General features: G+C 31.8%; 1 protein-coding gene across 2 annotated transcripts; it reads left to right on the top strand.

The window, feature by feature from the left end:
• Positions 1 to 4,590: 4,590 nt before the first annotated feature.
• Positions 4,591 to 43,214, top strand: LOC134707073 (organic cation transporter protein-like). 2 transcript variants are annotated; one of them, XM_063566561.1, is made up of 10 exons: positions 4,591 to 5,057; positions 26,569 to 26,749; positions 28,161 to 28,264; positions 33,513 to 33,667; positions 35,179 to 35,347; positions 37,064 to 37,285; positions 38,291 to 38,517; positions 39,085 to 39,266; positions 40,333 to 40,487; positions 42,864 to 43,214. In XM_063566561.1, exons 1-10 carry the CDS (start codon positions 4,915 to 4,917, stop codon positions 42,928 to 42,930), a joined length of 1,605 nt encoding a protein of 534 aa, XP_063422631.1. In that variant the 5' UTR covers positions 4,591 to 4,914; the 3' UTR covers positions 42,931 to 43,214. The 2 variants fall into 2 exon arrangements, with proteins under 2 accessions (XP_063422631.1, XP_063422629.1); XM_063566559.1 differs by lacking the exon at positions 4,591 to 5,057 and adding an exon at positions 11,009 to 11,439 and having other exon boundaries at positions 42,864 to 43,213.
• Positions 43,215 to 67,792: the final 24,578 nt, after the last annotated feature.

A 67,792-nucleotide genomic window follows, 5' to 3' on the forward strand; every position in this document is an offset into this window, starting at 1 on the left:
AGCATGTACCAAGTCAGGAATATGACTCTTTTTTTCTCGTTCCTTTTGATTGTTTATGTAGTCAAGTTTTGATTTTTTTTTAACGTTTTATGGACCTTCCACCTTTCATACAACTTAGAGTCTGGTTCTTTTATTTGTTTTTTTCTGATCTAGTCTTAAACATAACATACAATCTTTTCAAATTAGTTCTCTAAATGCAAACAAAAAATACAATTATAAATTTTGATGATTTAAATTATCAAATTTTCATCAAATATATAAATAAATAAATAAACGAATTTAGAAAACTGTTAATCATGCTATCATTTAACATACCGTCTTGCAGCATACAAAGGAATATAAAGTGTTAATGTTTCTTGTTCGATATAATGTTGTATGATTTGACATAAGTATCTCTATGAATTAGACAGTTTTCACAGTCACCCATCGATTCCGGCATTTTAACTTTCATTTTGAAAGATTGTTATGTGATCAACTAGAAAAAGTAAGGCACAATGGTTCATGGGAGCTGATTTAAGCAAATGACCCTACTAGGTCAATATGAATACATAATCTAACACCTCGTTCATTTACGATGCAAGTGAGGTGAATATCCGAGTGCTTCCAATTTATCATGGTTGGCTGCTCAATGTTCGATACTCATCTCCTATAAAGGAGGCGAAGAAATATACAGAATACCGAAATTAGCATAAATATTTGCATACTTCAGTCTCGAGGCCGCAGTCTCTTGCAACTTGACGTCCATTTGAAAATAAAAGTAAAATGTCTAAATCGATGGGTGACTGTGAAAACTGTCTCAATATAAGAAAGTAGAGCTAGGCATGTAGATGAAACTTACATCAACGAAGAGATTAATAAAAACTGAACAAAGTAAAGCCCGATTTATATTGATCCAAGGTTTTTAGTCGGTCCCAGAAGCAACGAAGCAGCGTATCCATTTTGGACGGGCAAATATCCACGTTGGCTTGTCTGGCAAAACAGTCGTCAGACGTCAGAGTCATCTCGGACTACAATATGGGTAGAACAATTAGAGTTCAAGTCTGTGGCATACCATAAGACAGCTGTTATAAGAAATGAAGAACTTAAATCATCATACAAAGACGAAGACCCTGTTGTAGCTTTGAAAAATTGAAAATCCGGTGTTAACGTTTGAAATAAATGATTTAAATTATACAAGATACATGAGATATTCGAACATGTTTTTTGTGGATGGGTAAACATTTCAAAAATTTATATAACTTTATAAGTTAATATATTCACTGATATATTTATACATATCGGGTCACGGTCATTGCATTTGAGTTCGTCTTGCCAAGGATGGATGAATTGATACTATCATTATGACCTTTTAGCTACTGTCAACATATGGACATACATTTATCAAATTATACTAACCAGGTCACTCATACAAACTTATTACACCTAAGAAATAAATTATGTTTGCGGGCATACTTTAGTGAGATTTCAGATTTGTTTTCTCACATTATTTTATATCAAACGCTTATAAAAGTAAGTAACATTATAGAGCAAAAAGCGATGAAGTACTGCTCCATTTAAGGTTAGAAGCATAGTTACAAAATACTATTAAGAATAAAATAATGAACCCATCTATCTAACGTCTTTTTCTTCTATAATTTTGAAGATAATTATAATTTAATTGATTAAAATATTTTAGATATTGTGGTCAAAGTTCAGTTCAATCAGTCTTGGATTTACAACAAATATTTGACTCACTGATGAGTTTAAGACGGACCAATGATAATACTATTATCAATTGTTTACATATCGTACAATTGTAGCTGTCTAGCTATATATTTCTTTCTCTAATTCTTCGTCAATTTCTGCACCCATTGTATAAAAAAAAAATAATCAACGTGTGGTTCGTTTGATATCAGTACTTTATTGGTTAAAATTTGATTGTGACGTCGAATTTTCTTGCTGTCCTCTCGGAATTTCCTATTGTGACGGCATGAACAAAGGCGACCATGCCTGACGACGTCACATAAAAAGAACACATCTTTTTGCAGATCATTCGAAAAGAAGGAATAAGTTTGCCTGCATAATGTTAGAAAATCATTAGAGAAACAGATTCCACCACCAAATCTCGTGTAATACGATATTTATATACTCTCGACAGTTTTAAACTATCAATTTTAAAGTCCTCGCCGACGCGGCTCGGACTTTAAATTTGAAAATTTAACTGTCTCGAGTGGATAAATATCTTATTACACTCGATGCAGTGGTAGAATCTATATGTAACTCTTCTTTAACATTCACTTGAAAAATAGCATGCGGCTTGTACATGTAGGTGTATTGGTCGCGATACAAAGCTTTGATATGATCTGCATGCACAACATTCGATACACACCCAATACTAATTTGACAAATCCACAATAGCATGTCGAACTACTGGCATTCTCCTGTGACAGAGAAAGCTCAAATCGATCAATGACGATGCAGAAGGATGCCCCTTAAAATGGAAGAAAAATATAAATCAGTAAGCACCAATATGTTTAGCACAGATTATCCTAATTGTAGCAATCTTCTTAAATAATGTTCGTTAGCCTAATCATGACAATTGAGATGATTTTAATTTTGATTTTATCAATTTCCACCACCATAGTAGTAGTAATACCAACTTCACCTGCATATAAGATATACATTTCCCAATTTATTTGGTATTTAAGAGATGGCAGCTGCTACTCAGACTTTGTAAAACATCACCAGTGTCTAAGCAGAAAGTTGATAAACCAGGGATATGTCAAGGAACGTTTCGTCCTTTCTCTAAAAAGAGTTCAGCGGGAGGTACCAATTTTGTATCAACTTCACAAATAAAACACGAGGGTGTTGCAGTTTGGATTGTGTATACTGACGTTGTTTATCATCTTAATAATGTGTTACTTTTGTCTTTTATAATATATCTTTTACTGTTTGGTCTGTTTTGTGTGGTATCCATTTAACGTGGCTCTGTAGTTAAACATCCCGTCATTGTTCAGTAAATATTTATCCATTCTAACTCGTATTTCATTTTCGCTCATATGCTTTGTATATCTGCCTTATTGTGTTTCTTTTTTTTTTTTTTTTTTTTACAGATAACGTGGCTCTGTACTTAAACATCACGTCGTTGTGATATTGTTCTATACTAACTTTGTATTCTTTTCTTTCAATTTTGCTAATGAGCTTTGTCTTTTTTAATTTATACTTATGAAGTGGCTCTGTACTTTGATTCCCGTCATTGTGTTATCCTGCTCTTGTACATTTTTGTATTCTTGTGTTTCATGTTAGCGAGTGTGCTTTGTCTTATGCATATTTGTGATTCTTTTATACAATGCCGTGGCTGTGTACTTATAAATCCCGTTTTTGTGCTAATGTAGAATTAAGTATTCTTGTCTTTCAATTTTTTAAGAACTCAATGTTCAATGCTGTATCCCTATGTGTGACCTTTTAGCCTATTATGTCTGTTTGTTTTGTTCACATATCGTTGTCAATTTAATAGAATTGTATACGACTGTCATACATCTGTTCTCTGTGCCTTTTCGTTGTTGGGATATACAAGTACCCGGCCACGTCCATTATTTGTAATAATATACATTTCTAATTGTTTCCATTTGATGAGTTAAGCCTGTCTGAACTAATTTTGTTAGTTCGTTCTCATGTTGTATTGTTACAGCACTGTTCCAACAACCCCGCCAGATTCTGTATTTCTGTCCCTGTCCAAAGTCAAGCGCCTGTAATTCAATGGTTGTCGTTTGTTGATGTGTTTTATAATTGTTTTTCGTTAAACTTTTGTACATGAATTAGGCCGTTAGTTTTCTCGTTTAAATTGTTTTAATTGCGGACTATGCGGTATGGACTTTGCTCATTGTTAAAGGCCGTACGGGACCTATAGTTGTTAATGTCTGTGTCATGTGGCCTCTTGTGGAGAGTTGTCTCATTGGCAATCATACTACATCTACTTTTTCTATATATACAAGTGAGATGTTTAGCTAGCTAAAACACAAGGTTTTATCCACAATTTTCTCCATAAGAAAATGTTTGTACCAAGTCAGGATTATATTGCAGTTGTTATCCATTCGTTTGATGTGTTTAAGATTTTTACATTTATGTTTTTTTTACTTTTTGTCCTTTTTTTCGATTCTTTATACCACAATTAGTACTAGTACCAGTAAATTTACATTTACATTTGTTGCCTTGAAAACAAGTCTAGGCAGTTGGTGGTGACATTTGTATATTTTTAACCAAACATTTCGCTGCGGAACACTCATTTGAAGACGAAATGAAAACCATACAGAGTGCGAATGAATTTTATCATCATTTTTGGTACCACTTAAATATTTTTTTGAAATGGACGCATCTCTGTTGACATTTTGAAAGTGAAATATTTGTTTTCAATATGAGTTTTAAGGTTAATTGCTTTATTAAAAAATTCGCCATTCAATATTCATTTTAATCTTTATCTTTAAGCATTTTAATCCTGATGTACAATTAATCCTTAAGACTCCTTTTTAATTTTTTTGACACGGATGTACATGTAATTGAAAAACACCACCAAATATTTAGTATTTAACCTAAATCACCAGAAATTTGAAATGAACATATTATAATACCTTAATGTGTTCTACTCTTGATTTAACTTACGATGTTTAGAATATTCACACTTTATAATTATTTGATGTTTAAGGATTTAACATTTGGCCTTTGCTTAACATTTCAATTTGTGATCGATGTCGATAGTTCATGATCAGTCGATGTTGTCCAGTGACACAACCATACTTGATCTGTATCAAGGAATTAATTGAAGCATAGCACATTCACTTTTAAATACTTTATTGACCGTAGCAATCGTCATTTATTGGTACTTTTCATATAAACAAGGATATAATAGACGGAGTATATAAAGGGTATTTAAAAAAAATGGAATACGATACTATTTTAAAAAAGGTTGGAGAATGTGGAAACTACCAAAAAATGTTTCTGGTACTCGTATCTATGGCATCAGTATTCAATGCCTTGACAACCTTTTCAATAGTTTTTGTCTTTGGAGAACACGCTCATAGGTACGTTATTTTTTATAGTATTGTTCATGAAAACCTGCACTAAGTGCAAAATATAAATAGTTTACTTAAAAAAAAAACCCGGTTACCTAGATATACATATATATATATAATAAGTATGTCCATGCATTTTATTTTTTTAACACGCACTCAAGTGAACCCTTCTATAGTTTTGCTTTTGTTGAAAATCAACACGAACATTAGGTCCGTCATTACTTTTGATTTATTTAAAATCTGAAAATAATATACTTTTTATAATTTGGAGAATACTCAGTTTCATTTCTTTAAAATCTGTATGTTGCAAAAGACTTTCTGCATGAAAAGTGGCAGTCATTTTGTATTGTAAATATTTTAAAAATGACAATATAAGTTAAAGTGGTGGCCTTCTGAAAAGTTAAATTTATTTTACCCCGTTGTTTAAAAGAAAGTTGGAAGTTACCATTGGGATACTCAAACTCATAAGTTGATGACATACTGACAACTCCATGAAAAAAAAGCATACACAGCATAATATAGATAACAAGACCTAGGATAGTATTATGTGCCCTTGAAAAGTAAGCGGATCTTGTTCCACGTGTTGCACCCGTTGTGTTGCTCATGAAAGTGTAATCAATATGATGTTATATTCGTGATTCACGTGTAAGTGCGTTGTTGTCACTTCCTTTTATCACCAGCATTTGATGTGTTAACTTGTACATGTAATTCTTATCAAACAGTTGGTGAACAAATTCTCATCTACATACCTCCCTTAATGTTATCATTAGAAGTAGATATGTAGAAATGTTTATTTGTGGGGCAGATTTTTCTCCCCACCTTTGCTATCCTTTGTCATTCATACAATAGATATGATATCAGTTGATGTAATTTCGTAATAGTTAAGTTTAATTATTTCATATTGAATATAACGTTTTATATCAAATTTTGTATTTGCAATATGTATTTATTTTTTATCTGTATAACAAAATAAACATTTTTTTCTTCTTTATAAAATGAAAAAACTTACTGTAGTCTTTGTAATACAAGTTTATGATATTCATTTACCAAATTATCAGGACAGTGGTATAAACATGTTGGAAACTAGTAATCAAGGAAAGAAAATATAGCTACATGTATAAAACTTGGCATATCTATGTCAATCGCGTTACAAAATTTAAAAGAATTTTTGCAAGTTTTTGATGCCAATGTAGAAGTCTTAAGATGGTCCTTTTTGATATGATTTATAGTTCTTAATTTGTGCTTCAAATCCTCATTTTTCGTCCCCGAGGGTATCATCAGCTCAGTAGTCAACACTTCTTTGTTGACATGAATATCAATAATGTGGTCATTTTTATAAATTTCCTGTTTAAAAAACTTTGAATTTTTTCAAAAAACTAAGGATTTTCTTGTATCAGGCATAGATTACCTTAGCCGTATTTGGCTCAATTTTTTGGAATTTTGAATCCTCAATGCTCTTCAACTTTTACTTGTTTGGCTTTATACATATTTTGATATGAGCGTCACTAATGAGTCTTATGTAGACGAAACGCGCGTCTGGCGTACTAAAATTTATAATCCTGGTACCATTGATAACTATTTAGACCACTGGGTCGATGCCACTGCTGGTGGACGTTTCGTCCCCGAGGGTATCACCAGCCCAGTAGTCAACACTTCATTGTTGACATGAATATCAATAATGTGGTCATTTTTATAAATTTCCTGTTTACAAAACGTTGAATTTTTCGAAAAACTAAGGATTTTCTTGTATCAGACATAGATTACCTTAGCCGTATTTGGCTCAATTTTTTGGAATTTTGGATCCTCAATGCTTTTTAACTTTTACTTGTTTGGCTTTATAAATATTTTGATATGAGCGTCACTGATGAGTCTTATGTACACAAAACGCGCGTCTGGCGTCCTAAAATTTATATTCCTGGTACCTTTGATAACTATTTAGCAATATCGAAATTGTCTTTTTAAAGATTTATGTAAATTTAATCATGAGGTTATATTTCAGCCAACTTAAAAGTATGATTTTTTAGTTCGTATCCACTCGTTCATTTTTGACACTACTGAAATAGTTACAAAATTCATATGAAAAATGCATGAACGATGCTCGACATTTGCCACGAGCATCTGAAGTATTGATCATAACATCTATCTATGGTATTCCATTTCCTATCATGTTTCCCTGAGAAAGTTGCTCCTTACAAAAAATCTTTTAAACCAGGGATTGTGAAGTCTATGAAGTGGTGAAGTTGTTTATACCTTCGAACATTTTACGTCTGCATCATGAGTTGGTTGAACGTTGTTGAGTATTTGTTATACAAATGACGACGGATACGTTTGAGTTGTCGCAACACCATGCTCTTTATCAAAAATAGGATATTACCGTATAAGACTTGTCATCGAGTTTATATTTATACTGCAAATAGTTGTGTTTATTTCCTAAATATAGTAACACAGCTATATTTTGTGCAATGTCAATTTCATCATGGAACAATTTTTTTTACAGTCAGGGGTTCATTAAGGGATGGAAATAAGTTTGAAATTTGTGTTACAATTTAAATAGCTATGAATTTATTTATTTAAGGTTATAAAATTTGAAACATAAATTACTCACTTGAACGTATGAATTAAGAAATAATCTTTCAAGTCACGTTCTGGGCTCATTTTAACATTGGTTGGCATTATTTTTGTCGATTCATATTTAAACTGAGTGACACCTTATCTCTCCTTATACTGATGCAATCTGAAGACACATTAAACAAACATGCCACTCATCGTTGTTATCAATAGCAGAAATATCCTTTTTATCAGCAGCCTCAGTATCACTTTCCACATCAGCAGCTGCAGTACCCATTTGCACATCAGCAGCACCATCAGTATCCCCCCGTTTAGAATGTAGTCCCCTTTTTGGTGCAACCTCAACCTTTGTAGACCCATATCTCTTGATGTTTGGGTATGAATTTTACTTTTGATAACAAATAAACTCCAGGAAATGGAAATGCATCTATAATACCTAGCGGTTTACTACTCTTTATTAAATTTAACTAGAAGACACCCGCGAAATCGCGGTCATATACAGCTTGTGAACTGTTGTAGGATGATTTTTTGTAAAAGATATTATGTATGGAGAATAACATAAAAGGTATCAAAAGCCCTCTCTCTTTTTCCAAAGTCCGATATTTGTTTCATTTCTGTTAAATTCAATTATATTCGTGTTTCTGGCCTACGACCAGAATTATTTTCCTCCTTTGCTACACTGCTTCTTTTGGTAAAAGTCAAATCAAATTAAAAATTTGCACCGTTTCAAACATAAAATAAATGTAACTGCTTATATATAGATAAGCAGAAATTTTGAAATAGAAAAAAATATTAAAAGATGCTTATTCAAACAACCCTCTACATAAGCAAATCAAAACAAACAGTACCTAAAGAACAACATATTAAAAGATGCAATCTTAATGATGTCAAACAAGAATATGTTGAAACATTTTTTGATCTGTGGACCTGTGTGAGGTCATTATTTTCCTTGATAAAAATGCAATCTATAATTTACTTCAAAATTTTAATCGTCTGATAGTTTTTTGTTGCCGATTTGGAAAATATTTTAAAGTTCAATCGATGATAGATGTAAAAGAAACCTTCATTGCCCGTATTTTAATTTTAGAAACAAATAACGCGTGAAGTTTTGTTAATTTATCGCTACAATAAAGAAACATTATCATATATGTAAGAAGGATTTAAATATAGACTTTCATAAAGAAAAAGCTAGATTTAACATATCCGTGTGTAAGATTTTGAAAATCTCATTGAGTCACACTGAATAGGTTAGTTGATTTTTGGTTGCTTGCTTAACGTCCAGTGGCAAATATATCATGCATATTCAGGACGATAAACGCTGAATAGGAAATCATACTGTGACCTACATGTATTATTATAGTGAAAGTATGTAAAGTGTTGTAGGAAGAATTTTGTAAAAGATTTACTGACTTGTGAATTTCAGGAAAAGTATCAGAAGTAATAGGTACTTGGGGACAGGAAAATGTTTTTTTAACCCTCCTTCTTTATTTCCAAAATTCCTATTTTTTTTGTTTTCTATTAATTTCATTATGAACATACATGTAGTATATTATGAACATTCAAGTCAGGGGCCTGTAATTCATTGGTTGTCGTTTGTTTATGTGTTTCATATTTGTTTTTTTCGTTCATTTTCTGTTAATAAATAAGGCTGTTAGTATTCTCATTTGAATTGTTTTACATTGTCATTTCGGGGCTTTTTATATCAGACTATGCAGTATCGGCTTTGTACATTGTTGAAAGCCGTAAGGTGACCTTTAAATGTTAATTTTGGTGTCATTTTGATCTCTTGCGGAGAGCTGTCTCATTGGCATTCATACCTCATCTTCTTTTTTTTTTATAAAAAACTTAAAGACTGGAGAATTTCAGAAAAGATATCAAAAGTCATAGGTAATTTGGGACACTCAGGATAAATAAAGGCAACAGTAGTATACCGCTATTCAAAACTCATAAATCCATGGACAAAAAACAAAATCGGGGTAACAAACTAAAACCGAGGGAAACGCATTAAATATAAGAGGAGAACAACGACATAACACAGAAACGGACCAAGCATCAGACAAAACACCACGAGAATAACAAATATAACATGAAAACCAAATAATTGTTTTTCTAGCCCGGCTCCTCCTTTTTCCACAAAAGACATCCTTTTTTTGTTAGTTCTCTATTAATTTTAATGACACATGGATAATTTTAGCGCTTATCTGTATATTATAAACATTCATAAAAGGAGGTGATCGCACCGGGAGGGGCCTGATCCCGATATCCCGGTCTTAAGAACATGAAATCCCGAGGTTCCGAATTTAATATAAATTAAATATCTCGACATCCTGAAATTCGAAAAAAGAAATCCCGGATCCCAAAATGGTCAATCCTGAAATTTTGATCTTACAAACACCCGTTCCCGAAGTCCCATAAAGGTCCTGCTTCATTTATTACTATTAATAAAGTGTATTTTCTCTTCAATTCAATTCTCAGTTTAATAATCGATCCACGGCAGTCATTGATATATTATTCAGACACTCTCTATTTAATAAACTCTGTGACCGCCGTGGATAGTAAACTTGAAAATGGTATCGGACAGAAAATACACTTTATTCCTAGTGTATGTATTTGTTTCAAAGTATACAATAAACGCAAGCCGGAGGTCTAATCTGAATTAAAATTTCGTCTTATGACGGATATTAGACAGAAAATACACTTTATTCGTAGTATATGTATGATAAAGTATACAGAAAACGCAAACCGGAAGTCTAATCTGATTTAAAATTTCGTCCAATGACGGAAACATATCCGGACGCCTTTTTTCTCGTTTTTCTCCCAAAATAACTCAATCTGGATAATCATATAAATGGATGACAAATGCGATTATGCACTGTACATATAGGACACAGAGGCATGAAGATTAATTTATTGTGGAAAGAAGAGAAGCGACACCCAGAATGAGGTCTTCTCGTTTAGGGAAAACGGTAGTATTTATTCTGCCATAGGCGACAATACTAACATTTTCTAAATTTACCAGTTTTTATGATAAAAACTTGAATAAAACAGTTATGTGTGGTGTTTGTACTTTATTACTGTATTCTAAAAATTGAAACCAAATAGTATCATGACCAATTTCCAACGGAGCTGGTTTATGTTATCCATGCCCACCGTCATTTTGCACCAAATTTATGAAATTTTGGAAGCCTTTTCAAATAATTCTCTAGAAAATATTTCAATAGGTTTTAAAATTTATATTGTAAATATACAAACTGCAGTTATTCATAGATAAATAAAAAATATATTGTACCCTTACATCCAATCACAGCGCTCATAAGTTGACTTCCTTCACCTGTCTTGGGTACACAAAAGGCCAACCTAATGCTGGGAAAATGTAATACTACCGTTTTCCCTTTAATAGTATAGAAGTTTTTAAAATATTAACACATACATTATTTAATGTTTTAGGATTTTACATTCGACCTTGTAGTGAATATTTTAATTTGTGATCGATGTCAATAGTTCAGGCAGTGTTGTTCAGTGATACAACAAAATTTATGAACTGTACCCAGGAACTAACTGAAGCATAGCATAGTTACATTTAAATACTATATCGACAGAAGAAACCTTATTTGTTGATACATTTCACATAAGCAAGGATATAATAAGTATATATCATAAAGATAGTATTTTTCCATAAAATGGAATACGATAATATTATAAGACAAGTTGGAGAATTTGGAAAATATCAAAAAGTGTTTATGGTCATCGTAGCTATATCATCAATATTTAATGCCATGACAACATTCGCATTAAATTTTGTCTTTGGAGAACACGCTCATAGGTACGTTATTTTTAGTAATATTCGTTTCACCCGTTCGTGTCCTGAATTAAACGTTCTAATTGTTTTACTTTTTGAAGATACAGCCTGGTTTTATGCATAGCTATTCCTCTCACATGTCTGACAGTCGCATCAATTCCATTCAACAAAACACTATAATAGATTACTAGATCATGGATGTTGCAAAGTGCATCGGAAAGGTTAGCAGATCATGTTCTGCATATGGCATTCGTCGTGTTGCTCAATTAAGAACAAGCTCGGTGAAATTCTGAGTCTAACTAGGTAATGTCCCATTTTTGGAATAGAGATTGTCGTTATCATAATTGGAACAAAATAATTCGCTATTTGTTATCTGACTTGGAAATTTTAGAATATGGAGTTTAACAATATGTATTTAATTTGTCATGATTATATTCATAAAATAAAAAAGCATGTATTTTAATTTTAACTATAATATCTGTAGAATGATTTAAACGATATTTGTCGATTTGCAAACAGGTCTGGAACATTTTTAGTTCAAATTCTCTCATTCATTTCAATAGACTATTATTTGTTATTTTTATCTTGTTATATTTATACATGAAAATACATACATATTAGTATAACAAAACAAAAAACAAGTTTTCTTTTCTTATGAAATGATAAATTTTCCGTTAAATTTACCATCCTTTATAATACAAGTTAATGATATTCATTTGCCTACCAGAAATTACCATGACCAAATATTACCATTTTAAATATTCGAGGAATGAAAAATAAAACTACAGCATGTATAATAAACCCTGACAGATTTTATGTATTCTGCTACTGTTTTTGTATTCAAATATAAGGATATATAATTGCAAATGAGACAAACAAATATCAAAAACCAAAAAGCTAGAATATTCACAACTGTTAAAGTCATAAGAAACGAGTGACCTGTGAAAAATAATGTTCTTCCAATTCTTGAACCAATGCATACAAACATCATAAACGTAGTCTTCTGTGCACGAATTTATCATTTTTTTCGTGTAAATTTCGTATAATCCTCTTTTTTTTTTTCAATCGGACAGTGTTGTTGTAAAAATAAGGCAGATAATTAAAGTTCGTGTTTTGAAGCCTGTTTGTTAACAATCGACAATTATCAACAAAAAAGCACTGAAAAAAGCACGTATTAAACATGTAAATTCAGGTAATAGTTTATTTTAAGGACATCCATGCGTATTGTGATCACCGGAATTTTACGAGATGGGTCACACTGAGGTCACTTTGCATACGGAAAATATGTCGGGGGAATTGCTTCCTGGAATAAAATAAAGTAAACTTCTTCTATATATGAACAAATTAAAGAGTTTTCTTCGGAAAAAAGTATATGTACATAAGTTTTATAATAAAAACTATCCATTGAGTTATAAATAAACATATGCATTATTTTTTTATTATTATTTGAGGTTTCTTATGACTTAAGATTCAAATACTGCCTTCAAAAATGTCGAAACATACCTCATAGCTTTAGACAATACTAGTATGATTTCTGACACAAAAGTTAAAAAGAAAAATGTAACGAGCAACATCAATCGACGATAATAAAATCATACATTCTGGCATATGCATGCACATACATGTACATGATACTGTTGGGAATAAACCGGCTTATACACATTCAATCCACCTTCTACTCAGGGACGTTTAAATTACATGAATTTCGTCATTTCACGCGGATATTAGTGAAATTCACAAGAGTGTTATATAAAATGAGGTTATACTTGAAATAACTGTCAAGTTTTCAGGTTAATAAAAATCATGAAAAATACCATTTGTTTTGAAACTTGAAGTTCCTATAAATGTATGTAAAAATCAAAATGTACTTGTATACTCTCGGTATAACCCGGATTTGCTTTTTCTAAATCGATCTACGAGTTTGAACATTGGTTTACAACTGTTGCCTTCATTAAGGTGAATTTAACTTGAATGCTTTAAGCAAATTTCATACGTGAGGACAATTTGCAGATGTAACCTGTGACAACGATAAGATGACTGAAAGTACATTGCAGTATTAACCAAGTAATGATCCAGTTTCAAACTATCATGGGTCGTAATCACACAGTTTTTTAACAACAAAAAATATATTGGAAAGTCCTGAACATAGCCAGTTGCTATTATTTGGTAAATGGCGCTTCTTTAAAAAAAAAGCTTAAGTTAACGCTACTTCACCCTAATAACTTAAAATACGATTCATGCAATTAAAATCTATGAACCTATAACAACTGTAAATTTCATTTATCTATTTTAGTTTTGTTTGTGCCGCCTGCCTTGATACATATAAAGAAAATATACTACTCTCTATTCAAAACTAAGTAACGAACCAACCGTACCAAAAGTTTGTAGTTTTTACAAGCTAGTCTGAACATGAAATAACATTAACTGTATTGACAGCTAGTAATTTTCTAAACGGATGGTTTACCAGACGTTGACCTTCATTAATGCGTCGATTATCCTTGTCCGATTTTTTTTTAATACGCATAGTTACCCCAGACAATCAATGAAGAATGTATGTCAAGGTTGTACCTATTTATATTTGATTGTTGCCAAGTTTACATACTAGTTATTACATTTGTAAAAATAAAATCATAAAACACGGACTTATATTAACAAAATATATATAAGTCCCTCTTTTGTATTTAATCGATATCCTATGTTATGATGTTCTGATAAATCTCGAAGATAGCAATATTTGTAATCAAGGTAGCCATTCAGTTTTATAATTATAATGAGTTCATGGAAAATATTGTAGTGCGTAACGTAAAGAGTGGTTTCAATAGAACTATTTTTATCAAATAAAAACATCTTGCTGCAAACAGTTCCATTATTATATTATAATAATTTTCAGTCATAACAAATTTATCTTACAGACTATCGCAACGTGGTATTTAGACGAGTGGCCTATCAAAGTGATATACTATTGGCTTCGATTCTTATTAGCAAGAACCTACTTATATTGTTTTAAACAAAACAAATGCCAACGATAAGAACTTGTTAGCCTTAAATATGTTTTAATGATTTATTTCAACTGTCCAGCATCAATTTGGTGGGCTATTGAAACCTGTCAGATTACCCCTCAACACTGTGTTGAGGTTACAAAGGTAATTAAAACCACTACTAATTGTATTGAAATAAACCCTGCATAATTGCGCCATATGAAATTAGTTAACCAAGGTACCTGGATTATAATTTAATACGCCAGACGCGCGTTTCGTCTACATAATACTCATTAGTTACGCTCAGATAAAAATAGTTATAAAGCAAAACAAGTACAAAGTTGAAGAGCATTTGGGACTCAAAATTCCAAAAAATGTTGTGCCAAATACGGCTTTAGTAATCTATTCCTGGAATAAGAAAATCCTTAGTTTTTCAAAAAAATCAATGTTGTGTAACATGAAAATTTTAAAAAAATCACCATAATTATGTCTTTCCATTTTTCTGTGGAAAGACCTATTGTTTTCGTCTGATTATCATTTTTTTTTCTTTTTTCGTCGCTTAGATATTTGGTATATGATATCGAACAGTTTATGTGCTTTTGAAATTTACCCTGCGTAAATGAATACTTTTCTCTGTATGAGTTATCTCCCCAAACACTGTTTTCCTTGTGTCCAGTACTCTTTCGAAACCGTAAAAGATTACGACAAATTTATTTTATAAAATTGATCGTTATATCCTTCCCATGATTTGTCCTTTTTTGAAGGAAGCAGTATGAACACTCCATATGAGAGTTATTTCCCCTTGTGCATTTGATATAAGTGATATGCATTTCTATCTTGTAAACCATAAAAGAGGGACGAAAGATACCAAAGGGACAGTCAAACTCATAAATCTAAAATAAACTGACAACGCCATGGCTAAAAATGAAAAAGACAAACAGAAACATAAGTGATAGAGACCTAGGATCTTTCGATTTGAAGTCCTTCGTCCAAAAAAATGAAAATTAGGTCAAAGATGAAGGTCATATTCTAATTTTTGAATTTGGCTTATTTTCACATATTTACTAAAACCGTACAAGCTATCAACAAATTATTTTTACCAAATTGTTAGTTGCAACATGTCATAACACGTACATTTTTATTGCAAGGGTACGTTGAACGTCAAAGGGAATTTTTCCCCTTTTGTATTTAAAAATACGCGTATGGTGATATAACTCATCAACAAATAATTATAATAAAGACATATGGTCTTTTTATTTAAGGTCCTTTGTTTATGACCTTGAAATTGATCTCAAGGTCATAGCTTAATTTTGAGTTGTAATATTTGACCTTTGCTTTTACCTCATATGTATACATGATAAAGCCATGAGACCTTTGGCAAAAGGTATCAAACCGTTTAACCTTGAAAAAAACCAACCGGAAGTAGCTTTGTTTTGTAATTTATTTATATAAAAGTATATAGAACCAGATATTTTTGGAATCAGTGTCAAGTAAATATTCAAATATTATTGGAAGTAACATTTTTCAAACCGGAAGTAACAAATTATCGCCCTTATTTAAAAAAATATTGTATAAAATCCATATATATTTTTGGAATTAGCGTACAATAAGCTATCATTTGACGATTGAAATGACATTTTCAACTTAATTTTACAACTTTCATATAAAAATACATTGTTTTTGATGGAAAGTCCTTTTGGTTTTTAATTATAATTGATTTTCATGTCAACACAGAAGTATTGACTACTGGGCTGGAAAAAATACACGGTTCCCATGCTGAAGTTATTAGCCAATCATATTATTTTAAATACATAGGAGTAATTGTATAAGTTATTAAAATTTTCGATAGAAACCAAACAAATCAGCTTAATGTTTTTTAGTATAACAACTATGAATAGACGTAACTTCGTGTTACATAGCATATTTCAATCGTTACCGTTGCTAGTAGACGTGTTTGGGAATGAGCCAACGGATGGCGGTTTTGATAATATCTATGTTTTTACTTATTTAAAATATGTTTGACTGAATGTAATTTAAGTAAAGTCTAGTACAAAAAGTTTATACATGTAAAGGACGAATAGAAATAAACAATTACTATTATAAATAAGATGATAAATGACATGTTACATATGGGCCATCTAATTATGACCACTCTAAAAAGTGGTGCATTTGCTCTATAAAAATGCAGTGTAATGGTATTCTCTATTCTCTTTTGAAAGTTCGTTTATTTTGTTAGTCAATGGCCGTCTACAACTTATTATACGATAAAGGATTTGCTCAATGTTGAAAGCCGTGCAGTGACGTAGAGTTGCTTTCTATCTTTGACCCTTGGTTTTTTATGAATATTTGTCGTCTTGTAATGTTATTCTTTTCCCCTTATTTCTTTTCATTGTATTTGCACTAATGTTGTTTATAATCTGTACAATTTATATTTTTATGATACTGTTTGTTTAAATTAATATACAACACAATGTAAACAATATCATAAACTTAATTTAAACAATATCTTACTTCAATAATGTGGTCATTTTTATAAATCTCCTAAATTTGGAATTTTTCGAAAAACTAAGGATTTTCTTATCCCAGGCATAGATTATCTTAGCCTTATTTTACACAACTTTTGGGATTTTTTTTTTATCTTTAATGCTCTTCAACTTTGTACTTGTTTGGCTTTATAAATATTTTGATATGAGTGTCACTGATGAGTCTTATTAAAACGAAACGCGCGTCTGGCGTACTAAATTATAATCCAGGTACCTTTGATAACTAATTTCATAAGGCGGGTTTATTTCAATAAAATAAATAGTGGTTTTAAGTACCTTTGTAATCTCAACACAGTGTTGAGGGGTTATCTAACAGGTTTCAATAGCCCACCAAATTGATGCTGGACAGTTGAAATAAATCATTAAAACATATTTAAGGCTAACAAGTTCTTATCGTTGGCATTTGTTTTTGTACAATATAAGTAGGTTCATAATAATAAGTACTGAAGCCAATAGTATATCACTTTGATAGGCCACTCGTCTAAATACCACGTTGAGATAGTCTGTAAGATAACTTCGTTATGTCTGAAAATTATTATAATATAATAAAGGAACTGTTTGCAGCAAGTTTTGTGCATTTGATAAAAATAGTTCTTTTAAAACCCCTCTTTGCGTTACGCACTACAATATTTTCCATGAACTCAATATAATTATAAAACTAAATGACTACCTTGATTACAAATATTGCTATCTTCGAGATTTATCAGAACATCATAACATAGGATATTCTGGTACCTTTGATAACTATTCGTTTTATGTTGGTTTTTTTTTGCCATTTATTTTTGGAGATGGTATTGCATCTTTTGGAATCTGTTTTCGTATATGATTTATTTATACTACTACATCTGGGCCAATATGTATAACGGTTTTTTCATATAGATTTGTCTTAGTAAACACTTAAGTTAGGGTGAGGGGAAAGGCAATCCAGAAGATGCTGAACAAATATGGTAAAATTCGTACTGAAGAAAAAACATTTTTCAAAACTATTCGTTAGAGCATGCTTAAAATGCTACACTAGTGCTACGTCATTGAAACCTTTATCGCGTATTATTAGGTTTAAAAATAAATTGTTGTCTCGAGTAAATAAACGGATCCCTTCATCGAGCACGATGAATTAAATATTATTTTTTCGTCTCATGCACCAATAAAAACGTCAACGTACCTTTGCTCTAATACGCCAATCTGTCATCTGTTTATATTTATAAATTAACTGTTTACAAAATTTAGATTTTTTGAAATACTAAGGCTTTTCTACCTCAGGCATAGATTACCTTAGCTGTATTTGGAAACACTTTTAGGAATTTTGTATCTCAATGCTCTTCAAGTTCGTACTTTATTTGGCTTTTTTCAACTTTTTTTGGATTCAAGCTTCACTGATGAGTCTTTTGTAGACGAAACGCGCGTCTGGCATATATGAAAAATTAAATCCTGGTATCTATGATGAGTTTATTTTCAAATTTTAGCTTGTAATGTATTATGGAATTGTTTAATATATCAAAACAAATTTAACACCCGCTCGTAATAAAAGTGTGTATTGGTCAATCAGTAAAGTAAAATAAAGACTTCATAAGTTAAGGCATACAGATTAAGGATTTTCCTTTAAAAGGTGAATTCGGGCTATAATCTAAGTTTAGGAAACACTTAAGTCAAGATGTTTCATGCATACAGGCCTTGAAGCAAAACATGACTTGTTAAGTTTGAGTTTCTCGGTCAACGTTCGTGTGTATTTTTTAAGTCGAGTTATATCAATATAGATGGTAGATAGGCAGTGTTTATACATTATATAGTTAGTTTAACTCGTTAATATCAAGTGAATAAATACATTCTATGGATGACAAAAACGAAATAAAATTGCATTTAAAATATTTATGAAATTAGTCACACTCCGGAACACCAACATTCAATTTGACCAATGAATATTTAATGGGCATACTTGCTTTCAAAGACATTTATTATTGTTTTTTCCAATTACACAAATGATAAAACATATGCGATGGGTAGATAAAAAAATTTGAACATTATCCTAGCATTTACTTAACACTCAGTGAAGAACACCACATGAAACATGAAACATGAAAACTTAATTAAACGCCTATTTCTACATATACAATATTTTGGATTCGAGCGTCACTGATGAGTATTTTGTAGACGAAACGCGCGTCTGGCGTATATATAAAATTTAGTCCTGGTATCTATGATGAGTTTATTTCCTAGCGAAGAATAACGATCGAGAAGAAAAGTATGGAAGCGTATTTTTTCCCGTGTTGGCGGTTTACGACTAACATTTATGATATGAAGGTTGCGTTATAACTTATAACGTGTTTTCCTTTTGCAAATAACGTTAACAGTTGTGCTATCTTATTTCTCATATCCAAAGTTTCAATGAAAGCAACTGTTATAAAGGGAGTAAGCTTAAATTGAGAATGGAAATATGGAATGTGTCAAAGAGACGGAGGCCATCAATGGGTTTTCCATAAAACGAAGAGGCTGCCTGGTGTTATTCCTCTTCTCATTAATTGCAAAGTAAAGTGCTGGGGGTGTTTAGCACATATCATGACATAATATATACTGAGCTGGAGATTATCAAAAATAATATTGAGTTTTTCGAAGTCATACTGAAGATTAAAATTCTACCCTGTTAATGCATAGCCGAATTTAATGTCCTTCAAAAGTAAATACACGTATGAACATTGTGTAAGAGTGGTAAGATAAAAACAAGTTATCCAATTGAGATAAATGTATAAGATGAATATTTTGTTTCCAATTGAGTAGTCTACATTCAAATTGCTTCCCAATCACCTAACATAGATACATGTACCTTAATAGAAAGATTTTTTTTTATCAACAAACGATTTTTTTTTCCAAATAATTCATCTTTAATCCAAAAGGTCATTTTTTTATTTGACTTTACCGTTTAATAATTGGATGAAATTTCTTTTGCCCCTCACTGCTTTGCCACTTTCCACTTTCATTCAAGGATATTGATTTGCCTTTAAGTTTCCGCTTCCACTGAAGATTGCAGGATAAGTATTTGGCTTATTAGAATTGTTAGTACTACTCCATTGCTCCGTTCATTCAAATGCTTTTCAGTTTTTATGGTCACAGATTCTTAAACTTTCGGATTCGAGTTTCAAATATCCGATACTGTATATTTTGTACCCATTCATATATAAACACCTTGAAAAAGTTAAATCAATCTAATTTACCTGTGTTTTCTTACAAACCTAATAATTATAACATATCTTTTTTTTTAATTCATGGCTCCAACACTATAGAAATGGTGAAATTATATTATAATTGACAAGACCCCAGTTTAATATTCATTTGTTCTTATGTTTTCTTTCCTCTGGTAGCAGATGTCATTCCCTCTGTTTTAATTTGTTATATCCGGATTCGCTTTTTCTCAATCCATTTATTACTTTTGAACAGCGGTATAATACTATTACTTTAATAATTTTATTCAAATGAAAAAAAATTATTAAGTAAAAGCGGATATCGTAGGTACTAAACATGAACAATATTTAACTTCGGATGCTTATATGGGCAAGCATTTAAGTTCAAAAGCACAAACAATTCCTTGTTTGGAAAAGGAAAATATGTGTAAGTCATTACAATAAACACAACAATGTACAATACCGAATTACTGCTGCTTATGTCTTCTCATCCCATTAATTCATATATGCTTGTGGTCTGTTGAAAATAGCATTGTATAAATTATGCACTTTCGGCGACAACACACTTTATCTTACTTAAATATACCGTATATAATTCACATATGGTTAGTTGTCGTGGTTTTTTGAATACACGGTTAGTAGCAGGGGCGGATCCAGCCATTTTAAAAGGGGGGTTTCCAACCAGAGTAAAAGGGGGGCCCAACTATATGCTCCAATTCAAATGGATTGATCGTCCAAAAAAAGGGGGGTTCCAACCCCCGGACCCCCCTTTTTTGGAACCGTAGTTGTGTTATGTCACTTTGTAAAAGCAACTCGGCATTGGGGGAAAATCTGAAAGGTTTTACATGTACCTGGACAACAAACAAAGATGTTGGTGATGAATGATTGAAATAAATGAAGAAATCACATTTAAAGCTAACAAGATGTTATTGTTGGCGTTGGTTTTTGTAAAGACCAATGGAAGCAGGTTGTTTTCTATTTAAGATTGATAACTGTGATAAACCAGTAACCCTAATCTAATATCACTTTTTAAATAAGATAGTCAGTAAATTCGTTCCGCAGTGTGCTAGTTATCACTATAGCATACTGCGTCTTATGTCGGCACTATATATAGCACACGATGTGACTAATGGTATGTCTCTTTCTCTTATTTTGGGACAATAAATAACAGGTTATGTAAGTCTTTAAAAATCAATTTAGGGTGCTGTTATACATTTTTCCGGATGCAAAGTAAGACTCTTTTGTCAGCATACAAGTCAAAACTGAATGATCAATTTGCCGCTACACGGTTCAATTGTTATTTGTAAATATTTAACTAACTTAATGCAAGACTAGCCATCCCGTGTAATTAGATAAAAAGTTTGAACCACTCAACAATAATTTAACTGGTACATTTAGTGCATCAAATCAATAACAGGTACTATCATTATAAGAGATTTGAAAGCAAGATTTAAATATCAAGTTCGCAGTAAAATAATTCAATTTGCATACCGTATGAAAACTCACATACTGTGTTACCCTCAGTAAAAAATGTTTTTAAGTCGCACGAAATGATATAACGTCTTTTTTTATTTGTTCACTTATTTATTAGAAGTCATGATGCAGTCTGTCAAATACGTGAAGATCATCCGAATTTATTTTAGTTTACATACTGCTTATATATTAATATAGTAAACTAATAACATATAACACGATTTGCATTTTGTACAGTGGCTGAATTGTACCGAGTGTTTAATTTCAGCCATTATAAAAAAAGAAGCTGAAATCGACTCATACCTGATTTCTAAGAAGCAAAACATGGTGCTTATATAATTTACCAGTATGCTTGTCTATCCATAAAGCCAAATTATTTAAATGACTGCACACAAAAATGTCACAATATGTATTTTCCCATTCAGTGTCCAGTGAAAAAGAGTAAAATATAATGATACGCCGAATGCTATATCCACACAATATCTAACTATGAACAATTAAAACCATTTGTTACGAAATAGGATTTTCACTATACAAATCCTTGTAAAAGCGTTGACCGTACGCACATATTTAGAATGAAGCGCTTCCGCTTTTATTCCCCAATGAAGTTACAAAAGAAGCATTCAATTCTTAAATAAGTGTATGATGAACAAAATCATTTATGTTCTAGTTAATATAAATGTTAAATGTAAAAAATAATTAACAACATATAGGTTAATTTTAATAAGCTGAGTATCAAGAGCAACTCGTACTTGCTGTTACCAGGTTTCCCGTAGAACAGACATAAGGAAAAATTCATTCTAGCCAAAATCTATACGAGAATGGAATGCCTTACCACTTATCACACTCATCGCTGCGAGTTTGGAATGCTCCAAGGCTCGGCTATCAAAATAGACAAAACCATTGCTTTTAAAGAGCACCTGTATATAGGATTTTAACTTTCACAAAACTGTATATATTTTATTTTTCCTTTGACATCATGCGCAACACAGTGACAGAATAATCAAACTTGATTTAGAAGACGAAGAAGTCAGAATCGTTCAAAAAGGAACCCCAATAAGAAATTGCCCTAGAAATTAAAATTAATTGCATTGGTTAAAATTAGTATTGATGTTTAAATTATATTAAGTATCCTACAAGTTTCTTTTTCCTATCACATATATGCAATATTACGATTTTTTACTTGTGCACGTACCACTGACCCGATTCTATTATCATTTCAATTTATTTTTAAATTAACACATAAAATGAAGGTATAGGAAACGCGCCAAATTGAATGCAGCATAAAATACATGTTAGAATATTTTATTAGCCTGAATTTTCATTATAATTTAGCTTTGAAATTTTAATATAAATGTTTAAATTTAAAATATGAATTGGCTGTCAAAAGCTCCACATTTAATAACCTTTATACTGGAATTTAATATTTTAACCCAAATAACACTTCCTCCATTTCACTATAATAAATACAACCGGCAACAGTCCAATTGAGGCCCTAACGGGTACAGGTTGCAACGCCATATGTGGATTATTAAAAGCCTTCAAATCTTTAAGTATGATTTTGTTGATTTCAAATTAAGATCAATAAAAAAGGTTAAACTATTTATATCGTAAAAAAACAGCTTGACTAACAATGTTACTAATACCTTAAAATACGTTCTTGATTTTCACCCCAAGGTTGACTGAGGAATAGAAGTATGGTCACTTTTCCGAGTGGCAGTAAAACGCTTGGCAAAGTGAGGCGTCTGTTTGGTTGTGCGGGATGTCCAAGTCAGAATGGGGACTTAAATCTGATGCCTCGTGTAAAGAGAGTGCCACGCTCTCTGCACGCACAGAACCCGTGCCACAACTCTTTGAGTGGTCCGCAGGTGGCCTGTTGCAAGGCAAAATTTCTGTCACTATCCAAAATACCCTCGTTTTCAAGTGGCAGTCCAAATTTCCCGACCTTCATCCCAGTTTTCCTCCATTACAAGACCTATTTATTGTAATTATTGTTAACTTGTTCTCGTTCTGAACATGAATTAAATATTTAATACTGGACGTTAAGCAACCAGCAATCAATTAATTGATTTCACTCCTTTTTGGTTAGCTTTTTTCCTATTCATACTTTGTCGTACATTTCAGTAGATGATAAATATCAAATAACTAAAAAGGTTTCAACTAAAATTACTGAGGTCTTATTCCAATTACGTTTTGTCAATGCAATAATGTCAGAAATTGACAAAAAAGATCGGTTGAGTACAAACTGGCCGACAGTTATCTGAAAAGACTTGATATTTTTTTTATGCCAGAAATTTTCGATGAGGACTGATATGAAGTTGTCATATTGCTATCTTACTTAATTGAAAAATAGCAAAAAAACATATACTTCCAATGGTTTAATTAGATTCTATATTAGATAAGAATTGTATAGCTGTTAAATGTTTGGGGAAAAGTTAGTGTTGTTGTAGGTAATCGAATTCCACCAGACCGAATTAGCTGCACTAAGAAAATGCGATTGATTTCTAGGTTAAAAAATATAATATGTCTCCTTGTTACTTGATATGGACCTGACTGCATTTTAGGCAAAAGGGTTAACTTCGATTGCTGTAAGGAAACTGTGGGCAGAAATCTAAAGGGTGAGCTATTTTTAATTTCAGACATGTAGAGCTGGTTTAAATGAACACATTTCAGTCGAAAAGAATATCTCTAAAAATTATAATCCCAGCATAGTCGATAAGCTACATAAGTCTGGTGAATTGTATTCTTTTTTGTTCTCTATTTGCTATACATTGACAGTGTACAAACAATGCCATCAATAGAAGACCGATATCTGCCTTGTAAATTATTTACCATCCTTAACCTCAAAAGCTGATCATAATTATACATATTTTCAGAACAAACATTTATACTTCTAATAACTGACATATAAATATTCTATTACGTGCGCTGGTTGCTATTTGTGCATATGATACATGGACATTTCCTGCAAACCCTTGTCTGTGAGGTTGTCATAGAAATTTTACAACCTTAACTTGAATAGGAACACATATTTTGAGTTCATCCTCATATGAACCTCACAATCATAATTTTGGTTAATTCCCGGGGCAGCGGTGTCACGATTGTACCTTACATGCCACCTCTCTGGTAGTTGCTCGACCATTTCCGTTTCTCCGCCTACCAATTTAAGGCATTTGTAACCTAAATCAATATTCGAAGTTCTTACACCAAATGATAAATCTGTATCATAATTTGAGCTATTAAAAATCATTTACTCAGTTTAATTACTCAATTAATAACTATATATAAAGTAAATAATTTTAGAGAAAAATACAATGATCGCCATGCTAACACGCTCGAGCCCCTCAACATTATACCTGATCTAGATGCGATAATCACACATATGGGTTACATAACATAAATTTTAATGTGTTTATGAAATATCAAATCTAGTGTCAACAAAAGGAAATTTCATTTTTTGTTGTTATTTATATAACTAGTACTCCTGTCATGCGTTTATTTAAACGTAATAACATTATTATATATTCAGAGATAATGTTGTTGTGTCAGCAAACCTATTAGTTGGCACATATACATAAATAAATTTACAATGTACTTAACAAACCAGGATTATTGTTCTTCATTTTTTTGGGTGCCAAACATGGATCTGCTTCACACCACAGCCACGAAATTGTTCATGTGAACATAGAAAATTGTCCAATTGGAAAAAAAAGTTATATCAATGTTGTGTTTAAAAAATTAAAAATGTTGATGAACACGTTCTTTCCATTTATGTCGAATAGTAATGATGTACCCATAAAAAAATCGTGTTGAAACTGTTGCACAAAGTGTAAAATTATATTTTTAAAATTTTGCATACCCATATAGATAAAAATTCAATTTAAAGAAATAATAAGAGATAGCGTTATCTACTTGTTTATGAAAAGCAAAAATGAAAAAAATATATCCAATTCGAAAATGAGTTTAGACGTGTTTTTGTTTATTTGATAAATTTGAACTTTACTTATTTTTAATATATAATATTGATTTACAATTTTCAATGTCAACTCAGCTTGATTTTTAAAGGTAAACATGGTAAAGGCTTTGAACTGTAAAAAAGCACAAGGTTAAAAATAACGGGAAAAAATAGGAATAAGGACGAATCAACTGTGTCACGCGTATCCGTTAATTCAACTGAATTTTATTGTGATAGTCAAAATTCCTTTTCAAATTATGACACTTAAAAACAGCAAGCATTCCCACCATGCGGGATTTTATTTAATATACAAACTGGTACTAAAAAAAAATTACACTTTAAATTCCTCTCGTCTTGTAAACTTCAATTAATGTAACAATATGCATGGTATAAGATCTCTTCAAAACGTTTTACAGTTTTAACTAAGACGTGCTATGTCGTAGATTCATATCTTTAATGTGTGTAACTGTGTCAAATTTTCATTTTTATTCAGTAGAACATTAACTTAATGTATCAAATCTCTAATTTAAAAACACATTTCCTACTTTTTGAGATTGTATTTATCCGTAAATAGTTTTTTAGCACGTAGGTTTCAAATTACTGCGCTCTTTCTCATGCATTTTGCAACCACCAATTTTTAGAGCCTAGTTTGAGTGGACCACAGTTCTTTGTTCATGGCCGCACGCTTAACATATTTCCACCTTCCCAGTAGCATTACTAAGGGTGTGGTATACCATTTGCGCGATAAATGAAGCTATTTTTAGCCATACTATAGATTTTTGTTACACATTTATTACTAACAATTTTACATGTTCGTTACATGTACCTTCTTGTTATATGATGGGGATATGTATGCTTTTGTCCTTTGGGGTACCAAACTTAAATAAATATTGCCTTATGAAAATTGTAGTTGTTTACTATACCTAGTCAGGTAAAGTCATGTTCAAGATTTGACATTCGGAAATGAAAATGAATAAGACTTCAAGTTGGTTGTAAATAAAACTACAAATTCTAAATATATTTTGTTGTAGGTGCAAGATCTCTGCTCTTGATGACCATTACACATCTCCGGGTACTGTCTTCCTTAATACTACCAATGGCATTCAAGAATACAATGTAACAGAATGTCAAATTCAAACAAATGGTACAACAACCAAGTGCAACGATTGGATTTACGACTCTAGTCTGTTTGAAGCAACCATTATTTCAAAGGTCAGTTTTATTTGCGTGTTTGGCCGCAAATATGTATGAATTATTTGCCACTGGAAGTTTAGACAAAAATCAATACGTATCTGTATTTATTCAGTCGGAAACCAGGTTGAAATAGAACAAAAGAATCGAAGCTCTCTATTAGAGAAGGCGATAAATGTTTACTGTATTGTTTACTATAGTGACAATTTTTTTTTAAGTTAATAGAAACAAATAAAACTGCAATTTTCTTCTCAATAACGAGGTGTTTTATTTCAAAATCACCATTTGCATAAGTTTTCAATTTATCTAGTACATAGTTAAACAGAACAATTAGATATCAAGTCGACGACATGGGTATCTTTCAAGTTGGATGACGAAAATGCATAACCTCCGATTTTTTTGAAAAAAATTACCACGGACGGAAAACATATCAATCTATTAGTTCAGTAATTTTCGTGTCTGCCCTTCCATTATGTGACTGAAGAAAAAATTCCAAAAAATAAGTCACAATTGTATCGAAAAGAGAAAATCGAGTGCACCTTTTTATGTAAGGGCGTGTTTGAGTTGACTATTTTGTCTTGATATCGTTCAAAGTAAGAATATTTCACACATCGTCTCGCTCCAGATTCTATCATTTTTATATATTAAAGCTACAGGTTGACTTTATAACACAAAAAATAACAGTACTCAAAGATGAAACATATGGGTCAAGTGAAATACCTATCTAATGAGTCACAAAACCAGGAAAGGTGTGTTCGAATAGCTATTTTTTTAATGAAAGTATTTGACGACAGTCTTACAAGTTGGATGATGAAAATGCATATCTCCTAAAAAATCTATTTTTTTGTGTGTGATAACTAGGGTTTATAGTCTTCAACCACTAAAAAAAATCTAGACTGCCCTTCCACGAAATATTTAATTAGAATTTTTTTAAATGTTTATGATTTTTCGAAAATTCCACCTGACAACCGATCAGACAATAGTTTTAAGTTGAATCAATGCAGACAAGATCATTAACTGATGCGCAGTAGCTAGTTGATACATTTGTCTTTTGAAATATAACTGACATATAAGGATCGTATTGGTGCAATGTGGATAAATTTATCGGTTTCCAAGAGCAAAATTGGTAACGCGTCATCGCTACAATGGCTTCCATTTCTACGATTGTGAAAATGAACTGGCGTAATGGGGAGATAATTTTGACGAAGTAGGATCCTAACTATTATTCTGTATATAAAAGCATGTAACTTACAATGCTTTCTTAATATGATAATATCTTAAATCAAATACATGAACAGTTTTTAAATATATTTTTTTATGATTGAAAAAAAGTTATGTTCTTTTCAGATAACATTGAAGTCACTTACAGCTAGCCTCAAGTCCAAAGAAGAATAAATTTATCTGCAATTAATGCTTTTTTTGTTTGTTATAGTTTGACGTGGTATGCGACGAAAAACTCTACAGAGCCCATTTTTTGATGGGACACTATGTTGGACTTCTCATAGGTTCAATATTGTCTGGATTGCTAAGTGACTTGTACGTATACAGTATATGTTGTTTTGTAGATGTGTTTTTTAATCTATGAACACGGTGTTCTAGAGTGTATTATAATTATACTGTGTTTTGTATTTTGGTTGTTTTCGCCATTGCGTTATCCTTATAATTAGTTGTCGACTATGATTTTTTTTCTCTCGTAGGTAACTTGAGTTTCTATTAGACCTTTTCCACAACTCTCGATACCTACAGTTGAGAACGACTACGACAGGTAAAATGTGAGGGGTCGTATCAAAAACATTTAAAAAATGAGATCATTAATGATTTTATTTCTTTCATTGATAATGGTAAAACTTTCCTACCGAGTCCAAATGACATTAATTTACAATTTATTATAAAGAAAATGATGTACTTCAAGTCAAATTTCATCTATTTAAACGTTACGCTTCTAGCTGTCTAGAACAAAGCATGCTGTTCGGCCCAAAAAATAATGAAAAGGAAAAAGCGGGCCATAATGGATCTTATTCGTGAAAAACAGCAGGAATATAAAGACATTATAGCCGAAAAAATGCCCTAACTGTTAAAGACCCTCGGTGTATCTTCCGGTTCGGATTCCGAATAAAATCATAGAAAAGTTATTTGAACCCCATCAACCACACATTTAGATTTAATGCATGTTTTTCATTATAGTATGATTCTCCTTTTACAAACAAAAAGGATGAAATAAAATAAGAAAAAAATATGAAGGCGAATCATACTGTAAATTATAATATTATTAACTATAAATTCTATCGTATCAAAGACGTACAAATTACCAACATATTCAGAACTTGGTTCAGGAACACATAACATGCAACGGGGTTTTCCTAGTCTTATTTGATCCAAAACCTCCCTTATGTATGGTCATAAGTGAGAAAAAAATCTTTAGTACGAAAACAATTGAAAAAGTTTCAAAACCAAAACTATGTACTGGGAATTGGATATAGAGAAATAAACTGTGACCCGGTGAAAACAAAACAAAATATAACAAGGACAGTGTATAAATAAAATCAACGAAATTTGATCAACTTCTTATAAGAAACCCAAAATGTCATTTTAGGAACGTGGGACGACGAAGGGACAAGGTATTTTGTTTTCTAGTCCAAAAAGATTTTGCAACATTAGCAAGCTATATAGTATAAACTGACAACTTGAAATATAATTTTAATGCCATACGCAGGTATGTTAAAAAAAATCTCTGCTTTAATGTTGTAACATTGTTGTCAAAACGAACAGTCAAATATATTTTATTTTCAAAATTCATTAAGGAAAACATCAACTCTAACCTGATATCTTGAAGCGGAGAAGTCCGTCGTTGAAAAAATAGATGTTATATTTTCCTTGAATATGTACATTAACTAAGATGAAGATTGCTTAAACAACACCAAGTGGTTCGTGTTCACAAGTGTGATACGGACGGTCCAGTACTTATCTTTCATAAATTTGAAAACAATATCATTAAACATAAAGTAATGTAAATACATACAAAATAAGAAGATTATATACAGAAACATATATTTATTTATTCATTTGGTTGATATATATTCTGAAGCTATATAGTCAAGACAGTATGGAACCGCCAATCCAATATGTTACGCAATGATAATCATGATGTTTTTGTCTTTGAGACGACCAATCAATTTTACCTGTAAACTGTAGGTGTCATTAGTCGGTGTCGAGAGATGTTGAAAAGGTCTATTTAACAACGTGCTAATAGAGGTTTCTCAACATCTTACGAACGGACGAAATTCTACGAACGTATCGTTATGGAGCAGTAATTTTGTTTTAATAAAATCCACAATAAATGTCTTCCGATACTGCAGTGTTTTTAAAAGACAACAGTAAACAACCTAATATCCTTTTTTGCAACCTTGCATTTTATTGTTGTCATTAAACATCCGTGTTCCAATTTATTTTCTGTTGTTGACTGTTTCGTTTTCTTACGTTGAGTTCCGTTTGTTGACATGTCGTATATATGCGTTTGATTTATCTCCCTTATCCATTCAAAAAGAACATTTATGATAAATGTCCTTGATTAAAAAAATCAATACATCTACTATGCAATTGGTTGATTGATTGTTTGGTGTTTTACGTTCAGTGGCAAATATTCAATTCATTTCATTGCGAAATTAGCGTTTGGTAAAGGATTAATAAGTGATTGAGATAACACAACTGTAATATATTTCATATATCCACACGTCCCTTCTATGGGTCCAATTGGTTTGAGTTACTATGAGTTTCATTTTTTCGTTTCGGAGAGTATCTTGGATAGATACGTCGTAACATAGCTTTTTTTATTTATTGGGAATCAGTTTAAGAAATTTAAAGGTGCACTCTATCTATCGTTAGAAATAGAGTTTTGTGTATTTTTGTTGAAAGTATGAGTGCTACAGCCCTAAAAAATAATTGGTAGTCACATAGTTATCAAAATGTATATTTTATATATTACACACCTAACAAAAAAGAAAAATGAGATATATGAAAAACAGAGGAAATATGCACAGTATGCCATAGAAGCTTAACGGAAACAATAAACAAGAAAAAAAAATATGTAAGGTCTTTGCGTCGGAACTAAAGACATGTATTCTAAAAACAGTTGTTGGCATGACACGGGTTATGTGCTTCTCATATATGTTATGATGGTATGATACTAAACCCCTAACGGGAAGGATTGTGCCTGATGTTCATATGATGAACTCATAATCTTTCAGTCAGTTTAATTGAAGTCTGGAGCTGGCATGTCAGTTAACTGCTAGTAGTCTGTTGTTATTTATGTATTATTGTTATTTTGTTTATTTTCTTTGGTTACATCTTCTAACATCAGACTCGGACTTCTCTTGAACTGAATTTTAATGTGCGTATTGTTATGCGTTTATTTTTCTACATTGGTTAGAGGTATAGGGGGAGGGTTGAGATCTCACAAACATGTTTAACCCCGCCGCATTTTTGCGCCTGTCCCAAGTCAGGAGCCTCTGGCCTTTGTTAGTCTTGTATTATTTTTATATTAGTTTCTTGTGTACACTTTGGAAATTAGTATGGCGTTCATCATCACTGAACTAGTATATATTTGTTTAGGGGCCAGCTGAAGGACGCCTCCGGGTGCGGGAATTTCGCGCTACATTGAAGACCTGTTGGTGACTTTCTGCTGTTGTTTTTTATTTGGTCGGGTTGTTGCCTCTTTGACACATTCCCCATTTCCATTCTCAATTTTATATACTTATAATTATACTATAAAGGAAACATAAACACATGATATAATAAGAAAGGCCATGCTAACAAAACAAAACCCACAATATTTAAGTTTTAATATGTATTTCAATATTTTCTTTTATTTTTCTTGTTAAGTTTACCAATTTATAACAATATATCAATAAGAAGAGATCATTTAAATTTGGATTTAGTAGTTGGGGCAAAAAAATTATCCCGGAACTTATTGGGATGTTTTCTTTTCAAATTTAAATCGAAAGGCGTTCACTCCTAGATCTATTTTACCTCATGTCCACGAAAGAATGTTTACGGTTAATCAACTTCTAGCTAAGATTCAAAAAGATTCCTATCCCTTTCCATCCATATATCTATATTTACCTTTTTCACATATACTAAATAGTGATATTGTCATCATGTTTATTAACATTTCTTGTACGATTACTGTCCTTTGATTAAATATTATATATTCTTCGCTTACATTTGTAGACCAGTAAGACTTGCAACTGTTTCGATTGAACAGTAAATTGTATATTATATATTATATAATATCAAATAAATATAATATGTATTTGATTCAAAATGTTTAAAAAAAAAAAAGCATGCATATTTTACATATAAAAGACATTTTAAAGGGAAGAAGAGCACAGCCGATAATCCAATATTATAAGATAAATTACTGCTCCCTCTTTTCTCGTTACGGCAAGTTACGTCAAGTTAGGGCGATTTCCGTTCGTTCGTAAGATGTTGAGAAACCTCTAATATGCAGTGTTGTGAATTAATAAAGTAGGATTTACGAGTCTTGGTGTTACGTAAAACAGTCATTAATGGTTTACTTTTATAAATTGAAACTTGTACTTGGATTGAGAGTTGTCTCCCTATATCTTTCTATATCGACTTGGATAAAGTTAAATACAATTTAGTATTATATATATTTGTAAGTAGTTATCGAAGGTACCAGGATTATAATTTAGTACGCCAGACGCGCGTTTCGTCTACATAAGACTCATCAGTGACGCTCATATCAAAATATTTATAAAACCAAACAAGTACAAAGTTGGAAGAGCATTGAGGATCCAAAATTCCAAAACGTTGTGCCAAATACGGCTAAGGTAATATATGCCTGGGATAAGTTAAATCCTTAGTTTTTCGTAAAATTCAATGTTTTGTAAACAGGAAATTTATAAAAAAAATGACCACATTATTAATATTCATGTCAACACCGAAATGTTGACTACTGGGCTGGTGATACCCTCGGGGACGAAACGTCCACCAGCACTGCCGTAAGGATTTTTTTTAAAACAAAAATATAACGCACATTAAAAGTCAAGACGTCACAATCTACAAAAAAAATTTACAAAATATTAGAAACAATTCACAATTTTATGAATGAAAAATTAAAGAAAATTAAATTACCACTGTAAATTGGACAGTGTGAATGTGCGTCTATTGGATCGTACAATTTTATTGGAACAGCCGTATACCAGCGAAAGACAATTCATATAAAACAAAATATTTTTTCAAAGAAAAATAAAAAAAAGTTAAAGAGACCTTGGCAGCAATGAAATTGTAAACGTCTAGCCTGGTAAACTGCAAACCGCGGAATGATGTTTCACGGGTGAATCCATCTGTGTATATTACTACGCATAACGGTACTCGTTATGCCTTGTAAAGAAAAGAAATGTCTCAAAACTTATGTAATACCGATTTTAGTCGTCCTTCCTGCTAATACTGTTGGAGACAGATTTTGCACCAAAAGAACCTTGTTAAATTATTTCCACAGACGGTAGATTCTTTATTTATTGACGTATAACGCACACCTCAATTTATACTAAATGAATTTGAAGAAAGACATTTATTTTTACACCAGCGTAGTATATTTTCAATTTACACTTCTACAGCATTTCTTTCCATGTCAACTCTCTTGTAGATTGTCATAATGTTTAGGATTTAAAAAATATTTTCCTATCATGAAGCTTTTAAAGTCCTTTAAATGTACAATACTTTACTATAAATGTGAATAATAATTATAGTTTTTCATATTTAGATGGGGACGGAAACCAACGATGCTAGTAGGAATAACAATGTTGTTGTTTTCTATGGGACTCAGACCTTTCATGCCGTATTTCGCACTAGTGTCCATTCTCGAGTTCTTCAATGGTGCTGGTAGTATGATATCATACATTTGTCCATTTATAATTCGTAAGTTATCTAGTGTGTTTAACTATAACATTACGATTGATTTAACTATACACATATATTACAATAGTTGTAGTAATATCGAAAATAAATAACATTTGTTTCAATAAAAACTACAATCCGTATATGTATTTTAAATTAATGTTTTACATATAGTAATACAAACCGTGACCCCATCCAAGTAAATATAACTAGGTGAGAATGGCTCTCTTGACCCTTTGTGTCAGGTAAGATATAAGAGAGCTTGAAATAGAAACAATTCTTATTATCTATGAACGAAAAAAAGGTTAGAACCATAGGTTATAAAATAGATATAATTATAGTTTCCAGAGGACGTTACACAAACAAACAAATTAAGATTTTTTAAACAGTGCTGAGGCACTGACTTTTTTGCACTCTATATGTTTTACCTAGTTAACTGCCGGTATGCCAAGTATCAAGTCAGGACAACTGCATTAAACTAATTTTTTTATTAAATGACATATAACAATACAAGGAATATTATTTTACATTGGACTGTAAATAGATATAGGAAGATGTAAACATGTTATTTGATATCGAAAGTTGTGACATTAACACAATTGAAAACGGTAAGAGGAGAATGAAGGATTAAAGTAAAGAAATACCTATGCAATATTTCTTATTCTTCGTTTGTATTTTGATTTAAAAAATATTACAAAAATTTGAAATGAATAACAAACTTTAAACAGTTTAATCAAAACCATGCAGAAACGTTAATAAACATTATGTTTCTTGAAGGACAACTTTAACAATTCAAATTCTTTAAGACCGTGAAAATTACAGTTCTTTGGCATCAGTATAAATTATATTACGAAGTAAAAAAGTAAACTGACAGATAATATAAGCCATATGCATGTTATAACGTGGTCTCTGATTTTAAATGCAGAAAACATTTATTATCCTAAACTATTTGATGTTCCTAATACTCAAAAGTTCAATAAATTTAAACACTATTGGCTTAGACCAATAATATTGGTTGATGAATTTTACTCCAAGTTTCTTATATTTCGGACGAACACAGATAAAATGAAATTCGTCTTCAATGACTGCAAATTGTAAATACACGACGTGACAACTCAGTGCTTATGCATCGTCCAGATTCAATTGTAACGATTGAAAGGAAAGTTATTTCAGAACGTGCACTCCAGTACACAACACGGATACATTGTCAAGAAAAAAAACCAACCAAAAATCTTTGCCCAATTTACAGATTTTGAACGTTTTTGATCGATATCGATGCACATTTCATTATACACGGAGCTTAACATACACTTCTTTGTTCACAAGATTTTGAACCATAATTTAAACATTTGAATTTTTCATTACAATCAATGGAAGTCCTAGTTCCAGGTATACAATAACAAAATTTGTAAACTGTTAACACCAAGTTGTCTTTTGCAAAATAATATCAATTCCTTTGATCACTGAAATGAATGTCAATACTAGTATGTATTGAAATGCATTTTATTAACACTGTATTTTTAATATTTTAGTTACTGAAATGGTTGGACCTAAGCAAAGAATTCTAGCCAACTTTGCTGTATACATAACATTCTGTGTAGGAAACTATATCCTACTACTACTAGCGTATTTCTTGAGGGACTGGTCTGTTTTATATTTTGCGATAACTATATTTGTAGCTGCATATATGATAGTTATGTTGTAAGTTAAATTGAAATTCCTTTTCATCATCAACTAAAAAAAATTTTATGTTAACAAATTCAACAATTGATTCATTATCACAGTAAACAATTTGATTGATGTAACGGATCTTTTGGTGTCTATCAGCTCCAGAACATGATTTTGAGATGTGATCATGACGTCTTCAACGTTTTAAATGATTTACTTCTAAAGACGGATTTAGAAAGGTCAATCATTAAATAAAAATTGTATGACTGTATTTTATAAGCGTGGTACTTAACAATAAAAATACAAACGTAGTACAAAAGTCCCAAAACTATAGCCATCAATGTTATTGTCGCCTTAAATTCGCACCATGTATTAAACAAAACGTAATTCATAAACCATTGGCAACAATGAAAGTTATTTTGTTCATACACTAAGTATAGTGAGGGCGAAATTATCTAGATCAACCCGAGTACATTTAAAACAAACCCAGTAAATTGTCGATTTCTGCCACTTGATTATTACATGGAAGTATTATATTGACGTTAATATAATACATGATTATTAGTAGTCAGTTACTCCTCTTGTCTTTCTAACTGTATTAGCTGTTTACAGTTTCTCTCCATTGATAACGCTTTGCAGTGTTATAGTAAAAACGATAAAACAAACGGGTAAAACAAATCCTTTAAAGGGCCAAAGTTAGTCGAAAAAATACCTCACTGAAAACCAACTCTTCTAGTTGATAGCTTTATGTTTTATTAAGGTGGCATCCAACACTTGTACTAAAATTGATTTGGGTCGTTTCATTTTCATAAAATTTTGTAAAAGTATTTACTTTGATCCTTTAACAAAAATATAAAAAAATCTAAAATTTTGAACCAATCGTTTTGCCAGAAAAATTACACTGGTAGTTTGACAAACATCAATTTTGATCATTGAGAAGCTTTATATTCCTTTTACAACACAACGTAATTAAAACGCTTAGCTGACTTTACAGAGTTATCTCCCTGTAGTGTTAGGTACCACCATAAATGCTATATTCTTTGAATTTCTTAAAATTTGCATATAGTAAAAAAAAAAAAGATGATAAATTTGACTTTTTTTTAAGACTGAAATACATTTATTGAAAATCACCTGAATATAATTTACCTTGTATAACCCAGGGAAGTATACACAAGGGGCCCTGTGTTAATGATCCATCGTCCAGGGATAAACGGTGGAAAAAAAACCAATTTTATATTTGTTGCATACATAAGTTAAACATTCATATTATTGGACTGTAAATATTTACTGTTAAGTAATTAAGCCTATTATATTTGGTTTCAATTATAATTAAAGATGAAACAAGTCCGTGGCATATCTATTTAATAACGCCAAAATAATGGCAACAGTAGTTTACAGCTATTCGAAATTCATAAATCGATAGAGAAAAAACAAATCCGGGTTACAAACTAAAACTGAGGGAAACGCATCAAATATAAGAGAACTACGACACAACAGAAACACCACATTAAAATGTAGCACACACACAGAAACGAACTATAATATAACATTGATCATTTTCATGACTAAGTACAGGGCATTTTAAACTGTCTACAATTATAACTCACCAGATGCGGCAACAGAGTCGCTACACAATGGTTACAAAATTGTGTTACGTTTGATAGAAACTAGACTTGACTTTCGCAAATTAATTTTTATTTTACTTTTCTGAATGCTTATAATGACGCTGTTGATTGTTTGTTTTGACAGTTTTATTTCGGAATCACCAAGATGGTTATTAAGTCGAGGAAGAAAAAAAGAGGCTCTAGTAATTTTAAAAAAGATGGCAATATTTAATGGAAAGATTTTGAACATATCTGTGGACGATGTGGTTGTGAAGGATATACATAGAACATCCTTTCTTGACTTTGTGAAAACACTGATAAAGTCTAAAAAACTTATTGGACGATTATTAGTAATATGTCTTAATTGGTAAGTAGTTTTTCAAACCTTGCTGATTTTGTATCGATGAACCCTACACTAAAAGGACAATAAACAAAAGAGTTTGCAAAAATAGAAGTCAACTAACAGTAACCAAAATCAGCATTTTGTAGGGATTTGAGCTGTATGGTTCTTTTCGAATTCAGCTATGGCTAATATATATAATTTCTGTGTGGTTATGGACGAAAAATGTAAATAAAACTGTGGGATTTTCTTAACTGTCGAAAAGTGATTTAAGTTTATGATCTCGAATCTTTCATAGTAAAATTCCAGTAGTGTTAGACAGTCACGATTTTTTGACTTTGACATGAGAGTAAAATACTCTGTAAGGGGGAAATTGGCCTTGTCTCTTAATATAATGAACTTGAAACGTTTTTTATTTACTGTAGTTTGGCCCTGAGCATTATTCAAATACATCAATAGTCGAAATGCTCATATGATGGAGTTAAGTTTGTTAATTTAATGTTATTACTGCTGTCTAAATAAATTATTTTTTTTCTGTTAACGTTTCTTTTTGATATGCTATTTAATTATTTATTTAACATGTTTATCCTTAAGACACACATGTGCATTCAATTGTTTCAGTAAAGAACAACTTCAAAATATATAATAAACTAAGACAAAAACAATCAATTTTATTATTTTAATTAATTCCGTCCCTGAAAACAACTAAAAGAGGGGCGAAAGATACAAAAGGAACAGCCAAATTCATAGACAGAAAATGAAATGACAAAACCATGGCTAAAAAAGACAAATAACAGAAAACAAGACACAACAAGAAAACTAAAGTCTAAGCGACACGCACCCCAACAAAAAGAGGGTTATCTCAGGTGCTTCGAAAGTTTACTTATACGCCTGTGCCACTTCAATTTTTTTTTATGGTAAACGGGAGATAACCTCATTTGAATTTTAAGCTTGTTTTCATTCCATGATTATACGTGCGATGCTTATGCTTAGTACTTACAAGATTAAATTAAACAATTAAATCTTTTTTAGGTTTGCAATTGCAATGACATATTATGGTATATCTATGAATGTGGCGAAGTTCAGTGGAGATGTTTTTGTTAATTTTGCTGCGTCATCGTCAGCTGAATTTTTCGGAATAATATTCTGTTGGTTGGTAACGGACAGAGTGGGTCGTAAAGGACTCTTCTGCACTGCTATGATTTTGGGTGGTGTGACGTGTATTTGCACTATATTTACATCTCTATATGCCGATAAATGTGAGTTAACTTAAAGAAAAACAAAAACGCATGCTGCCCCTAATGATCAATTTTGTGAAAATGTCTTCAGCAAAATGATGAAAGAACATATATGTTTTAAGTATGTATTACATAGACACTACTTGAATATATTTTCTATATTTGTATACATAGCATTTGATTGATTATATGCAATTCGTTGTTTCTGTAAATTCAGACGAAAAGGAGTGGAATATTATAATTATGTTTAAAGGTTGTATCATCAAATAAAGACAGAACAAAATATTTAAATAAAAGTTTAAGGCCTTTAATACTTAACATTGCTTGAAGGGAACATGATTTGACGCATTTGAATCTCTGTTATTATATACGTAGAAAATTGTGGATTGAACCATAAAAAAGTCTTAAACGATGCCAGCCATAACCGAATTACAATCAGTATACTATAATTCAATTATAGCGTACACAACAAGATAAGCATGCCTTGATGACACACTTTTCAACATAAACAGAACGAACCTTAGCGTCGAATAAAGATGAAAGCTTATACATTTGTAACATTCACATATACATATTATTTTTTTTCAGCCATGCTGTGGTTAACAACAACACTTGCAATGGTGGGAAAGTTCTTTTGTACCATTACATTTTTTGTTATTTATATATTCACTGCTGAGTTATTCCCAACTGTTCTGCGTGCATCTGTTATTGGAGTTGCAAGCATGACCGGTCGTTTTGGGTCAATATCATCGGCATATGTAGGTGAATTGGTAAGTTTTAATAAGAACATCCTGTAAATCCATAGTTTCAACAACGAACAAAGATTAATATCTAAAAACACGAATGCTCATGATATAAGTATCTTTTGTTTAATTCTTCTCTGCTACTACTTATTATGTTAAATCACAATTGATCGAAGTATAAAATAACAACCGTCATACTACACATGTGTTTGCTAAGTTTTTGTTAATTAATTTTCAGTTTTACATAATGTTTTGAAATATTTTGTTCAATACATGATAAATTTATCAGATTACTCTAGATTTAAAAAAATAAATGTTTATATATAATTATTCTTATCGTTAAAAATCATGTGATATGTCTATGTACAGGACTATAAATAAACTCATTTTATGGAATAAAAGACAGCACTTGTTTTCAACCGCGCGTTCCGTCTTCAAAAGACGTGAGAGTGGCGCTAAAAATGGCAGCTTAAGTATGATGTCGATGCCCAGGAGGTAAATCGTATGCTCATTTGTTCATTAAACCACCAAGAAAGGAACACGTCTTGCATGAAGTTTATTTCCGCTATGCATGCTTTTGATGCTTTGTGTAGGCGACAGATAAATGATCCGAATGGACGCTTCTGTCATTTATCAGCGATAGTTGAATACTTCGATTGGACAGTCCGTCGTTTATCCAATTTGACATTTCTGTCGTTTATCAGCGATATTTGAATGACTTTGGTGATTTTGATTGGGCGCTGCGTCGTATATCAGCGGTAATTGAATGATCCGATTGGACGCCTCTGTCGTTTATTGGAGATAATTGAATGATTTGATTGGACGCTTCTGACGTTTATCAGGGATAGTTGAATTATCAGATTGGACAATGCTGTCGTTTATCAGCGATAGTTGAATATTCCGATTAGACACTTTTGTCGTTTATTAGCGATAGTCGAATGATCCGATTGGACACTTTTATGATCGTTGTTCAAAACAGTTCATAACATGAATCATTTTAAACTATATAATTGATATATAATACTGAAAAAAACGACAGTAGCATGCACAAAAGAATCGCTCAGAAAAATATATCATTCCATATCTTATCAAGGGTGACATAATACAGTCCAGGTTTGGAGTAGCACTTCCACTGATGATATTAGGAGGGTTTGGATTGATGGCTGGGTTGTTATCTCTTACTTTACCAGACACTACAAACACATGTCTTCCAGAGTCTATTGATGATGCAAAGGAAATACAAGTCAGGTAATAAAACATTTCTAGTGTCATGGAACAAAACAAAACAAATTTCAAAAAATATTACGCTGGAACATGTAACATTAGGTTGGTCCCCTCCGTAAAACATTCAGTTTGCCTTCGGAATATACAAATATTAAGACAGTTATATGTCAAGAATTTCAATAACGGCCGGGAAACAGACTAAAGTAACATAAACCTGGTATATGAACACGAACCGACATTCGATATCAGACAACAATTCAAATAGAGGAGTTTTCAGACCATTTAATGTCCAAGTTCAAACTTGGAATCAGTAAAAGTTGAAATAATATGACTTACATGAACACCGAATAATGATAGATCTAGTTCTGTTTTCACAGGTTAGGAAAATGGGTTTGTTAATAAAGTGATGCATTTTTTCCTGAATTTTGAAACAATGCTAAATTGTAACATTGAAATAGTTCGTACCTGACTAAGGTTATGATATAAATAACTATCAGATATCATACGACAACATAATAAGTGAAATTTGTAAACATGAAAAAAGTAAAAATGAAAAGACAAACATTGTTTAACAGAACAAAAGATAAAGCAACATTTGTAAGGTTAAACTGAAACTATTTTATATTTTCAAAGAATTACCAGTAGGTCGTTCTGTCTAGCCTTTAGGAAAAAAACTGGATATATCCTTTTCAAACAAAAGGGCAGATATTGAATACGGTATCATTTGGTTGTAATGCATTTGCAGTTTATTTTTTTAACATAAAAAGTAGGTGATAAGTGTATGATATCGTCAGTGTATTTTAACAGGAATAAACCGCACTGGTGTAACTAATACAACAGGAACATATCGTGTTCGTTGATCAATTTGGTTTCTGTTTAATGTTGTCTGTTCTCGGTCGCTATATTCTTTGCCATGGTGTGCTATGATGGGTGTCTTCTTTGAGTTTATTCCGATTATGTCCAGGCATAATTTGACCATATGTTCAAAATATTGTTGTATATAAATGATTTATCGAATTCGTCTTTTATGGAGATTTTTTGTGCCAAAGATTTAAATGCAAGACATCGCATATACCAGTCTTCTTATTTTAAGGACAATACCTAAAACAACCAAAATATCATGATCTGATGACTGGGAACATATTAGTAAATATAATGACTTTTGACAACGGTTTTATTTCTATGCCCCACATAATAGTGCGTCTGCTCGTTCGTCCGTCCGCCCTTCCGTCTGTCTCGCTTCAGGTTAAAGTTTTTGGTCAAGGTAGTTTGTGATGAAGTTGATTCCAATCAACTTGAAACTTAGTAAACATATTCCAAATGATATGATCTTTCTAATTTCAATTCCAAATTATAGTTTTGACCCTAATTTCACAGTCCACTGAACAAAGAAAATGATAGTGCAAAGTTCAGGTAAAAAGTTTTGGTAAAGGTAGTTTTTGATGAAGTTGAAGTCGAATCAACTTGAAACTTAGTACATATGTTTCCTGTGATATTCTCTTTCTAATTTAGATGCCAAATTAAAGTTTTGACCCCAATTTCGCAAAATGATAGTGCGAGTGGGGCATCCGTGTACTAAGGACACATTCTTGTTTTAATTTAAAGAAAATTCCTGCAATATTATGTGACACAAACTTAAAGAATGGTCAATGTTTAAATCAACGGATGATATCGATTTCAACTTAAACTGCCACCCACTTGTGTCTTTGGTATCTGGTTTTTATTTTCAATGGAATGTTAGTTGACATGAAGTTATGAAAGATATCTTAGTAATATTACAAGTGGACAATTTGTGTTTGGTCTCGTTTGATCAAATACTCGTTTACTTGTTTAAAAACGTTATTTGCGTTCCAATGTTGGGGCGCAAGCGTTCATGTATAAGGCAAACCTCGAAATCGTCTTCACGTACATGAAATAAAGACACAATCATACCACATCTTCTTTTAATACAACTATTATTCTTATTTTAACAAAAACAACGTTTATTTTAAAGTGATCATCAGTAGATCAACATACTCATTGACTTATTTTATTTGGTTGGTGAAATATCTCTGCATCGACATGTTTCCATGGTTTGATTTTAAGATGCCGGTGTGGTCGTCTCATTCGTTATATTCCGATTACTAGTATGACCTAAACCTCATTTTGACTGAGTGTGCATTTTCATGGTGATGCTTGCATAGCAAGGTTCACTTACCTTCTCGACGTACCTGAGTTCACACGATTCCCTTAGTTTTAGATGTTTGCTTTGATTTGTCTCTTTTAGCGTACTAAATTATAATCCTGGTACTTTTGATAACTATTGAATTAATTTATTAGCTTTGAAACATCGATTAATTACTCTCCCCTTTATCTATTGGAACAATATTTTAATGTTAATATATTATTTTTTTCATTTAGCAAGAAGAATGGAAATGGAACAGCTGTTAACGAATGCGAACTTGAAACATTGACAGAGAAAATATAGAATTGACTTTTTATGGGCTATTTATTCGTGACCAAAGGTGGTTATATATTCCTTTTTATTATACATATCACTGATACATAGAATTAGTCTTATTATTATAACATTAAAACAACCTATATAAGTGTACAATCGGTATACCATTCGTAAATTATTTACCTTTCAAATCTTTTAACTTAAGAAAGTGAAAAATATTCAAAATATAAATTGTATATTTAACGTTCTAAGTTATAATTAATGACGATTATATAATAAAATGAGTGACTACGAGTACTCTCAAATCTGTACTTAAGTGTCTTTGTTGTTTTCCGGGATTCTCAAACACATCAAACGAATGAAAAGCAATTGTCATACTACTGACTTGGTAGAGGCATTTCCTTATATTTGAAAACGGAGGATAAGACCTGCAATCATGTCTAGCAAAACCTCTCACTTGTATGACAATTGCATACAAATCCATTATATTGACAACAATGTGTAAGCTAAATGTGTAAATTATCAAAAATTGAGGTACAGCAGTCAACACTGTGTTATAATCGAAACTAGATTGAAAAAACATTTTCTAACAAAGAAAAACAAAATAACTATATAGACACTACTGACAACGTTCATCAGCTAAAAATTAAAGAAATGTAAAGATTAAAGTTCATGTCACATTAACTCAATTTCGGAGGTGCAAATGCGGGGCCACACTTAAGCATCTTTACAAGAAAAAGACTAAATGGTTATGTTTAACAGTTTTAAAAGCAACATTATATTACTAAAAAGGAACTGCCTCAATAAATCGGTTTTAAGCACACACAAAAATGGTACCAAGACTTAGAAAACTAGCACTTACGGAAATTAGTGTAAGGCGTATGACCAATTGCAACTGATCATTGAAGCATTTCCGCACAGCTTTAAAAGTCAACGTATTTTTAAATTTTAATTTATGAACGATGTTTATATACATATGTCTCGTCTGGACAGTTGTTTACAAAGTAGCAACCCTTACCACATCCATAACACTTTTAAATAACTGTAAATTCAAGAACTATTGCGATGTCTTTATTATTGCTTTTGATATATAATTGTGTGAAAACCACAATAATAAGAACTCTTATTCTGATAATGAAACTTGTATTTAGGCATATTGTCTTGAAATCACAACAGAAAATTCACACATTTTTGTCCGTTTCTTCAAACATTGAATAAATGCACGCAATACTTTCTACATTTACAGTAATATTCATTTTGTAATCTTAGTATTTATATGAGAACTATACGGGTAATAATCTTCTCTTGTTTTTGTTTTTTTTAAGTAGCCAATATTTGTTCAATTTTTCAACTATTCTTATTCTTTCAGCATATAATTAGAAATAGGCGACTACTTATGGAACAATTCTGTCAAGATTTAATTGGTACAATTACTGACAAAAAAATGATCGCCTATAGTAACACATAATTTCAATTATCCACATAGTTAAATCTAGTTTTTTGAAAGTATGGGATTTATTTAAAACAAACTGTCAAATAAACAGCATGTCTAAGATCTTTATTAAAAAAACGTTGCCTTACTATCAAGTTTTAGGGCAAAATTCATCGTCGACTCTGATTTTATCTGCTTATTAGGCTATAACAATGTGAAATCACATCTTCTAGAAAGCTTATTAAAAAAACTGATTGGACATCTGTCAGAAATGTTCTCGGTCATATTTTACTATAAATATCAATTAAAGGAGATACAAAAGCACTAAACTTCGAGGTTTATCTTTAAATCAATATCTTTATGAAATGGTTAAAAAATGATTTTGGCAAACACATAACTTCCATGGCATTTGCAAATGAAATATATGTATATTTTTTTTATATACTTTATGGCTTGTTCCTGCCGAAAAATAATTTTCAATCATAGACATTATGCTTAATTTATACTTTTAAACATCTTAAATCTTGAATATTTCTTTATTAAACGTGTTTTCGGTATTCCAAATATGACTTTTTAAACATTCTAAGTAATGCAGTAATGTTGAACACTTCAATTTATCAAAATTTAATATTTGGTAATATATGATTATTTTTGTACACATTGAAGGGTTTTTGAAAAGCAATGTGACTATACATGTTCATTTGATATCCAGTACTTACCAATATAATGTGTGTCTTATGTTAAAGTTTTATTCGATATACAATATATAATATTTGAACACCATGCTTTAAAGATCGAGTCTAAAAACAGAATATACACCTGTCCAGGAGCTTGTTTGTTGGTTTTAACCGTTTATGGTTTTTAAATAGACAAAACTGTTGGTTTTCCTGTTTGATTTTTTTTAACACTTGTCATTTTGAGGGCATTTATAGCTTGTTGTTTGGTGTGAGTGAAGTCTTCGTGATGTAGGTCGTACTTCCACCTATAATCGTTAACTTTTTAATAAATTGTAACTTGGATTGAGAGTTGTCTCATTGACACTCATATCATATCTTCCTATTTATATATACATCAGGTTTACATACAAGAATCATCCAAAGACTTCAAAAGGAGTCATTATTCCGTTACTGAAATAGTCAAATGGTAAAATAACAAAAATACTGAACTTCGAAGAAAATTCAAAACGGAAAGTCCCTACGCAAATGGCAAATTTACCTAGGCAAATGGCAAAATCAAAAGCTCAAACGAATGGATAACAACTGTCATATTCCTGACTTGGTACATTCTCTTTCAGATTTGTCCCGAAGTGTTGTCATTTTAGCGATATTTCTATTCCCCACCACGATAGTAGAGGAGCATTATATTTTCCTGTCTGTGGGTCTGTTTGTCCGTTCGTCCGTCCTGCTTCAGGTTAAAGTTTTTAGTCAAGGTAGTGTTTGATGAAGTTCCAGGTCCAATCAACTTCAAACTTAGTGCACATGTTCCCTATAATATGAACTTTCTAATTTTAATGCCAAATTAAGAGTTTATATCCCAATTTCACGGTACACAAAACATAGAAATGGAAAGTGCGAGTGGAGCATCCGTGTACTATGGACACATTCTTGTCTATCATTGTCATAAAACGGGAGGTTGGCCATGAAACCAGGTTCACCATTTTTCTTAAAATATCCTGTACCAAGTGCGGAATATGGCAGTTGTTTTCTATTAGTTCATTTCTATGTTTGTTGACGTTTTTGTTTTTGATGAACTTCATTGTTTCTGTTGTTTCTCTGTTTCCCTCTTGTAGTTATTGTGTTTATCTCGGTTTAAATTGTAAATCGGATTTGTTTTCTCTTTATCGATTGATGACATTTGAACACCAGTACTACTGTTGCCTTTATGTAGAAAATATCTAGTAGTTTTTATATTTCAAAACTTATTTTACTTTTCTATTTGTGAAACGATTTTTGAATTATTTAAATGATTTGATGGATATTGCTTCAATAATTATTCACGCTATATGTATTATTAGAGATTATCTTCTGTAATGATAGTTTTGTTTTCAGTGTTAAATCACTGATAACTTGTTATAATTTAACATTTTACTACACCATATGTGTTTCTCATTTCAATATCAAGTAGTGTCCTTGAGCAACTTCATTTTCTTAAATTGATTTACACTGGTAATAATATTGGTTACTCCCTCTAGAAATAAGTTTTAACAAAGTAATTAACTACATAAACGTAAAGGGCAAATCTTTTTTTTAAAGCGAGAACGTTCTTATTTTTATCTTCACTTATTGAAGTCAGTCGACAGATACAAATGTACAATCCATAATATTCAATTTTTAACTCCACTTCATGTATAATTGATTCTCGCCAGCAATGGCATCATTTATAACATTTGCGTATCAAAAAGATGAGTTAAGTTGTAAAATTTTACAAGATTATTTAATCTCCATTAGAAATAAAAGCATTAGGTGCACAAAGATAATATATATTAAAAAAAATCATTTTAGGCACATTATGTATGGATTCCAGATTCAATGTTTATTTAAGTCTCACCATATAAGGTATAATGTTTAATTTAAGCTCCGCAAAATAATTTGATAACTTAATCTTTAATAATAAAAAAAATGGTACAAAGCTTAAAAAAAAATAGTCATTACAGTTTTGTTTGAGAATTATTATTTTTATTTATTTTTTTTATTTTTATATATGTAATTTTACTTTGTGTATTCCTTCATATTTTTACTATTAAATGAACATATTTCTACATTTGCGTATACAAATCTTATTTTCTCAGTTTTGGTATTTTACCAAATGTTACACAAGGAAGAAAGTTCAACTTCGTACTTTATTTAGCCGTTTTAACTTTTTTGGATTCGAGCTTCAATGATGAGTCTTTTGTAGACGAAACGCGCGTCTGAGGTATAATATACAAATTTAGTCCTGGTATCTATGATGAGTTTTATTTACTGAGAGAGATTGAGTTTGTGCAAAATGGTTTAGTTTGTTATAAAGGTTTTTTTATATTTATTTCTGTAATAAAATATTATTTCTCAACAACTTTTATGTTTTTTACGTTTTTGTTTTCATCTTCGTGATAAGAGGCAAAAGGAGTAAAGCTCCATTTCTGTCCGTCACAAAACACATAAAAGAGCAACTACTTTGGCGTGTGTAGGAGCTTGGTAATTTTTTTCTGTGTTCTACAGATTTCATTTAAATGTTGATTTTATTGTAACTGTATGTAGATGTGCATTGCCTATTTTGGAAAATTGTCATTGCCTATTTTGGAAATATTTAAAGTAATTGTTTTCTCTGGTCCCGTAAAACTAGAACTTCAATATTATTACACAGTATACCCCACCTAGAGATGTTACCTGGTTTGTGTCACAAGTTTTTTTTCGTCGTTATTTCATCTTCGTACAGTGTTTTGTCAATTGCACATGAATGCTTTTTTTAAAGGTGAACAAAGGTATAGTTTTGAATAGTCTTTAAAATTTTAAGCTACGATGTTTTCATTTTGAGCCGTGGCGTCATTTTTTTTTTTTGATTTATGAGTTTGACTGTCCCTCTCATTGAAGCAATGCATGTGTTTTTTTATTTGATAGATGCTTTTGTTTTGGTATTTATTTTGGCTCTGATAAGAAAGAATGTCAAAAACTTAATACAGAAAAACAGTTGGAAAAATCAGAAAAAATAATTAATGATTGGAAAAAAAGGAAAATTAGCATGATTGGTAAAATCACTATCATCAAAACACTAGTCATACCTAATATAACATATATTGCATCACTAATAAATCTGTGCAAAGAAACTATATCTAAGTTTAAGAAGATGATATATAATTTTTTATGGGAGGGTGGTAGTGAGAAAGTTAAACGCTCAGTGCTAAGTAAAGATTATTTAGAAGGGGGGTTAAAAATGACAGATCTAGATTCTTACATAGAAGCAATGAAAATAAATTGGGTTAAAAGACTTACAGATAAAACTTGGGCAAACTGGAAAATTATTCCAACCTACTATTTCAGTGAGTTTGGGGGTAAAAACCTCATATTTAAAATGAATCTGGGTTCTCACAAATCATTAGAAAACATAAAATACCTGACTACTTTTTACTTAGAAATCTTAAAATGCTGGATTAAAAATGGTGGCGGGAAGACAAAAAACCCTGAGAACTTTTTAGATATCAGGAAACAAGTTATATGGGGAAATCAATATATTAAGAATAAAGGCAAAAGTTTGTATTTTAAACATTGGATAGAAGAAGATATAATTTTTATTAATGACATAATTGACGATAAAGGAGAAATTTCTCAAAAAATATTAGACAAGCTTAAAAGGAAACAAAATTGGATAGCAGAAACATGTTTTTTACGTAAAGCTATACCCAAATCTTGGAAAGAAAAATTAAAGAGTAAAACATCCACAAATACTAAAATTAATTCTAAACAAGATATAAGGATGAATAGCCATGGATTGTATTACAATCTGGACAAAATTTCATTCAAAGAAATATATAATATCTTAATTAAATCTAATAAAGAGCTCCCAGTAGGATTCTCTGTATGGAAAAATCATTTCACCTTTGATAACATTACTTATTTTATAAAGAAGAACCTTACTTTTACATTCCATTTTTTAAAAGATAATAGAATGAAAATGTTTAGATGGAAATTACTGCATAATATTACAGCAATTAATCTTAATTTGCACCGTTGGAAAATATCTGATAATCCAAATTGTGTGATTTGTTCCAAATGTGATAACTATAATCATTTTTTCTTTGAATGTAAATGGGTAAAAAATTATTGGTCCATAATTTATGACATATTTATGTATTTTAATATAGATCAACATGTCTTCTGTCTTAAAAATCTTGTACTTGGATATAAAATTGTAGATATTGAATATAATCCACTTAATCATGTCATAACAATGATTTGTTTTGTGATTTATAAATGTTTTTATTTATCAGAAAAGAGAACTAAATTTGTGAACATGTTGTCAGTTCTCAAAATGAAATTGAAACACAAATGTTATATCATCCAGATAGTCTATTTTTGAGAAAATTTCATAGGAAAATATCAAAACTTTGATTATATTTTTATTTTTTATGTGAATTAGACCTCATATAAATACTACAGTAATTAAATAAAAAAAAAAAAAAAAAAAAACTCATTCAATCAATAATTTACAAATCAATCAAGATCAGGGGTCAATAGCTCCTTCTTTGATCTCTTGGATATACTTCATTCTTACTTACCTGAAATACTCGATTATTATAAGTTTAAAAATTTACACATTTGATAAGTAACTTGACGACTATAATAAATTACTCACCATTTCAAAAAATTATTTGTCAAGCCACGAGGGCCATGAGGTCAACCATGCTTGATCATTCTTGATCATTCTACTTTCGGTTCAACTAGTTTTATATAATCAAAACAAATGACGGGCAAAAATCCGGTTATTTGTTATTCTTCTTTTTATTACTTTCTTATATGATTGTATAATTTTTTTATATATATAGGATCACTGAATAATATATATGTATTGTGTGCTCGTATAAATATTTTGTAAAATGCAACTAACACGATATAAAGATAAGATATATTTTGCTAATCAAATCCCCTGGTTTCATTAGCGAATTAACAACACAGGGAGGAACCTTAGCGTCATTGTTGTAGCGCTAAGGGACATTGTTCACAACCAGTAGTGAAATAAAATATTTAAAGTTGAAAAAAAAAAAAAAAAAAGATGCTTTTGTTTTTTTTTGTAAAAGTTTTTTTTAAATTTTAACACAGAAATGACTACTGTACCAATATTTTGACTATTTTATTTATTATGTCTTTTTTGTACACGAATTGTTGTAAATATAACGGAATTTGATGACGCTGTCGTACAAGTGAGAGGTTTAGCGCTATAGAACCAGGTTCAATCCACCATTTTCTACTCTTGAAAATGCCTGTATCAGGTCAGGAATATGAAAGTTGTTGTCCGTTCGTTTTTTATGTGTTTTGTCATTTGATTTTGCCATTTGATTGGGGACTTTCCGATTAAATTTTCCTCGACGTTCAGTATGTTTGTAATTTTACTTTTAGACTATAGTAACAGATATTTCAATTATCCACATAGTTAAATCTATTATATTTTAAGAAGAATAATAGATTATCGGTGATCATCTCAACGAGATTGATTTTCTCGCTTGAGCCGGGACGGCGAAAGCGAGAAAGGCAATCGAGTTGAGATGAACAATGATAATCTTTTTATCGCTATTTAACCTATGACGACGTGGTCAATTTCATGTCAATTTCGTTAGCAACGCCACGTGCATGCTTAGTTTCTAGCGATAATTTTCCATCTCAAGCGAGTAGAATGATATGAAAATTATCACAAAAAAAGATCAAAGAAAAAATGCACAAAATAGCGATAATACGATTTATCTAAATCAAATTCTCATATATTAACATAATATCTAAGATTTTTATATAAACAAATGTGTTTCCTTACTATCTAGTTTTGGGGTCAAATTCCTAGTAGACTTTGATTTTATAAGTTATAACAATGTCAAATCATACCTTTTGGAAAGCTTATTAAAAAAATTCCATGGACATCTGCCATGAAAAAATACTTTTCCTACTTGCCAGTATTCGTTAATCCGAAGATAAACTACTGTAAAATATGGTCTCAAAAACGGTGCAAGACGGTTGAACACTATTTATCGAACATTTGACATGTTGTCATTTATCATTAAATAATCAACACTTCGGGATTATGTGTCTGGTAAAATTACAACTGGCAGGAAAAGTAATAGATGTAGATTTTGAAAATGACGTCGAAAAACAGATTGTTGCTAAAGCCGAACGGGTATCACAGCAAGGATTCTGAGTTTTTAAGAAAATTGCCTATAATAAAGGCGGGTCGTTTATCAACGACCATAAAGCTTAAAATCCCTTTCAGAAGTACATTCTGGTCGGGCTTAGTGTGACGGATATAGAAAAGAAATTCAGAACTAGTGCTTCGCAGGCCAGATAAACTAGCAAGTACAAGGACTAGATATTTAAACAGGCCAATTGTTGATAATTACTTCACAGGTATAGATAACAAATTAGCTGGCCTTAATCTAAATATACTTATCATAGATACCAGGACTAAATTTAGTATATACGCCAGACGCCCGTTTCGTCTACAAGAGACTCATCAGTGACACTCGAATCCAAAAAAGTTATAAAAAAACCAACAAAAAAAAAACAACAAAAGGCCAAATAAAGTACGAAGTTAAAGAGCACGGAGTTCCAAATCCCTAAAAGTTTTGCCAAATACAGCTAAGGTTATCAATGTCTGAGGTAGAAAAGCCTTAGTATTTAAAATAATTCAAAAATTTCAAACAGTTAATTTATTAACATAACCATTTTCTAAGATTCGCCAACTGCAATTATGAATAGTACCAAAGGTACCAAGTTTTATTTTGAAATATGCTAAACGCGTGTCTTGTCTACACAAGACTCATCAGTGGCGTTCAGATCAAAACATGTATAAAACCAAACAAGTACAAAGTTGAAGAGCATTGAGAACCCGAATTTCATAAAAGTTGTGCCAAATACATGGACGAAACAAATTTGAATATGTCATATTCAACGGCAAGAAAAAAGTGTTCTAGAACCGAGTTTAGTCTAAACCTGAAGGGGATTAGTCATGGTCGTAGCCTGTATAATTGCCGCCGGTACTGCAATGCCCCCAATGATTGTTAAAGGTAAAACAGCAAAATTTGTATAAAGCTTTTAACCGGTTAGAAAGTCCTGAAAATGTCGTAAATGGTTTCGTGATGTTTTTCTTCAGTCCAGAAAGACAAACACAGCTCGCATGAAGCGTTTGATTTACTCAAAGACGATATCAGGCAAAACATAAAGATTGCAGGATTAGTCCATACAACACATTACTTGTGTCCGCTAGACCATACTACAACTATGCATGTAACAATTCCACATCTCAATCAACAAATGATCTGGTAATGAAATGGAATTGGGAAAAACTCTGTAATGATGCATTTAAGCCTGCATTCAGCCCCATCAATATCGTTAGTGGGTTCAAAGCGTGTGGTATTTTTCAATTGAACCCATCTGATATTCCCCTTGAAGCATTCATGCCTTCCGAGCCTACCAACATAGAACAAATCGAAGACCCCGAACCTGCCATACAAGTATATGTAGTTGATGCCAAATGATGGTGTTAATCCTGAATCGAGCTTTTCTCCCAGATAGCACTTAATGATCAATTTTCACACCTTGATGAACAGAAAAGGGTAGAGGTTGAAGACATTTTTTTTTATCTGTCTCTGTTAATAGACAAGAGAGCTGAACCTGAAATAATTGCTTTGCCGATTACACTTTCCTGACAACTCCGGTGATAACATTTGGGAGTTCTTTGAATGAGAATCACGTGGTCGATCCGAATCAACACAAGCGAGATGATTCTCTCTGGAATTCAACAATGAGGCTAACGCCGAGATCAAACAATATAGTTGCCATCGCATCTCATGCAACGCCGAAAACAGAAGGATAAAGCCATTGACGTGTTTATTAAGAGTTTGAAGCAACTTAAATCTGTAGATTTTCACTGTGCACTAGTGAAAAATATAATGGATCTAAACATACTCAGTTAATACCAGTAAAGGCCTTTAAAACAAAGAGAAGAAAAAAAGTCATATTCAAATGTATTTCAAACATTTCAACATACTTCAAATATTGTGGATTCCTTTATTTTCGTGGGTACCAATTTTCGTGGATTGAGGAAAACTTGCATTTTCTTGGATATTTGATTTTGTGGTTTTGCTAAAATCTGCATACAAGCTTATGGAAAATTTGAAATTCGTTGAACAATTGAATTCGTGGTTCACCTATATCAACGAAATCCACGAAAATTGGTATCGCACGAATAATAGTGAATCCAAAGTATTTGATATTGTATGAGATGATACTGTTCAGAGTCTAAAAGCTAGAGACTTAAGTGTTCGTAATGGGATAAACTTATATATCACTGGGGTAGAGCTTATGACCGTAACTCGATTCACGGTCATCCCAAGATGTCGGATGGAAAAATAGGTCAGGTTCTGTATAGTCTGTTAAAGTGTTTCTATATGATTTTCTGTACAAATCATACATTGGTATGATGTAAGTTTATAAAAGATTCACCGGAAATACTGATAAATGTGCATGAAACAAAAAATTCTATTTAAAAAAATCGCTAAGATGACCGTAAATCACTATCAGCGATTCATAACAAGGCTAAAAGATCACCGTAATTTATAAAAAGATGACCATAACTTTTTAAGAATGTATGTCAATTCTAAGAAATATCCGTATTAGTCTTACTACATTTTCTTCCTATCAAATAATTACTTGTGTTGATATAATTTGTATTAATGAAGAGTATTGTCCTATACGAAGAAGGAAATGATGCATGCCTCAAATACATAGTTAATCATATGTATCTTTGAACAGTAGAGGATATTTTTTTTTAAATGAACATACAATAATATATATACATGAACAAATGGTGAAAACATGCAACAACAGAGCGATTAAATAACACCTTAAAAGACAGATAAAAACTGGTGCACAGCATAGCCTCCAGCTTCAAGCCAAAAGTTTTTTTCTTTTACTGGGATTCAATAGAGATAGGGAGATACAAAGAATTCATTTCCGTATTGAAATCCATATCTAATGGAATATTAACTGAAAATATTACTTTTCACTTGTTTTATTCTAAGTCATCAATATACTAGTCAAGATATGTTCCAGACACCCTGGCATTCTGGATAGCTATAAAGAAACTATTCAAGGATAAAGGAATAAACTTTTTAGAGGTTATAAAGCCCAAGAAACATCAGCTGAAAACACACTAGTCATACCAACTGAACACGTCGTATCGCTGCCAATTTCCATTAAAATTTTCACGTTGTTGTCAATAAATATTTCATTGTTTACGATCAATATGCAATTTACTATTTAAATTGTCAAGAACTCAAATACGGCAAATAGTTATAAAATTATATTTAAAAAATTTTAAATATATGTTCGAGAAGCACGAGGCTGAAAAAAATCTCTTATACCATAAAAAGTAGTATAATAATCCTTTAATATGACAATGATTGAAAAAGAACATCTTTTTAGAATGTTATACTAGTAATAAATAATATAACATTATAACATAGTCGAGTGCACCTCTAAATCTTAGATTATCTAATACAAATTAAAGAGACACAAAACGGCAGACCACAAAACATCATTACTGTTATCTCCTGCAAGGTTTTAATTATCGACTCTAAAGGATTTTGGAAGACTTTTAAAAATGTCTACATAAAAGACAATCCCTCTATCAGAATTATGGCATTTCATGAATATTTTAAAAACTGCAAGTGACGAAGAATATCTTGTGCTGACATGAGGTTATATTTATAAATTTACTGTTCACAACATTTAAATTTTTTGAAATACTAAGGCTTTTCTACCTCAGGCTTAGATAACCTTAGCTGTATTTGGCAAAATGTTTAGGAATTTTGTTCCTCAATGCTCTTCAACTTCGTACTTTATTTGGCCTTTTAAACTTTAAAATGAGTCTTTTGTAGACGAAACGCGCGTCTGGCGTATATACTTAATTTAGTCCTGGTATCTATGATGAGTTTATTTGTGTAGTGACCAAATTTTCTAATGAAATTTTTAAATGGCGTCATTACTGAAAAGAGGTTGTGGATGCCATTAAGAAATTGAAACATGGTAAATCCTCTGATACTGAATGAGTTTTTGAAAAACTCCACCATTATTATATGTATTTACAGTAAACTATTTAATGTGATATTGGATACAGGCATTATTCCTGAAACTTGGACAAGAGGAATAATTATACCAGTTTTTAAAAAAAGAGGGTTGTCCAAATGATCCAGATAATTATAGAGCTATAACATTAATAAATTTTATAGGGAAATTATTTACTTTCATAATCAATACTCAATTGATTTTTTTGGCAAAAGAAATTTCACTTTTACATGAAAATCAGGCTGGTTTGAGAAAGGGGTATTCAACTGTAGACAATATTTTTGTACTTCATGCACTCATCGAGCTGTATTGAAATTGAGTGATACCAACGGGAAGTGCTTCAAAGATTTTTTAATACGTATCAAGGAAACAACTCATGTGTAAAATATAATGGATGTCAGTCAGATATTTTTCCCTGTTTAGCAGGTGTAAGACAGGGAGAGAATTTACCGCCTTTTTTGGTTCCAATTGTGCTTAATGGCCTAGAAGACTACTTTGAGAGTCTAAATAGGATTCCACTAGAAACTGTAAAAGAGAAGTTTACAAAAAATGCAAGTGAATTGCACATTTTTTTTTGAATTATTTGTTACATTATATGCAGATGATACTGTAATTTTATCTGAAACAGAAGAAGGTATGTAGCAGTCACTAAACATTTTTCAGTTATATTGTGAAAAGTGGAAATTAGAAGTTAAATAAAAAAAACAAAGGTTATAATTTTTAGAAAGAGGAAAAGTAGATTTTTTTTACAAGACAGAGAACTTAGAGATGGTTGACTTTTTTTTTGTTAATTTAGGTGTTATCTTTAAATTTAACGGTACTTTTTTATATACTAAAAAGAAACTTCTTGATTAAACACAAAAATCTATGCATTTTATACATAGAACTGTAAGAAATGAAAACATTCCTATAGATTTGCAACTGATGTTATTTGATTCCATGATAGAACCAAATCTTTAATAATTATGGTTCTGAAGTTTGGGGTTTCGAGAATTTGAAAATTATCGAACAAATGCATTTGAAATTTTGCAAAGAATTTTAAAAGTTCGAAATACTACACCCAATTTTATGGTGTATGGCGAATTTGGCAAATTTCCTCTGCAAACTCGAGTTAAATGTAGAATGATTTCGTATTGGTGTACAGTTGTAATCAATAGCAGTAAACTCAGTAGTTTTAGATCTTTGTTCAAGCTAATGTTATCATTGAAGAATCATGGTCATTATGTTTTCGAATGGATTGATTATGTAGAATCATTATTTAACAACACTCGTGTAGGATAAATTTTCATGAATCAAATTGGCTCTTGTGATAAAAATTATCTCGATCGAATATTGAGCGTCAGTTTCTTAAAAGCCTTATGGTTTGGCGATATAGAAAATTCATCTCCTGGAAAATTTTATGATCTTTTTACCAATTACGATTATCTTGAAAATAATTGAATGATGATTTACGGTCATATTGGTGATTTTTTAAATCGAATTTCCTGTTTCATGCACTTTTCTTGGTAGTAATTTGTGATATCCGTGTGAATCTTTCATAAATTTACATCATACCAATCAATGTATGCTCAATAAAGAAAATGATTTGGAATCACTTTAACAGACAATACAGATACTGACCTTATTTTTCATCTGACATCTTGCGATGACCGTGAATCGAGTTACGGTCATCAGCTTTAACCCAGTGATATATGAGGTCTGTCCACAGTTTTTCAACGCCTGTTGAATTCAGTTTAAAAAAAATGTTATTTGAAAGAAATTCTCCCTCATATTTAGAAATTTTTAAACCTCTCGAAGTTTGATATAAAACCATTGATACATGGTTTGATTGCCAGTAAGACAATTATCATAAAATGTGAAAAAAAGATTAAAAGTTGGCGTGATTTATATTAAAAAAAGAGATATAAATGTATTGACGAAAACCACGTCCTTCCTAAACATAGGATAGTCGTGTTGCAGTACACCATAAATATAACTTTTTAAAAACTAAATCGCAGGCTGGACAAAAAGAAATGCGCGACAATGTCAACAAACGGAACGAATGAAAAATAACTGTCATATTCCAGACTTGGAACAAGTATTTTTTATGATGAAAAAGGAAGGTGAAATCGAGTGTTAAAGCTAACTTTTATTCCCTATTGTAATGTATGGCATTGTTAATAACAAAAATTAGGCGAGTACCAAAAAAAAGACAACTGGTTTACGTGACAATAATTTGGAATCCAGCAGCCAAATCCGTTTATATATACATCACAGACATTCACTACAACGAACTTCCACTTTTAAACACACAAACAAGTCAATCTACACAGATATAAAAGACGAATGTGTCACTATCGAAGCGGGACATGCTTGAACTTTCAGAACGCCTGAATAATTTCAACTAGAACTTGGTGGAGTGGTCGTATTGCGCAATCTTTACAAACATTTAGTGCTTATTTATAGAGCAAGAGCACTGGGAAATTGATTACACAACGACACAATCAAACTTGGAATGACAAAGAAGAACACTTTAAAAATGTGTTCGATTTTTCTCTGACTTTTTTCAACGGAACTAAACAATTATTTTCGCTTCTGTTTTATGAAACATGTTATTATCTTATAAATATCTCTTTTATCAAATAATAATTTCATGAAACACTAAAACAGTTAATAGTTGATATTTTGTTTCCGTTACAACACGTGTCTTTTATTTGAGAAGTGTCCGAAGTTCCACATTCATACGTCCAAATAAACTCATCATAGACACCGGGATTTCATTTTGTATCTACGCCAGACGCGCGTTGCGCTTACTCAAGACTCATCAGTGACGCTGAGGAATCCATAAAAATTTAAAAGCCAATTATAGAACGAATTTGAAGAGCATTAATGACCAAATATTGCAAAATTCCTAAACGTTTTTCCAAATACAGCTAAGGTAAATCTCCCCAATTGCCGCAATCTTCAGTAAATCTTTCGGGGCGATGTAACGAATTATTATAAAACCGAAACTACAAAATATAATAATAAAAGTCTTTAAATGTACATCATCACCATCAAATAACTAAATCATAAACAAATGTTAAATATTTCGTATCAAAGATATCCATCATCACAATGATTATGATCTATTCTGATTAAATCTTGAAATTTATAAAATAAAACCGAACACAGAGAACTTTCAAAAATGAAAAAAAAGTTATATAGCTAACAGGGACTTCAAATAACCAGTAATGCTTCAAATAAAAATAGTAAGGTGTGAAGTTACTCTAAAATTCAAAGATGACGACAGTTATCTGATTGAGAAGATGTTACAACGATTGCATAGACATACTACAGTACAGTACACTCCCAAAAGATATTTAAAATTTGACAACTGTAGAAAGATTACAACAGAGGCTGCGGATTTAATCATTCCAAATAAATAGCAGTTTAATGATAATTATACAAATAATAATAAATTTTGACCAAGGTTAAATAATTGAACGTGACTGCGTACTTCTACATCCCTCCCGAATGAATGGAATTCTATACTGTTAACTGGAATAATTCCAAAAAAAATATTGACAAAGGGAATGTAATAGTAACAGAGAATATAGTAATATTCAACATGCTTAATTACCTTGAGGCTGGTATATTTTATCAATATTTAAGTTTGGGAGGAGGAATAAATTCCTTAAAACTGTAAGAGTCCAGTATGGAAGCCTGAGTATTTAGAATCTAGTGATGGTTGGAAAAATGTTTGACTCATTCTATGCTATTTCATGTATGCCCTATGGGGGCACTGTCCTTTGCTTTCTTTTCCAAAACCTTTCCCGAGCAAGTCTGTCGACGCTTGACGAACCCTCGTTATGTTTTATGATAGTAATGGTAAAGTTTTTGAGATCAGCTTTGGGTTGCCAAGGTGATCCCAAACGACGACTTACGGGGAATGTCGGGCTTGCAGGTGTAGTCACTTTGTTTACCAGTTGTGCGTTTGTAGAAAAACTGTTCTGTCTCGTCAGCATACTGCAAGCCACATCCACACGGAAGAAGGTATACAACATTCTGGGTTTTGCAAGTTACATGGCAAAATATAGTGTACACAGACCGAGAGGAGTGGATAGTAAATATTTGGGTATTCGGTATTTGTTGGCAAGTCAGACATCGTTTGATACCACACGACTTCCATCATCTTGCAGAAGACCAGATTTTGTAAAGGAGATTTCAATTCTCACAAAAAAGTCTGAACTCCTTGTTTATGAAAGCTGACGTCCAGCTTAAGTTTTAAGGTTCTATTCATTTTGAAGGGATGTACAATATGCAATCAAGTTCAATTATTTAACCGTAGTCAAAATTTATTAATTTTTTAATCATTATCAAAGAGGGAAGAAAGATATCAAAGGGAATCAAACTCGTAAATCTAAAAGAAACTGACAACGCCATGGCTAAAAATGAAAAAGACAAATAATAGTACATATGACACAACAAAGAAAACCAAAGAATTAACAACACGAACCCCACCAAAAACTGGGGTTATCTCAGGTGCTCCGGAAGGGTAAGCAGATCCTGCTCCACATGTGGCACCCGCCGTGTTACCCGCCGGTCAAATTCATGAAAGGGAAGGGGATTGTAGTTACGACGTAAGGAACATATCCGATATCATTTGTGAAACGGTTATTCCATAACGGCCAACCAACTCGTGATGGCGTCCGTAAAATTTACGAAGCGATGATTTCATCTTCACCATTTGAAACCTTTGGATTAATAGCTTTCTTGTGAGCAGCAACCCTCTATCAAGAAAATCATAATAGGAAATGCAATCACGGGAATATCGTATCAATTGGAAGATATATATCCCGTATGCAGGTGCTGCTGGAATGTCGCTACTTAGAAATGGTAAGTTCACAATTGGAAAGCTGAAATCATCTCTTTTGTCGTAAAGTTTTGTTTTCAACCGACCCTCAATGTTAATTTCTAGATGAAAGTCAAGATATGAAGCCAACTTAACTGTATCTGTAGTATCCTTTATCTCTAGTGCAATGGGATAGATGCATTCCACATAGTCACCAAATTTTTAATTATTTAGTGAAAGAACATCATCTATATAGCGGAAAGTAGAGTTAAAGGATATTGCTAACTTCTTATTTTTCTTCATAAGACTTTCCTGCATGAAGTCAGCCTCATAATAATAAAGGAATAAGTCAGCAATTAAAGGGGCACAGTTTGTTCCTATTGGAATGCCGACAGTCTGTTGAAAAACACGTCCTCCGAACGTAACAAATATGTTGTCAATCAAAAAATCAAGCATCTTGATAATATCAATTTCAGAGAATTTTTTGTTTTGTAGGATTTATTCTTTCCTAAGACAAGATACTTGTATCTACGTTGGCCATTTTTTTTTATGAAGCAAAGCAATACCAACTCTTTCAATTTGTCTTTCAGTTTGGAATGTGGAAAACTTGTGTAAAGAGTAGAAAAGTCAAATGTTTAAATACTGTTACAAGATGAAAGAGAGTTAGATTGTATGTACTCTAAAAGATCTTTGGAATTTTCAAGTATCCATATATGATTCACGCCACCGAAAGAATAGGCAGTTTCACAACAACTTTGAAGCCTGTCTTTGATTGCTGATAAAATAGATGTTCATAATTTAGAAAGAGGTTTCGTGGAGCACTTGGAAGACCCAGCAATATACCGTTGTTTGTACAGACACTTATGTAGTTTAGGTATCCAATACAGTGGTGGAAGATCCAGTTCTTCATCTATGGTTGAAATTCCAAAGGAACAAAGAACAGACCAATGATTATCCAGAATTTCCTCTTTGATAAGTGTCGTGAGAGTTTATGTTGAGTTTGCAAGTGAATTGTCAATACCTAATTCGTTTATCAAGCAGTTAATGTAAATTAAATGGCTTTTACACACAAAAAACGATGTTATTTGGGGCTGTGTCTGCGGGGACAACAAACTGCTATTTATTTAGGATGTTTAAATTCGAAGCATCTGTTGTAATAACTCTACCGTTGTCACATTTTAAATATACCAACTTATATTGGTCAGTACTGTTTATGTGGAATGTATTTCCGCACAATCGTTGTAGTAACATCTGAACTACCGGCACCTTTGAAATTTTAAAGTTGTACCAGTTCATTTCGCACATTTCTATGTTTATTTGAAGCATTAATTTGCAGTCTCTGTTGTAATTAATTAATGGCTATTATCCATTTTGAATTTATTGAACCATAAAACTAATTTTTGACTCTTCACAATGAATAATCAGCGAAGCGGATTATGTAAAATGTGAAGAGTCAAAAATTAGTTTTATACAAAGCGTCCAAAATCTTTCGTTAGATGAATCTGAAATTTCGGCCAAAATCGGCCCTTACCGGACCTACTCTCATGTCATTTACAGTAGGCGATGTGAAAGTGTAGCCGTAGTTATTTGGGAGTACTCGTTCTTGGTAAAGGTCATACGGATAACGTAAGTTACACTTTTCATAAAGTGATGAATAATATTAAAATTGTTTTAAATAAAACAAAACAATTATAGATCACCGATATTTACATATCGTAGATCAATGTACAATGTATACATGTTAAGATCAAAACAAAACTTATAGAATTAAAAGGGACCGAGACGGAGTTTTGACAGGGTAATCACCCACTGAGATTTGAGGGTATTTTCTCTAAATGAACACTCATTATATAAATATTACCAATTTCGTTTCCCCGAAAACATGATGCACTGCTTGACTATTGTTTTGAATTTTTGAATTTGTTATTGTTTTCCAGTGTATAATGCTCGTTATCAAACGGATAAGAACATTTCAAAGATACTGGGGAATAAACTTTCATCTGAGAGTTCACACCTAAGGCTTTCAACTATTATTTATAGATATTAAAGTACCTTCGTCCAAGGACTTTCCTGTCTCGTCAAACCAACTTAAAATGTGGTATTCTTCACCGTGTCCATTATGTTTTAACTATTTTAATCTACAGGATCAGCTTGTGGTCCTCTACTGGTATGGTTTTCCTATCATATGATTGAATGTTCTGTCATGTTACCTTAATTTCTCCCAATTGTACGACATTGGGTATGTTTTCAGTACCTCATTGTTTATTTCTTTTTTATTCGTTTATTCGAATACACAAAACGCATTATGTTAGGATATTTGCGATGAATCTCAGTAAAAACTCCTCTCTTACTGCTTTTCATCGTCCATTATCGTGATGCCGTCGTGAAAATAATCGAAAATGCACGTGCTGCATGACGTCGCAATGAACTTTAGTATAGTCTATAAGAAGTGAATAGTCTATTATCTTTATGGATGGTTGTGCAACCCAGTACAAAACTGGAACATTTTTACAATTTTTTTTTTCATTAGATCGATTTTGTAAGGTAGCCGATAGCTAGCGTCGACAAGGGTTGGAAATTTGAGCTGCAACTTGAAAATGAGGGTAGAATGACCCCTTAGAAAGTTGTTGGATATGGTCTTTAACATTCACAGCGCTTGGAATATAATTCACACAAGGCACATGATTTCACGCTACAATTACGGCAAAACAAACTCCCCAAAATTGATTCATTTTGAGGTCAATATGCGTTTCAAGTTCAATTATAACAGGCAAAATGTGTAAGAGACATTGTAATTGGGTGCATACATGTACAATTGAGATAAAAATTTAGATGATTATTTGAAAAAAGAAAAATGACACCAAAATCGGCACTATTTTTTAACATATATCATTTGTTAGGGAAACAAGTTTATCCACATATATATTGCTTGGTATTTCCTGTTACTTGGGGGAATTTGCATACCGTTAATTCTACAGAAGATTGAAAACATCACAGGGGTAAAAAAAACTTTCTAGGGGTTTTGAGCATGCCCCATCCCTCCAAGAAAATTTCTCCTTATGCATTTCTGTTTTTGAGCAAAGTCCACTCAAATTCAAACTCATCTACAGCTATCCCTGCTTTAATAATATAATCACTTTAGTACATAATGATGATCTTCGTGTACTGAATCAAACTTTTGGACTATTATAGGTAAAACTTTAAATAAAGCTGTTTCACTAACCATCCCTCTTGTGGAGATATTCATACATATCTTATTTTGTTTACGTACTGGGTCCTAGATTTATAGATTATCGTTGATTATCTTAACGAGATTGATTTTCTCGCTTGAGCTGGTACAGCGAAAGAGAGAAAAGCAATCGAGTTGAGATGACCAATGATAATCTGTTTATCGCTATTTTACCTATGACGACGTTGTCAATTTCAATGTCAATTTCGTTAGCAACACCAAGTGGCCTCCTTAGTTTCTAGCTATATTTTTTTTCTTCTCAAGCGAGAAGCATAATATGAAAATTATCACAAAAAAATATCAAAGGAAAAATGCACAAAATGGCGATAAATATTAATCTCCGTGTTTTATCTCATAGTTATAATGCAATGCTTGTCTTTATTTGAAAAGATGTTGTTTCGATAGGTCATTTGAAGAATATGTCAGATTTGTTACCAGCACTTTAATTCCGAAAGAAATGTTGCCAATTCTTGCTAAAACTAAGCAAAACCTTTCAAGTCGGAACAATTAATTAGTCATGCATACAAACTTGCTTTCATGATGCTAAAGACGCTCTTAATGACAAAAAATTAACAGATAGTCAAAACGGCAATTGTGAAAGAAACCAGAGGTAACGAAAGATTTGGATTTTTATAGTTTATACCCACTGCGGCACAGCTAAAGGAAGCAACAGGATGGACAAGTATGTTGAATAATGGCAAGAGAATATACCGCTGTTCGAAAGTCATCAATCGATTTAGAGAAAACAAATACGGGCTACAAACTCAAACTGAGGGAAACACATCAACTATTAGCGGAAAACAACGAAACAATAGAAACACTATAAAGTGCAACGAACTATAAGATAACAATTGCCTTTTTGACTTGGTACAGGACATTTTAAGAAATATGAACAGTGGTTTGAACCTGGTTTTATGGCTAGCCAAACCGTACATGTTTGAAGCCTTAAGCCTTAAGAAACAACTTGGATAAGAGATTTGATGAGCCAGCACCACTTTTGACTGCTTTTAATGTGTTTGACCCTTGTCTTCTTACAGGTAACACAGAACCAGACTTTAAAAACATTACGGAAATGAGAAGATATATAATTTGCACTTTTTAGCTGGAGATGAGGAGGTAAAGATTTATCTTTTTGCTGAATGGAAGAGCTACAAGTATCAGATGTTAAGGTTTAAAAAAGAGGTACTTTCAAGCCAGGAGAAAGGGAACACAGATGTTGTCTTAAAAGGATTATTGTACCTACATGTACTAAATCCTTCAGACAAAGGGTATATGTTACCTTGATTGTCTGATATAGCTGCAATAATACTATCCTTGCCATTCAGCAATGCCCGGCCTGAACGTGGAACTTCAGCAGTAAAGCGTATCATACAAGTATCCATTAATAGACCTCCAGTGAAAGAGGTTACACAGCTAACCAATAAATCCGTCGACACTTGGTACAATGTATAAGACAAAACCCGGGAGAAAACTTGAGGGGGAAGCAGGAATCGCCCCACTTTTTTACCAACTCGCCCCACTTTTAAAAAAAGCCGCCCAAACTGATTTACCAAATCGGCCCACTTTTTAAAAAATCGCCCCACATGTGAAATGGGTTAAATCATGTTTAATATTACTCCTGCCAACTCGCCTCACTTGATGGAAAACGGTCATATTTAGATTAATATATAATTACAAATAAAAACTCGTCCCACTTTAATGAAAACTAATCTACACAGAATACAAACAAAATTTATTTAATTACTATTATTGATATACTGAAATTACAATTCTAAAAATAATGTTCGTATTGTTGAAGAATAACTGTGTTTTTTTTAAGCTTAGTTATTTGCATAAGAATTGAAAAGAAACCTGTTAATTGTAGCATAATGCAATATATCATTTTTCCTTTCAGCTTGCCTACAACTTCGTTCCTCTAGGGTTTACCGCCAAAGACATCCACGTAGACTTCTACAGACACTTGGTGTTCTTCCCTGACCAGCAGTTAAAAGTCCTGTCAACAGCGAGGTCCTGGTTTTTAGACGGCACGTTCAAGGTGGTCCGTAACCCCTTTGTACAAATGTTTTCCATCCACGCCTTCCTGACCAGTGGTGGTAGCACCAAGCAGGTTCCTTTGGCATTCTGCATAATGAGCCGTAGGCTAACCAGAGATTATAAAGCAGTAAGTACCAATTATTTTTATTATTTTGATAATTATTCGTTTAAATCATGTCAGTAATAATTATGATTTAAAAATATATTATTAAAATATTCACTATTATTATTATTATTAGTATTGACCACGTCAAAGAAGAAATTAAGTTTTAATAATCATATATTTGTTTAATTATAATAATAATCATGTTTTGGTTTAATAATTATCATGTATTTGTTTAACAATAATAATCATGAATTTGTTTAATAATAATCATGTTTTTGTTTTTTATATTACTATATTAAATGAATTGTTTCCTTTTGTTATGAACTACCAGCAGTTGTTTCATCTATGCCACGACGTCAATGAGATCAAAAGCAAATGTGGTATAATTGTCAACGAGATCAAAAGCAAATGTTGTATAATTGTCAATGAGATCAAAAGCAATGTTGTATAATTGTCAATGAGATCAAAAGCAAATGTGGTATAATTGTCAATGAGGCACAAAGCAATGTGGTATAATTGTCAATGAGATAATTGTTTTTTGAGACATAAAGCTGATTAGATCAGTTTATACTATTACTTGATTGTGATTTGTAAATTAATCAAAATTGATGTAAATTTGAAAATATATCACAGACTTAATTTTCATAATTTATTCTTCAGTTTTCCAACAACAGACGGAGTGATGTATTTTCTTTCTGCCGCAACATCATGGCCTTAACTGTGAAACCAGCTAGTCACACCGAGCCAACATTTAGAGAGCTAACCAGCCGTGTTACTGACCCAGCACTAAAGAAGTTTGTCAGTTATGTCCGCAATACATGGATCACCAGCGCATTCTATCAAATAACAACGTGTTGTGTATTCAACCAACCAACAAGAACCAACAACTACGTAGAAGATTGGCACAGACGCCTCAACAAGAAGAACAACGACGAAAAGCCAGCCTTCTATACCCTCATCAAGAGACTTCACGAAGAAGCGAAACTACTACCAATCCAGATTAAGCTAGTGTCCGAGGGTAAGCTTACTCGCTACCAGCTCAAGCAAGCCCGCAATAACCAGGCCATTCTTTTCAACATGTGGGAACAGTATATTGCAGGCAGCATATCAACAACCAGACTACTACGCCAGTGTGGTCGTGTCAACGGTCCAGTCGTGGAAGCAGACAACTATTTAACTTTCAAATGACAATTCATGTATTCATGTTCTTGTTTCTCATGTTTCTAGTGCTGACATTTAAGCTAGTACTTCTTTTATGTTATCATGCCAGTGCTTGTCATAATTGATCTAATGAATGTTTGTTTAAAATGTTATTGTTATGCATACTTATGTAGATGTGCAATCATCTGAGAATAAAATTATGTAAACACACATGATTCTTGACTTATTTTATAGAAAACTGCATATATTTACCATGAAAAACACGTCACAAAAAAGCTGTTCCTAACCTTCTTTGCAGAAGAAAAGAACAAAAAAAAAGAAGCATTTCAAACGTTCTCATAAGTGAGACCAATTGGAAAGCCAACACACATTACAGTTTAATTATTTTCTTCGTAAGTGGGGCTAGTTGGTAGCCTTTAATTACATTCATACGTGTACTTTTCATAAGTGGGGCTAGTTGACATTCACGTTACCGAAATATTTATACTCACTTCTTACTGCTATATTAAAAAAAAAGGAATAACATAAACGTTTCTATAAGGTTTTCAATGGGATAGCATCTTTTTCCATAAGTGGGGCGAGTTAGCAGGAGTAATATTAACGGAATTAAACCCATTTACAAAGGGACAACATCTGTTTCCATAAGTGGGGCGAGTTGGCATTACTAAATTCATCCTGGTCAATAATAATTATATTAATCTAGATATTATCGTTTTCTTTTAAGTGGGGCGAGTTGGCAGGAGTAATATTCACGGAATTTAACTTATATACAACGGGATAACATCTTTTTCCATAAGTGGGGCGAGTTGGCATTACTAAATTCATCCTGGTTTATAATATATTAATCTAGATTTTATTGTTTTCCATTAAGTGGGGCGAGTTAGCAGGAGTAATATTAACGGGATTTAACACATTTCACAAGTGGGGCGATTTAGTAATCCAGGTTGAGGCGTTTTTTTTTAAAGTAGGGCGAGTTGGTAAAAAAGTGGGGCGATTAGGTGTGGGGAGATTTGTCATGGATTCACTTCAGGGCAAGGCTCAAGATAAAGTAGTGACACCTGCTCCTGCAGAAGTGTTGGAAACTGCTGATGCGAGTGTTTAAGCCGATTTTAATCGAAGCGATGAAAAAGAAATGTTACACATTTTTAAAAATCTTCTTAATCTTTTTAGTTTCCACAATAATGGTGACTATATATATATATAATATCAATCGGGCTTTAAACATTTATACACTTACTTCAAAAAAGCTTTTGATACAGTTTGGCATTTGGGTCTTTTCTACAAACTGCGGAAAAATGGGGTCAGTGATGAC

The sequence above is a fragment of the Mytilus trossulus genome, chromosome 2 (genome assembly GCF_036588685.1).
Source record: "Mytilus trossulus isolate FHL-02 chromosome 2, PNRI_Mtr1.1.1.hap1, whole genome shotgun sequence".
Lineage (NCBI taxonomy): Eukaryota > Metazoa > Mollusca > Bivalvia > Mytilida > Mytilidae > Mytilus > Mytilus trossulus.

Bases quoted from the DNA above. Each gene is read 5' to 3' on its own strand.
- LOC134707073 (XM_063566561.1), top strand. From the start codon at position 4,915: ATGGAATACGATACTATTTTAAAAAAGGTTGGAGAATGTGGAAACTAC. The intron at 28,265-33,512 runs GTACGTATACAG...TTTCATATTTAG, and splicing joins TCTGGATTGCTAAGTGACTT to ATGGGGACGGAAACCAACGA. The intron at 39,267-40,332 runs GTAAGTTTTAAT...TATCTTATCAAG, and splicing joins CGGCATATGTAGGTGAATTG to GGTGACATAATACAGTCCAG.